This window comes from Homo sapiens, chromosome 11 (assembly GCF_000001405.40).
Source record: "Homo sapiens chromosome 11, GRCh38.p14 Primary Assembly".
Classification (NCBI taxonomy): Eukaryota; Metazoa; Chordata; class Mammalia; order Primates; family Hominidae; genus Homo; species Homo sapiens.
The window spans coordinates 95,323,996-95,396,084 of record NC_000011.10 but is presented as its reverse complement, the minus strand read 5'-3'; the positions used below and the strand labels follow the sequence as shown (position 1 = coordinate 95,396,084).

Genomic DNA, 72,089 nt, shown 5'->3' with positions numbered 1-72,089 from the left:
TCTAGTTTGATTTCATTGTGGTGACTTAAAGAAACTCTATATGGTTTCAATTATTTTAAATTTGTAGATTTGTTTTATAATTCATAATATGGTCTACCTTGGTGAATGTTCCATAGACACTTAAAAAAATGTGTATTCTGTTGTTGTTTGGTATAGTGTTCTATAAATGTCAGTTAAATTCTATTGGTTGATGGTGTTGTCAAATTTTTTTATATCTTTGTTAATTTTCTGTCTAGTAGTTATATCAATGGCTGAGAGTGGGGTGCTAAAGTTCTCAACTATAATTGTGGATTTGCTTATTTCTGTTTTCACCTTTATCTATTTTTGCTTCATGTATTTTTAAGCTCTCTTATTTGGTGTATACACATTTACGATTACTATATCTTCTTGGTGGATTGATCCTTTTATCATTATATAATGTCTCTTTTGTCCCTAGCATTTTTCTGGCTCTGAAGTATGCTTTATGTGATGTTATTACAGCCACTCCTGTTTTTTTAAAATTAATGTTAGTATGGCATATCTTGTTCTATTCTTTTACTCTTAACCTACCTATGTCATTGTATTGGAAATAAACTTTTTATAGAGAGCACCTAGTTGGATTTTTTTTTAATTCCTCATGCCAATATCTGTCTTCTTATTGGTATTTAGACCATTTACATTTAAAGTAATTATTTAATTATTGATATGTTAAGGCTTAAATCTGACATTTTATTATTTATTTTCTGTCTTTTCTTTTCTCTGTTTCTCATTCTTCTTTTTCTCTTTTCTTCCCTTCCTTTAGATTACTTTACTTTTGTTAGGATTGTATAATGTTTTATTTATATTGTTTTTGAATATATTGTTTTTAATAGTTTTCTTAGTAGTTATCACAGATATTACTAGGTAGACATGTGACTTATCACAGTTTACTAATATCTGTATTTTATCACTTCCAAAACTAGTATCTGTATTTTATCACTTTCAATAAAACATTAAAACTTTACTTCCATTTAAAATTTTTTACCATCCTCACACTTTAAATATAATTTTCTAAACTATTTCTTTAACATATATTGAGCACCACAACAGGTGTTGTTGTCACATTATTTCAATAATCATATATGATTTAAGAAATGCACGAGAAGGATAGGATAGTCCATTATATTGATCCCTATCTTTACCCACTTCATTATGTCCCCCGCCCCTCAAAGGCTTAATCCTTCTTCTGCTATCATTTCCTTTCTGTTGTAAAAACGTCCTTTAGCCATTTTTCAAATGTAGAACTGCTAGTGACAAATTCTCTTAGTTTTCTTTTGTCTGAGAATATCTATATTTCCCCTTCATGCCTGAAGGATAGTTACAGCAGTTACAGAGTTTGCAGCTGGCAGTTCTTTTTTGCAGTACTTGAAAAATGTACTTCTTTCTTTCTTTCCTTCCTTCCTTCCTTCCTTCCTTCCTTCCTTCCTTCCTTCCTTCCTTCTTTCTTTCTTTCTTTCTTTCTTTCTTTCTTTCTTTCTTTCTTTCTTTCTTTCTATTTTGAGACAGAGTCTTGCTTTGTCACCCAGGCTGGAGTGCAGTGGCTGGATCTCGGCTTGCTGCAACCTCCACTTCCCAGCTTTAAGAGATTCTTCCGCCTCAGCCTCCCGGGTAGCTGGGACTACAGGCGTGCACCACCACACCCAGATAATTTTTGTATGTTTAATGGAGACAGTGTTTCACCATGTTGGCCAGGCTGGTCTTGAACTCCTGACCTCACGTTATCCACCCACCTCGGCCTCCTAAAGTGCTGAGATTATAGGCATGAGCCACCGAGCCTGGCCTGTGCCACTTTTTTTCTGAATAAGAAATCAAAATTCTGATTGGTATTCCCATATAAACAATGCATGATTCAATTCTCTTTAGTTGTTTTAAGATTTTTTTCCTAGTTTTTAGTTTATAAAAGTTTTACAATATGTGATGGCATGGATTTCTTTGGGTTTATCTTATTTGGGATTTGTTCAGCTTCTTGAATCTGTAAATTCACATTTTTTGCCTAATTTGGGAGGTTTTCAGCCATTATGTTTCTAATGGTTTTAAACCCCACATTATTTCTCATCCTGGGGTTCTGATGATATGAATGTTAGATATTTTGTTGTCCCACAGGACCCTGAAGCTCTGTTAATATTTTTTTAGTCCGTTTTCTCACTGAGGTTCAGAATGAGTTAATTCTATTGACCTGTTCTCAAATTCACTGATTCTGTCATCTCAACTCTGCTATTGAGCCCATCCAGTGAATATTTTATTTTGGCTATTGCATTTCTCACTTCTATAATTTCCATTTGATGTGGAGTGAGGCAATATCGGCTCACTGCAAACTCTGCCTCCCAGGTTCAAGTGATTCTTCTGCCTCAGCCTTACAAATAGCTGGAACTACAAGGTGTGTGCCACCATGCCCAGCTAATTTTTGTATTTTCAGTAGAGACAGAGTTTTGCCATGTTGACCAGTCTGGACTCGAACTCCTGGTCTCAAGTGATCCACCTGTCTTGGCCTCCCAAAGTGCTGGGATTACAGGCATGAGCCACCACGCCATTTGATTATTTTTTATGATTTATATTTCTTTGCTGAGATTTTTTATTTTTTCATTTTTTTCAGGAGAATTTGTAATTACTTGTTGAAGGACTTTTATGGTGGTTGCTTTAAAATCTTGGTCATTTAGTTTCATCATCTGTGTCATCTCAATATTGACATTAGTTGATTATCTTTCTTCATTTTGGTCGTGATTTTCTTGGTTCTTGATATTAAATGATTTTCAGTTATATTCTGCACATTTTAGATATTTAGAAGATTCTTGACCCTATTTAAACATTTCATTTTAGTTGGCAGTCACCCTATTTAGGTTTAGCCTGCAGGTTGTGGCCTACTTGTGTAAGCTACAGTTCCAGCAACAATTTATTTTTCTGAGCCCTTGCAATGCTGTCCGGGACTGCTTTGTTCTTCTGGCTCTGACTGAGTTTCCAATTAATGCCTGCTGGTGCCACCTATGAGGCATACTTCCCTGGACAACTTGGTGACATTATGTAGAGGCTGAAAGATAGCAGACTGATAAGATGGAGCATTTTCCCCAGCCTATTCTCTAGCCACATGGTGCTGGTGCTCTGCTGGTCCTCCCAGAGGCAGGAAAACCTTACCTCAATCTTTTCCAGCCACTGGATGGTGGCCCAGGAGCCCCCAGGTGTGGATGGCTCTCTGGTACTGAGAATGAAGAGACACCAAGCCTGCTGGTCCAGGAAGAGGTGTGTCTGCTGTGAGTTATGTGAGGAATCCCTCCCCACCTCCCAGCTCCACCAACAATACTGGATGTGGATCTCCCTGCTAAGTCCCTTCTTGACTTTCCCTTTCTTGGGCTTCTCTTCTTTTGCCTTATCTGGCAGTATTTGTCTATGCCTGTTGACTCTTTCAGGTTCGAGTCTCTTGAGTACCAAATCCAAGATATAAGAAGTAAAAGGAAAACCCAGATGCTATGGTTTAAATGTAGCCCCCAAAATTTTCATGTTGGAAATTTAATCTCCAGTGCAACAGTGTTGGGAGGTGGGGCCTGATAAGAGGTAATTGGGTCATGAGGGCAGAGCTCTTATGGACAATTTAATGTAGTTAATGTGGGAGTGGGTCAGTTATCATGACAGTGAGTTGTTATAAAAACAAACCCAGCCCCTCATGCTTTCTTATACTTCTTCTCTTGCCTTTCTGACTTCTATTATGGGAGGATAAAGAAAGAATCCCCTCACCGGATTCCAGCACCATGCTCTTGAACTTCCCAACCTCCAGAACTGTGAGCCAAATAAACTTCTATTCTGTATAAATTACCCAGTCTGTGGTATTCTGTTATAGCAGCAGAAAATAGACTAAGACATAAAATTGGTACTTAAAGTGGATTTGTTGCTATAACAATATCTGAAAATGTGGAAGCAACTTTGGAACTGGGTAATGGATAATGGGTAGAGGTTGGAAGAATTTGAAGAAGGAGGCTAGAAAAAGACTATATTGCCATGAACAGAGCACTGAGGGCAATTCTGGTGAGTACAGAAGAAGACCCCAGAACTATAGAGCTGTGATTGTGCAATGCCAACCTGAGAGGGCTGAAATGTGGACTGAGCCCAGCAAAGCCATGAGGTTTGGGATGTCCAAGGCCCTGATGGTCAAACCCCCATATCAGTGTGCTCAGGTTGTGGGACATAGAATCAAAGGAGATTATTCTCCAGCTTTAAGGCTTAATATTGTTTTCCTGTTGGGTTTTAGACTTACTGAGCACGAGTTCTCCCTTTCTTCTTGGCTCTTTCTCCCATTTGGAGTGAGAATGTCTGTCCTGTGCCTTTCTCATTATTTTATTTTGGAATGAGATAACTTGTTTTGATTTCACAGGCTCACAGCTGGAAGGAATTTGCCTTAAGATGGGTCATGCCCAAAGTCTCACCCATATCTGATTTAGATGAGACTCTGGACTTTGAACTTTTGAGTTGGTGTTGGAATGAGTTAAGGCTTTGGGGACTTTGGGGATGAAATGAATGCATATTGCATTGTGAGGACGTAAATTTTGGGTGCCTGAGGCAAAGTGCTATGGTTTGAATGTGCCCCTGAAAATTAACATGTTGCAAACTTAATCCCCAATGTAACAGCATTGGGAGATAGTCTCCAATAAGAGATGATTGGGTCATGAGGGTGGAGCCCTCATGAATGGGTTAATGTAGTTAATATGGGAGTGGGTCTGTTATCAGAAGAGTGAATAGTTATAAAAGCAAGCCTGGCCCCTTATGCTTTCTATTTCATATGTGCTCTCCCGCTCTTTTGCCTTCCATTTGGGGACGACCCTTGCCAGATGTCAGTACAATGCTCTCGGACTTCCCTGTCTCCAAAACTGCGAACCAAATAAATTTATATTCCTTGTAGATTACTCAGTCTGTGGTATTCTGTTATAGCAGCAGAAGAGAGAAAATAGACTAAGAGACCAGAGAACTCACCATGGTGTCTTTCTTCAGGTCCTGAGGTCTCTAGCAGGTTCACTTTCCTAACAACTTTCAGAAACCTTTTATGGCTCTATGTTGAACTATTTACAGGGTACTTAGTTGTATTTAGAGGAGAAGAGCAGGGAAATTTGAGTCTATGGCATCTTGTCTAACATTTTATTTGTGAAAAAAGAGTCTCATTTTAAAATAGGACAAAAAAGCCTCCACCTTATATCATTATTTTGCAAAATAAGGTACATTTAACACCTACAAAAGTTGAAAGAGCATAATCTCAGAATAAAGAGGAATTATTTAAATTGAATGAATTCATTTTTCTCATTTGTCCTTGGACCTATAAAAATTGCATTACTTTCTCAAGCTAGACATCAGCACAGTGTTTAGGAAACTGTATCACAGTTGTCTTTCTTGAGTTGGAAGCAGCAGTGCAGTGGAGAAGAATGAGCCTAGGTTGGAATCCGAGGTCATGGGTTGAAATCCTGAATTTTCTACCCACCAGGTAGGTGACCTCAGCATAGTCGTTAGTGGAGAAATGAAAAGAGTTGGGCTTTGATGTCCACAAACCTAAGTAGACATCCTAACCCTGTTACTTAATAGCTGTGTAACCTTCAACAAGTTATTAAACTTCTCAGTGGCTCTTATCCCATCAGTTACATGGGAATGGTGTGAAAGCTAATGAGGAATAAATGGGAGAATGCACATAAAACACTTAGTATGGTGCTTTACATGGGACAGTGTAAACAAGAGTTTATAGGGCTCTCTCTCCAGGGATGCATGCACCATGTTATCTAAATTAACATATAGATATTAATCCTTAACTTCCTAGAGGAGTTGTGAGGATTTAGTAAGATGATATATAAAAGCACCTCACAGTGCCTGGTACATAATAAGCCTATGAATAACGTAGAGTTCTTTTTCCCCACTCCTTACCTCAATTTCCAAATATGGTAAGGCCTACTTCACAGAGTTGATACAAGGATTGGCTATAACAATATACATAAAAGTGCTTTGGAGTCTGAGGCATGCTGTCCAAATTCCAGTTACTCTTACATTGATGGGCCCTGCCCACGTTTGTATAGTTACACAGGCCTTTCAGAGTACGTGATGAATTGTTCTAATGATAAATAGTCACCTCATCAAGAAAATTAATCCAGGCCTAGAGCTAAAGCTGAAGGCAGAAATAAATAGGTCTGGGAACCAAAAAACAAAATTAACAAATATTTCAATGCAACCCACAGTAGCTGGCCTATGTCTTTCCTGCCCTATATCCCCATGCATTGTCTCATTGTGAGAAAAGTTTGTGGGAAATGAAGCCACATATCTTTGTAGGTTGATAGAGGTAAAAACAAAAACAAAAACAGGAAAAAAAAGGAACCAGCATTTACAAAATCAAAACTCAGCAGCACTCTACTGTCACTGTCACTCTTCTATGTCTTCTCTGAAACAAACTCTCGTTACTCAATAAAGCTGGAGTTTGACCCACACTCTCTGGAAACTACACTAATTCTTTGGGATATGTCAGGACAGCTGTCCTGATTAAAAGGACCTGGAATGTGACTGCCCAAAAGCTTGATTAGGCCAGATCTTGTCCTCCCCAAAGTAGCCTTTTAGAAGGCATAAGAAGGGTGGAGGAAAAGAAGCAAAGAAGAAAAGTCATCAAACAGAATGAGAAGGGCATCAGAAGCAAAGAGTAAGATCATCAGAGCTGCATATTTGGAAGATACCCTGTAGTGCTGGGAGAGTTTCATGAACAGAGGTTGGAGGGAGTAACTACTTAAGTAGCTACTGTGGCAATTCAGGGAGACACTTCCTCTGGATTCAGGATTCAGAACAGGACTGTCATTTTCTACTGACTCTGGCCTTGAGCATTAGCTAGTTAGATGTTTGACCACGATGCCTTAGAAAGTATTCCTTTTTGGTTCTTTATAAGTCACTAGCTTATTTTGATTGAGTACCTACAATGCACCTGGTTTTTATGATAGACACAGTTGGAGGAAGGGAATTAGGGAGAAATTCATGTTCTTATCTTCAAACATTTACCAAGTCTCAGGGAAAATGGCCTTACCTGTGAAAAAGGCAGCCAACATTTTCAGTGGTCTTTGCTCAGTACAGACGTACAAGTACAGAGGGGCTTCCAAAAAATGTAAGAACATTTTCAACTGGTGACTAGGGGGTGAGTTATGGTAGGAGGGGACACAGAAGAGTATCTGAGAGAGGATGGCACAGAGGCCATGAGGCAGGAATGCTCCAGGTATGCTCTGGAGGTGGCAAGTAGATCAGTCTGCATGAAATGGAGGTTTCATGTTGAAAAGAATCATGAGAGATGAGAGAGAAGGGGTGGGCTGGGGACTCACTGCAGAGGCTCTTAAATGTCAAACTAGGGATTTGGGATTGTTTGCCATTGTCAGGGAAGAGTACTGAAGATTTTGAGCAGGGGAGTGGTAATTTCAGAACACAATTTTAGGAAAATCCTTCTACAGTATGAATTACAAAGATGGAGACTGAAAAGAGGAGGATTACATAAGCAATTATTGTAGTTATTTCAAGAGAAGAGTCTGAGCCAGCAGGGTGTCAACAAGGATAGGTTGCAAACAAGGGAAATGCAGTGAAGACAGAAACGCCAGGACCTGACAATTGGATGAGGATAAAAGGTTTTAATAAAAGGAGGAGCTAACAAGTTTTAATACCGGATGACAAGTAGTAGGATGGAGGTCATTGGGCAAAAGTAGTAAAATCGATTGGGTTGACTAGGGGAAAGAGGATGGAGACGATTTGGAGCTCAAACACCAAATCTGCCCCTTTCTACCAGTGGGATAATGGTCAAGGTATTTATTTTTCCTGAATCTCTATTTGCTCTTACATGAAACAAAGGTCAGAATACACAACTCAAAGAGAGGTTATGAGGATTAACTGAGAGAATAAATATAAACTATCTGGCAGAGTGACTGGTTCATTGTAGACGCTCAATAACTAGAAGTTCCCTTACCCTCCTTCCCCTCATTCCGCCGCAGGAATGCACATGCACTGTATCCTGAGCTGTAATGTCTCCCTCTTCCTATTAGAGCTCCAAGAAGTGAAAGAGGCCTTGGTAATTCTGGCAACTTGAACTCTGTGGAGTGAAGTTGAAAACTGAAGAAAAAAAAAAGTTAGGCAATCACAATTCAGGTCAGAGTCTAAGTGAAATGATATTTTGTTCACCTGCCTCTTGTTATAAAATGGTCTTCGACTGAAAACAAAAATCTTATAACACGTATTTCATCAGAGGGGTTTAAGCCCCTGGGGCATATAGATTCCTGGGCCATCTAATATCAGAAGCTACCACAAAGAAAATTCTTGCAAATTGGTTACTGAAAGTTTTTAAAAGTAATAAAAATGATGTTGCAAGCCTTTCAGACCTCACAGATTGTTAGGGGATATCGACAAATCTGGTCTTGAAACCCAAGGCTGTCAGGCAGGTGTGGGCTAGGCAAACTTCAAATAGCAAGAGAAGAAAAAAGAAATAAAAGTAATACAGGCCCCAGAGTCCACTTGTGCAGGTAAGGGTCACCTGATCCTTTCATCTGGGAAGGACAGCCTGACCCAGGTCAGTGACAGACTGGCTGAGCATAAGCTGGAACAACCTTGTCATTACTTTCAGGTTTTAACAGGGGAGTGTGTGCTACATTTGCTTGGACACTTCCTGTATGAAAAGGACTTGGTACAAGAACTGATAATGCCTGGAAAGAGCAGAGACTCCCAGCCTGAGGACCAGAGCAGGTTTTCTATCTACAGTGCCAGCTGATAGCAGGTTGGAGGTGCCATCCCTGTGATATCATAAAGCCACTGATGGCAAGTTCCCTTTGGGCTTGCATTGCTGCTTCCTGACTCCTGGAAAATGAACAGAGGATAGTTTGGCAGATCAGGCTGTCTGTGAACTGGCCAGCTCACATCTCCAGCCTCAGAGCTACCCTCAGTCCCATCAAACTTTGTACTATAACAAGTAATGTGCTTGGGCACTGTGTGCCTCTGCCTTTCTAAGTGGTCTATAGAGATATTATGGGATTTTATCACTACAACTGCCTATGAGGTAGGTACTACATTCTTCCACATTGTAGATGAGAACACTGGGGCACAAAGAGGTTATAAGCTTTCCCAAGGGCACGGAACTAGAGAGTAGAGAGGTTTGCATTGAAATCCATGCAAAGTCTGGGCTCTTTACTACCACACAGGATGGCCCCTGAGGAATTTCTCCCTGAGCCCTACTCCCCCTCACCCAACGCTGGGCTGGAAACCACTGCCTCTGTACTTCATGGCACTTGTTACACTAAGCTGTGACTGCTTAACTGTCCCCCACTAGACTGTATGCTCCCTGAAGCAGATACCATATCTTTCTTGCTCACTCTTGTGTCCCCAGGGCTTAGAACAGAGTTGTGTTTATCATGAAAATATAAAATGCACCTCTTAGCAATCCTACTATGAATATACAATTGACTGGGGTCCTCCAGTCCCCCAGTGGCCACATCCACCACTCTGTACACATCAAGTCTCCATGCTTCCCATGGGCTACACTTTCCACAGGTTGACCCCGACCAGTACCAATAATTGTATCAGGAATATTAAGACACCCATTCCTGAGAGCTGCAGAACTTTCTGTCAACCCTGACAACAATTTCTGACCACTTCCTCCTGCCTGTCCCTTATCCTTCACAGAGATCAGACCTGCATCATAGTCTGAGGGCTCCCCCAGCCTCCTCCAGTCTATCCTCATTTTCCCTCACAAGGATTTTCTGTAACAAATGTCTTTCGTAGCTAATTCAGGCATGATGTCTGGTGCTAGGAAGAAATGGACTAAAGTAAGTGGTACCAGAGTGGGCACTATCCTTCAGGATGCAGTCTATGCATTAAGTTTAAAATCTCTGCATGATGCTGTATTCCTAGTAGGAAGAGACATAAACCTGGGAATCAAGGAGTGGAATCAAAAGTGATTCACCTATAATCATTCCCTTTAATCCACTTGGAAATTTTATTTTCCCCATTCCTGTAACTTTGGGATCTGCAGGGTTGAAGATCCTGGGTCCCAAAGTGAGCACACTCTTACAAGCAGATACAACAAGGGTCTCATTGTATACAGACTTCATCACCAGGATATTTTTGGACTCCATGTGTCCAGGGACCAGCAGGAGAAGAGTCCTCATACTGGCAAGGCTAATTGATTCTGATCAGCAATAGAAGAAAGACTGATTTACATACTGGGGAAAGGGAGAAATACATGTGTAACCCATGTCATCCACTTGTGGCCTAAGGGATAAAAATGGGCAGAGATTGTGGGAAATGATAAGGATGAGAGGAGCAATCTATCATTGTCTTTGCCACCATGTTAGCACTATTGGTTGTTTCCTTCCTGGAAGGACAGGCTGACCCAGGTCAGTGAGAGACTGGCTGAGTGTAAGCTAGAGGAGCTTTGTCATTGCTTTCAGGTTTTAACAGGGGAGTGAGTACTACATTTGCTTGGACATTTCCAAGATGGAATGACTCTGTTCTGGGTTCAGCAGTTCCTTAAGCAGAATCTATTCTTAAAGAATAGATAGTGTGTCTTACATACAGTGCCTGGCATATATGTGATCAATAAATATTGGATGAATGGATGAATGACTAAATGAATGTTGCTTTGTTTACAATCATTTTATGACTCATTCAACAAACCAGATTTCTATTTCCATGGAAAGGAAAAAAAAACCTCATTTTTCCAAATCTTATACCTCTGCACTGAACAAGACTAATTTATATGCTTCAAAGAAAAATTATATTCTTTCTTTGTAAATGCTACCCAACACATTCAGAACCAACCAAGTTTCAGAAAAAGTGATAATGTTGATCAACATCCAGCCATTTAAGATTTATAGTTTCTTCATGAGTTTGGGTTTGAGTTAATTACTGCTAGGTACTGAAGTCCCTCACCTTACTCTCGGGGAAGAGTGGGATCTTGGGTTGGACAGAGGAAGCCTGGACTTGCTGTTTTTTAGGAACCTTGTTGACTCTACCTTATGATACAGACAACAGGAATTTTTCTGTTAAATGCAATTATAAAATTTCTAGACCTTGATTTGGAAGATGTGGATTGATATCCCAGCTCCTTCAAGTCCTAGCTGAAAAAGTCAGTTTACAATATTAGTCTCCATATTCCCATTTATAAAATGGCAATAATGATCATTGTCATCATCATCTTCTTCCCATGTTGGAATATTGTTATGAGGATTAAATCAAGTGACATCTAAATGTATATAGCAATATTAATAGCCAATATTTGTAAAGTGCTTATATTGTCCTAAGCACTATTCTAAGTGCTTTGAATAGTTCATTTAACTCTCATAATAATTGTATGAGTTAGGAACCAATATTATCTATATTTTACAAATGAGAACATTGAAGAACAGTGAGTTTAAATTACTTGCCCAAGGTCATACAGCTAGTAAATGGCAGAGCTGAGATTCCAACTCAGAGCCCATGTTCTCAACTATTCTACTCTGTTGCCTGTCGATGAATGCAGAAAATTTAGTGTGTTGGAATTACAGCATAAATATTTAATAACATATTATACATGCTGGAATCAACAAGAAATATACTATAGAACAGGAATTAAAAATATAAATACCAATCTGCTTTTCCTTAACTTCAACTACTACTTATATTGCATCACATTGCAGCCCCTAGCAAAGCTCTCCTGAGTTTCTTCTTGGAGTTGGAAACCTGCTGAACTATCTACTAAGGTTGTGCTCCTGAGTCTCCTTTTTTTTTTTTTTTTTTTTTTTGAGATAGAGTCTTGCTCTGTCGCCCAGGCTGGAGTGCAGTGGCCTGATCTCCGCTCACTGCAAGCTCTGCCTCCTGGGTTCACGCCATTCTCCTGCCTCAGCCTCCCGAGTAGCTGGGACTACAGGCGCCTGCCACCACGCCCAGCTAATTTTTTCTAGTTTTAGTAAAGATGGGGTTTCACTGTGTTAGCCAGGATGGTATCGATCTCCTGACCTTGTGATCCACCCACCTCGGCCTCCCAAAGCGCTGGGATTACAGGCGTGAGCCACCGCACCCAGCCGTTCCTGAGTCTTCTAAGGAGTGTCACAGCTCCCCGGAATAACTCAGTGCTTCATCGCAACCCACTTGTTTCATGTGCACTGTTTGGAATCTAAAACTTTTAGTTGATTTCAATTAAAGTTTTTAATAATGTTCTTTGTTTATCAGAGCCTAAGTCCCTCTTTATACCGAGAGCAGAACCCCATCAATTTAAGTGAATTTCTCACACACTTGTGAAGATATTAGAGCATTCTTGTTAAAAGCCTGGGCTTTGTACCCAGAAAGTCTGACCTGAGAAGCTCACACAGAGAAAACCCCCTTGACTTTTTACTTTCTGGTTCCAGTTATTCTCTGAAGCCAGCAGCCCCTACTCTGGGGTTCTGTGTAGTAGTCCTGGCTCCTTACAATGAGGGGGGCAAGACTGGCGAGTAGAAATGAAGGTGAGGGACCATCCCAAAAAAGGGAACTGAGTTAACAAAGACTTAGTGGTACAAGGGAAGAGATCATTCTGAGAAAATGGCATAAATCATGATTTAAACACAGGCAAACGAAGGAGTTTCAAGACCAGTGCGCAGGTGAAAGTCAAACTATAGAGTGTCTTGGTTGTCATGCTAAAGAGTTTCAACTTTTCTTCTTCAGGCATTGAGAGGCCAAATTATTCCTCAGTAGCAAAGTACTGAAGTCAGATAGGCAGTCCAGAAAGCTCTCTTTGAAGCAGAGTGGTTGATGGAGCAGAAGCAGGCAGACCAGACCAGCTTTTGCAAAAATCTAGGAAGTAGAGAACATGTAAACTTAAGGCACTAGAAATGGAAAATAAGAGCTAGTTCAAGAGATAATCCTTCATAGAATCCAGCAGCCTGTAACTTGGAGGTAGTGATGTCATTGACTGAGGTATAGAACAGACTATGTGAAAATGCTTGGTTAAATCTTATGATAGGCATGTAACAGGGTATTGTCACTATTGTTCTTACATTCATCCTCTTTCCAGAACCTTTTTTAAAAGGTCAGGTAGTTTCTACTCCTAGCATTTTGTTTTGTTTTGTTTTCCTTTTCATTTCTTTGAGCAGAGAAGTTTGAGAGAACTGTACCTCTGTCTTTCACCTATCAAAGAACCCATGATTGTCAGTTATCTAATAAAAATTGATTATGCTTTTACTGCACAATTCAAATAATTTACTTTATGCACATTTCTTTGCATCTTATACTCCAAGTTATCTTTTGCATTAAATTAGTTATAATTGATTCTTTTTGCATTATATTTATCATGTATTTACCTTCCTCCCCTACAGGGCTATGACGCCTTAATGGAAGGTATTCTTTTTTGCCCTTACCTATAAACTTTTCTGTGCCACGCATACTGCTGGCTCATGGGAAAGGCTAAATAAATATTCAATTAGTTGATAATTCGGCTCTGCCAAAAATCCCTAGCAGAGGTGTACTTACTCTTACTCCCTTTTGGCCTTTGGAAAGTATTCACCTAAATATTAATGCCCTAAACATAAATATGCATTGGGCAAATAATCTCTTAGAGACAGGCAATATGAAAAGAAAACAATAGGCAAAAAACAGTTTGATGTTGTTTTGATGTGGTAAGGACAGTGAATGAGAGAATTTGTCTAAGATAAATGAAAAAAGAAAGTACAAAAGGAGACAAAGAATGATTTGGAAACAGTAGGAATTAACCTCTGAAAAAGTGGGAACAAGAATAAAATCATGGGATCATAGGATCATAGAATATTCCAGCTGAAAGGAACTTTAGAGATCATCTCATCCAACCCTTCATTTTACAGGTAAGAAACTGATGCAACTAGACCCAAGAAATTGCAGATCTGGGAACCAGGAAGGATAAAGAAAACAACTCAGATATCATGAGACTAAAGAAAGATCAGATTTAAACTGATCTCAGAGTTTTTATACCTATGGCTATAATTTCTCATGTCTACACACTTTGGCCTGGAATCCTCTTTTGATATTTCTTTTCCAGGCAAACTTTTCCTCATCCTTCCAGCCTCATTTCAAATGACAGCTCCTCTGTGAAGCCTTCTCCTTATCCCTAGGCATGTCCACCGTTTCTCTGGGTTCTCTGAGCATTTCTATACACATCCATTATACCTCAGTCATATATTACTGTAATCATAGTTTACATGAGAGCACTCCTGTGAGAGTCTTGTAGGCAGAAATTGTATGACATTTATCTTTTATCCATCTCCAGTGTGTAGCACAGTGGTTGCGGCTTCTTCTTAAAAGTTGAACTAATGAATTAATGAATGAGCCATTTGAAATTTGTTCTCTCCTCATGAACCGTAACAGGGGTGAGTAGCCCAATCCATATTAAATAGAAAAGACTGGATTTTCTAATAATATGTGAATCTGTAATTACTTGCCTGTAGATTACATATACTAGAAAGTCCTTTTATTTAGTGAAATAAAATATACTATTCCCCCAATAGTGATTACCATATTGAGAATTGCTACCTGTCTCCCATGATAAACCTATCTCCATTTTTCCCATAGCCTTATCATCTTAAAATATACAATTTTATCTACTAATATATTGGGTTTATTGTTTATTGCTTATCAGTAGAAAATAAGCCATAGAAAGCCAGAGATCTGTCTGTTTTGTTCACTGCTATATCCTAGGCACCCACAACACTGGCTGGTATATATTTAACACTCAATATTTGTTGAGTGAATGAATAGTTGGATGAATCAATACAAGTCTAAACTCTTTAGCATGGTGCACCTATTCCCCCATGGTGTATCTGACGTCCCCCTTTCCATCTCATCCTGCTCTATTCCAGTGGTTCTCAACTGTGGGCAATTTGTCCCTCAGTTTGGAGACATTTTTGGTTGTCACAAATATAGGGGTAGGAAGGGGAAGGATACTACTGGCATCTAGTGGGTGGAGGTCTGGGATGCCGCTAAACATCCTACCACACACAGGATAGCCCTCATCCTCACAAAAATGTCTAGCCCCAAATGGCAATAGTTTCAAAACTAAGAAACCCTCCTCTATGCAATGCCCCATACCACCTACACAGACAGCACTAAATTCCCTGTAGTTTGCCCAATATTCTCTCCTTTTTTAAAAAACTTGCATTACATGGTACATGCTATTTGTTCTACCTAGAATGCCCTTTCTATTTTGTTGATCTGTTGAATGCCTACTCAGTTTTTGAGCCTCTGCTCAGGTATCACCTTTTACTAGAAATCTTCCTGGCCCCTGGAGGCCGAGCGAAGTGCTTCCTCTTCTGCGCTTTCTGGGCATCTTGTTCATACCTCTATTTTACCATTTAACCACATTACTACAGTTGTAATTTCCTTTTCATCTATCTTTCTGCCCTAAACTGTGAGCCACTATAAGCAGAGACTATGTTTATTGTCAGACTCCTCTTTAATGAGCACAGGTTCTGGGAAATAGAAAGTGCTTCATCAAACCTTGTGGAAAAAAGTAAGTAAATCCTTGAGGTGATGGAGGCATCACAAGAACCTCCTCCAGATGCCCCTATCCCAAATTATCCTCTCTCGTCTCTGAATTACTATAAACTCTTATCATCTCTGTCACAAAATGTACTCATGACAATCCAATATTTTCTAGTTGTTTCCCAGACAAATTACCCAAGCTGTTGGAGCACTTGGGATCATAGCTTCTTCTTGGTTCTCTCCCTCCCAAGAGAAGAAGGTGATCGGCACTAAGGTAAGGAACTCAGTAAGCAGCTTGATTTGCCTGGACTAACTCTGTTGATGTCCAGAAGACATCAACAGAACCAGAGGAAATTAAACTGGTTTCACCTAGTCACATTGAGAAACCTGTCAGGCAGCCTTGCTCTGGACCTGCCACCTAGGCACTGGTAGTTGTTTCAAGTGTATATGACTATATCCGTCAAGATGATGAGAGGGTAGACTCCCAGCTATGGGGAATCCATTAGTCACTTCACTAAATCCGGTATGAAATATAGTCTTCTCACATCAGCAGCATCAATTTAAATATGGACTCATTATTTTGTTAAAATTCAATAAGAAAGGCTCAAATTGAGCTTCTGAATATAGTATAGTCCTCAATTCTGCATGAAATAAATAAAGCACTGAGCACAATATTGATGCTTATACAATATTCATTATAATTAACAGAAATATTTATTATTTGCTTCTGAACTGGGCAAGTGAATTTTGCCAGCAACCAGATGCAAGCACTTAACAAACATTGATTGAAGCAATACTCAATGCAAAACTCTGTGTGAGGGTCTAGGGAGAATGTTACTCAGTGAATCAGCTTGTATTTTAAAGCCTAGCTGCTTTTCAAGATATTACATCTCCAGCATCAATCTGTTTATTGCCTAAGCAACCTACATGCCTCTGTGACAAGATAAACAGCTGGCTTTATTGTCACTCATAATGTAATCATCTCTTTTGGCCATTGCCTACTCATTTCTCATAACATTCTAAGATAACCTCTGGGATTTGGATTTATATGTTATGTGGGTTGGTCTATTGAAATGTGTTTATATGTTCTAACTCTTGATAAATGGCCCAGATTGTGAAAATCTCTGGTTAGACCTGCCTGATAATAATAAGGCTGTTACCGTTTACTAAACACTTAACCTTGCGCCAGGCACCATCACATTTGAAGATGTGATCTCATGTAATCCTCACTTAGGTTTGAGGTGTGATTCTACTGCTTAGTAGCTAGGCCACACTGAGCAATTATTTAACTTTTCTGAGTCTCAATTTCCTCAACTATAAAATGGGAACAAAAATACTACTTATGGGGTTGTCATGCAGATTAAAAGAAATAATGAATGAAAGATGTCAGCACAGGTTTGGGAGACATTGTAAATTTCTTTATTAACTATTATATCAGATAAAATGGCGGGATTTGGATTGGGTTCCCTGGGAAACAGACTGTGAGGCAGAGATTTGCATGCAGGAGCTTTAACAGTGCCTTTGAGGGAGGAAGTGCAGCAGGAACAGGTAGAGGGAGAAGTTGAACTGCAATTCAGTTGCAGCAAAAGCTTCAGCTCTACCCTCAGGGTGCTTTAGAGCAGGGATGACCCTTTAGAATGACTGAATTGAGCCCAGCTGGCAGTCCTTTGTACCCCCCTCCCCCAACGTCAACTGGCCATTGGGTGCAAGCTGCCCACAGGGAAAGTGCATAACTTTATGCATCCAGGTGAGGCATCTCCATTGTATTAAGGGTAATTCCTCACTCAGCTGTGACTAGTCAGCAGGCAGCACTCCTGACAGCTGAGGGGACAGTGCCATCCTGAAGAAGGAAGCTTGGTGACACCATAGTGTCCACTACCGCAGAGCTTGGTAGAAACCTGAAGTAGAAGGAACATTAAATTTTATGGTTTAAAAATTATGGTAAATTTACTAATCATGTTTGTAAAATCCTTGTGGTGAGGGTTAGACTCTCTTCAATATGTCAAAGTCATTGATTTTATTTACTGCTTGTTTCACATGTTTTTATAAATAACATTTTTTATATAAGGTGCCTTCAGGCTAGAGGGAACTGAACTTTCAGTTTGATTGGACTATTCTGTTTGTCCTATTTTCTTCTATTCTGTTGCTTGGTGTCCCAGAAATTCCTCCTTGGGAAGCATTCATCCCTTTCTTTACAAGCTGCCAAGCTGTTCTGTGAGGTGTCCTCTCTAATTTTGGAAATAGATGTGTTCAGGAATTTCAGGAGGCTGGGCCTTGAGCAGGAAATGTACCCTGGCCTCGATTTGAGGCCCTACCACACAGCCCCCAGGGGATCACATTCCTCATCCGAGTAGTGACATTTAGGGGATTTTCCCTCTGGCTCATCAAGGTGGCTGAAGAATTACTAATTTATTGGGAAAGCAAGTTTTACAATGAGAGCTTCTTTTCTTTCTTTCTTTCTTTTGTTTTTTGTTTTTTTTTGAGACAGAGGCTCACTCTGTTGCCCAGGCTAGAGTGCAATGGCATGATCTAGACTCACTGCAACCTCTGCCTCCTGGGTTCAAGCAATTCTCCCTGCCTCAGCCTCCCTAGTAGCTGGGATTACAAGGGCCCATGCCTGTTAATTACAAAAATTACCACGCATGGCTAATTTTTGTATTTTTAGTGGAGACAGGGTTTCTCCTTGTTGGCCAGGCTGGTCTCAAACTCCTGACCTCAGGTGATCTGCTGGCCTCGGCCTCCCAAAGTGCTGGAATTACAGGAGTGGGCCACCATGCCCGGCCAAGGGCTTCTTTTTCTAAATAGGATTGGTATGTGATTTGAGAAATCAGAGTGTGCGGGTCTTTTGCTATACTGAAAACAATAACTGCTTTCCACTGGCTCTAAAACTTGAAGGTAGTGTGTCAAACGCCTCAAGGAAAATACAATTAGTTTGTTGGTAGAAAGGGAGAGGTTGCTGGTCACATGTTGAGGGTTTAGATGATTTTTTTTTTTTTATTTAGAAATGTTGCTATTTAAAATGGGACTTAAAAGAGAGGATTTTATCAGGCAGAGATGGAAGAAAAGGGCAATTTATCTCTTCACACGTTACGCACACACATACATCCTTCTCATATCCTTTCATATATCCAACATGAAGAAATATTCAAATCCTAATTCTATGCCATACAATCAAAGAAAATCACAAGTAGGGGGAAAAAAAGAAAGAAGAAAAAGGAGAAGGAGTAGAAAGGGGCAGGGAAAAAAATGGCAAAGTGTGTGGGTTATGGTGGCAAACAGGATGTAATAAAGAAGGAAGAATCATTGCCTTTGCTCTATCCTCTCATAGCTTTGTCTGCAGTGATATATGGCATTTCAGACACAGCAAGCACCTTTGGGACATGAAGAGTTAGAACACTAATAATGCTGAACATTTTTGAGTACCTTTTGTTTATCAAGTGCTGTAAGTGCTTTTCATGCTTTAACTGGCTCTTCATAATGATCCTATGTGGTAAGCATTGGTGGTTTTCTCATTTTGTAAATCAGAAAACTATGTTGCAGAAAGCTTCAGCTAAGATTACACAGCTAAGCGGCAGAACTGAGACTCTTCTCTAGGTTATTACGTTTTAGAATCCAAATGCTTATAATCACTTACTGTATTATATCACAAAAAAGAGCCAAAGATGGGTTGTAGCAGATTTTTAAAAAATAAAAAGAAAGAAAGAGAGGGAGAGAGAAAGGAAGAAGGAAAGAAGGAGAGAAGGAGGGAAGGAAGGAAGAAAGGAAGGAAGGAAGAGAGGGAGGGAGGGAGGGAGGGAGGAGGGAAGGGACAAATGTCCCTGGGTCAGCCCAAAAATTAGTTAATTAAAAGGGAAGGCTTCTGACCTACCCCATTCTTTAACCAGGAGCAAAAGCCTGGGATTCCACAGAACCATGAGAGGCCAAGCCCCAGGATAAGACTTAAGGTACCACAGATCTGGCAACATCAAAGAAAGCGCTCTAGAAACATGGTAAATTGTGGCATGTGAACCCCTGTGTTTTGGTAGGGAAATTCTATTCATCCAGTCTCTGGAGAGCTTAGCCCAAGAGAAAGTAAACAAAATGTCAATGAGCCAAGAATTTACATAATTCATCCCAGTGGCAGCAAATGCCATGATTTTGTTGGCTTATAGGTGGTTGATGAAAGGAAAACAACAGCACTTCTCTCTGTCCAAATAGAACCATAAATCCTTTCCCCTGTATAAACCAAGTCACCAGAATGGTAGGTAGCTTCTTAATATCACCTCCTGATATTCAAGCTTTTGTATGATCCCCTCCTCTTGGATTTACTGACTCACTTCTAATAAAGAAAATACAGAAGAAGTAAATAAGATTATGGCAAAATAGTGACTTCCAAGATGGGTTTATACAGATGCTGTGACTTCTGTCTTAAGTGCTCCTACTTTCTTTGCTCACTCTGGGGAAAGCCAGCTACCATGCTGAGGCAGCCCTATGGAAAGGTCCACGTACGTGAACTTGGAAGCAAATCTCCTGAGGCTGCCAACAACCAGATGAGTAAACTTTGAAGCAAATGCTTCTCCAGTTGAGATCATAGCCCCAGACAAGAGCTTAACAGCAACCACATGAGAGACGTTGAGACAGAGGCATCCAGCTAAGCCACAGCTGGATTCCTATCCCATAGAAACTGAAATAATAAATGTTTGTTGTTTTAAGTTACTAAATTTTGGAGTAATTTTTTATGCAGCAACTGATAACTAATACAGTTCTCAAATTGGGAGAAATCTTGGTTAAGAATACAACTTGTTTTATCTTCATTCAACAAAATTCCCCTTTTCATTTACTTCTAAGAATTCACGACAATAGGTTGTGCATCAGTAGTCATACTCTTGGGGTTGTCTAGTACCAACAAACAGTCCTAGCTTTGTGGCCAGATGTTACTGAGTTAACATAATTTGAGCTTCAGAATTAAATAAGCCCTGATGTAGACATAGGTTCTTATCTCTTTGTATTCATTTAACCAACAAAGATCCAGTTAAATGAAGCAAATTATCTAAAATCACAGCTAGATAGCAGCAGATATTAGTCATAAGTATTTACTGAAAACCTACCCATTTTTTTTTACTTGGGGTCAAAACCCACTTCTCACTGTTCCATGTTCCTTCTGGAGATATGTGAGCCCATCTGTTCTATCTTTAGAAACTTGATTGTCCTCCATCTCAGTGACTGATGCCGCCGTCCTCTTAAACATGCACCCAGAAACTGAGGAGTCCTTCACACCTCCCTTTTCCTCACAACTCCATCTCAAATTTATATCCAAGGACTGTTGAATTGCTTCAAAAACATCTCTCAGTCAAATCCACCCACTTCTGTCTATCTCCACCATCTACAACCTATATTACCCAAAAAGGGCTATTTTATGCTTTCGTAACAAGTAAGCCCCAAATCTCACAGTCTTAACAAAAATTTATTTATCTTTCATCACAACTCAATACACATCAAGCATCCCTCCTCCATCTTGGAGTTCTGCCCTCTGGGAGTCAGGATCCCCAGTGTCACTACAGCAAGGGAAGAGAGAGACAGAGCCAACTCACCTATTGTCTCTACCCAGAAGTGACACACATCAATACTGCTCCTATGCCACTGGCTAGAACTACTCACATGAACCAGTTTAATTCCAAGGGACGCTGGGAAATGCATAGGAACAACTGGATATTTGGTGAGTACCAAATGTCTCTATTTCATCACCCTAAGCAAAGCTACCATCATTTCTGGCTTGGACCTCTGCAATACCCTCTTTACTGGTATGGCAGCATCCACTCTTACCCATCACTTAGCTCTTCTTTCTAGAGCAGTCGTTTTGACTGAAGATCCAAAAGGTCATCATTGGCTTCCCATTGTTCTTCAGATGTAAACACAATTGCTTAACATAGCATGCAAAGCTATGCTGTGGCCCCTGTGTGTATATCTGGACTGGTCTTGCTTCACACTCCCTCTCAAACCCCACTGCTTTGCCCATCACAGCCACAGTGACCTTCCAGTCCCTCCAGCTGGCTGTGCTCTCTCCTGTGCCAGCCTGCTCAATAAAGGCAGATCTGGGTTTGAAGACTGAAATAGGTGATGAATCAGTCTTGTGTTTTTTTTGTTGATGGTGGTTAAACATCAGTTTACTACTGGCTCAGCAAAAAACCGTGTGAAGTGTATATACAAGATAAACCCAGAGGAGGATAGACATTGCTATCCACTTGCTTCCTAATTCCACCTAGGAGGCAAAGAGGTTGTGTTGTTAATTTAGCCAGTCAGTGAGGAACACGTTAGGTCAGAGGGGCTCAGCGTGAGGCTCACTGCATACTATACTATTCTTCTTGTGGAGGACCACATTAGCACACAGCATCTGATCTGTTACTATATAAAGAAATTTTTGCTGCCCACAAATTACTCCCATTTATTTCTGTGTTGTCAGGCCTTGCATACCTTTTGTCACAGGATCTTTGCATACCTTCTTTCTCTTTCCAGAATATTCGTTCCTTCTGTCTTCAGTCACTTCTGCCCTCTTTATCCCCCATCATATGTTCTTATAGCACCAGTTACCACTCTTCCATAGCATTGCCACATTTGCAATTCTATAATTATTTGTGTGTTATTTAATTGTTCACAGTCTTTTCCATCACACTATAAACTCTTGAAGGCGGGAATCAGTTCTGGTTTTGTTCGTGTTAGAGGCCCCTGTAGAGTGCCAACACATCGCAGCTCTCAAACAAGATTTCTTGAATAAATGCATCAAGAAGATAGAGCTTTCCCTGTATCTAACTCCTTTTTTTAAAATCCAATATACATGGATCTATTATTTAAAATAATCTTTTAAAACTCAAATCTCATTATGTCATTTTTTTGCTGAAAAGTTCTCAATGATTCCCCGTCACTCAATGACAAAGTCTAAGCTGTGTGACATGACCTATAAATAGGGTGGCCATATGTCCAGGTTTACATGTCTGAACCTGTGGTTATGATATAAAGTGTCCTCTTTTAATTCTCAAAAGCATCCCAGTTTGGATGATACATTTTATGGTCACTCTATACAAGTGACTTCCAATATCTGGCTCCTTATTGACTTCTTAATCTTTTTGCTTTACGGTTTATACACATGCAACACTGAACTGCTTACAGAATTCTCTGCCAACCACCAAGCTGTTTCTCACCTCCAGGCCTTTGCTGGCATAGTTCCCTTGGGCCAGAATTCCCTCTCCTCCCTGCTGACACATTTTGTATAATTTAGCTCATTTCCTAACTCCTGGAGAAAGTCTTCTGTGACTCTCACCTCCAAGGCCAAGTCAGGAACCTCTTTCCTTAGATCTTCCCAGTCCCTTAATCCTCTATACATTATGCCTTCATTGCATTTTCACATTGAATTATAAATGCTGGCATATGTCTGTCATCAATCCCCACCCCAATGCGCATGCAACACCTGCCTTTGAGGAGGGACGATATATTACTCATCTTTGTGTACGTGCAGCACGTAGCTGATGCACAGTAATTACTGATTGAATGAATACGTGTTTTTGAAGATTTTATTTATTCAACAAATGAGATTTTGTGGATAGGACGTTTATTTTTCTAACTTTATTAATCTAAATCATTTAGAACTTTTCATCTGAATTTCTCTTTTTCTTTTTCTGAGACGGAATCTCGCTCTGTCACCCAGGCCGGAGTGCAGCGGCATGATCTTGGCTCACTGCAAGCTCCGCCTCCCGGGTTCATGCCATTCTCCTGCCTCAGCCTCCCGAGTAGCTGGGACTACAGGCGCCCGCCACCACGCCCGGCTAATTTTTTGTATTTTTCGTAGAGACAGGGTTTCACCGTGTTAACCAGGATGGTCTCGATCTCCTGACCACGTGATCCACCCGCCTCGGCCTCCCAAAGTGCTGGGAATTACAGGCGTGAGCCACTGTGCCCAGCCCTTTTCATCTGAATTTCTACTTAGCATGAGCAACCAGTGATACCCCCACTGAGTTAGTATAATTACAGCCAAAACAAAGAAGCCTGATGTTTTAACTACCCCACAGATCCTTACGATGGACTTTTTAAAATAGTGAAACTAGCTCTCATACTTCCAGGCTTGTCAACCTGATCTAGTCCAGCTACTACTGCTACTAGTTCTACTTCTTTTTCTTCCTCTTCTTCCTCCTTCTCCCACTCCCTCTCCCCTCCCCTGTCCACTCTCCCTCCTTCTCCTCCTCTTCCTCTCCTTCTCCTTCTCTCTCTTTCCCTGATGAGAATACTTGGACTCTAATTCTAACTCTTGCCTCACCCTGTCCTGCCCTCCTCCTTCACATCCTCCTGTCTGCTTCCCCCAACCCTGCTATCTCCTAAGTTTCATCTGCAAAGCACATGAGGGCACCATATCACTCAAATAACTTACACATTTTTTTAACCTTTACAGTAAATTTAATTTAGATGCTGCCTGTTTTGTCAGCCTTGCTAAACTAGATTTTTCAGAGGAATTATTTTTTAAATCCTGAAGTTTGAACATCATTGCCCTAAGAAGAGACATAATAAATAACATTTCTGCTGAAAGTGTGAAATAGTGTCTCATTGCTAAAAAGAAGTTGTTTCTGGGAAACAGCCTTAGATTTTGATTCAGACCTTGATTTGTTTCTGGCCTTGTCACTGTCTACATCTGCTCTAATGGGCTGTCCACATACCTGCTTGAGCCCACATTTCTTGGTCTATAAACTGAAATGAGAAAATATGCCTCACAGAGCTGTAGGGAGGATCCAGAGGGAAGCTGTATATCAGTATTTCTCTAAATAATGTCCTTACAAAGGGAAATATTTTCAGGGAATCTGCAATGTTGATGTAGATTGTTTTTATTATAGTGTTACATACATATGAACAAAGTTAACACTGGGTATAAATTTTTAAGCTTATAGCTCTTATAAAACTAGAAATTAAAATCAATTTGTAAATTGTACATATAAACCAAAGAAATTGACAAGAAAACATTTACACATTAAATGTAAGTCAAACTACAAACTACAACGAATGAAATGATCAAGGATAATTTACTGAGATAGCTGATTGTTTACCAACTCTAAACTTTCATTGCTAACAAAAATTGTATAATCTGTACCTCAATACCCTGCCTCCTTTATTTTGTAAAATCTCTGAGCTTCCATGTATTAAACAGTAACACAGAAACAATTAAACTACATAACAAAGGGCCTGATAATAATACCATATAACAAAGACTTAGAAGTCAGTTGATGCATCCGATAAAAAGGGGAAATGGAAGGCCCTGAGCTTTACCACAAGGAATTGTTCAAGCCCTTTGGGTCAAGACTCCAGGGGGAAGTGGTTGGACTGGCACTCAGATGAAGTTTGTGCTAGGATCCTCCCTGTCCCCCCAGATACATTTCCACAGGTAAGAGCTCAGACTATGGAGTACAACCTAGGTTTTAATTAGATCACTGTCACTGTTAGCTCTACAATTTACTTCACCTTTCTCAACCTCAGTTTCTTCAGCAGTAAAATGGGGAAAAATTAATTCTATTTTATAGGATTGTGTTGAGGACTGAATCCAATAATGTATATGAGAGCCTCAAGAAATTGCATTAGTATCATGTGTAATGAAAAAGGCTCAGTGGTTCCTAGACAGACATGGAAGTAAGTGGCCCTCCCTCTACCACCTAGTTGCTGGAGTCCCTGTCATAGCTGGAGAGAAACTTCCTTCCAGCAGAGACTGCTGGAGGGAGCAGAAGCCCACAGCACCCTGGATCTGAGCTCCTGGGAAAATTTGGACCTGTGAATTTTGAAACCTTGCTGAAGAAGATAGAGGTAGAGAAAACCTATATTTCTAAAGATTCCAGCTGTTTTTAGTGTTGTAATAGGTAGAGATTAACCCTCCAAAACAGTTCTTTCTCTGATCTGAGAAAACTCAATCAGATTTTTGGTTTTTATCTAAATAAGCAAAATAACTTTCTGCTCTAATGGAGCTCTTTAGTGATCCTGAGGCTTTCAGGAGTTAAAAACACAGATTTTAACTCTTGAGACAGGGAAAGTTACACTTTGGAGAAACTACGTTACTTTAATTTAGGGGTTGTGGGGATGGATTTGAGCTAAGAGGAAAGAAAAAGCTGTTCTGGCTTCTGTATCCACAGCCAGGAAGGTTTGGAGAGGCTCTGAGGAGGAGCAGGAACAAGAGCTGATGGAACTGTGCAAGCACAACTTTGGAAGATTCTGAGAACAAGCAGAGTCATTTGAACTAGGGGATGAGATGTGGTATGGAATTAGGGAAAAGGCCATTCTCCCTGCCTCTCATGGGACCCAGAACCACTTGGGCCCCCTGAAAATGTACAGCTTTAGAAGTCGCTGGAGATGGAGGTCTGGCAATGGTGTTATCATGCTTATGATGGTGCCTCTGCCGTGGCAACAGCGAGGCTTCCCAAGTTGCAGAGAGCAGCAAGAGAAAGTCAGAGCTGGAGAGCACCTGCCTGTCAATAAATCCAAGAACAGACAGGAAGCACAAAGGTGCGTTTCTGTGAGTGACTTGGCAACACTTTGAGAAGGGTTGGAGTCGTGACACCATGTGGGGAAGAGCTCAAGCCATTATAAGTTAGGCATTAGAAGTCAACTTGATAAACAACCCAGTCACAATATCAATACAAATGAAACGATCCATGAATCAATTTAGCAAGAAAGGTACAGGGTCAATGATAAAGAAGACTATGAAATCTCATTGACAGATGTGAAAAAAAATTCTGAACAAATGAAAAAGATATACCATTTTCTCAATAGAAATTATTTATCTTTACTATAGCAATCCTTCCAAAATTAATGCAATGTCAAACAGAATCCCAATTTTTATCAGCTGCATAAAATAAGTTTAAATTTCTAATGAGAACATAAATATCTGAGACTAGTTTAAAAAAAAAAGAACAAAGGATCATGAGGGTAGATTTGCCTTATCCAATATCAGATGTTTGATAAAGCCATTACAATAAAAATATAATGACATTGGCTCAGACTGGTAAAATAGAATTAAGAGTTCAGAAAATAAATCCAAGTGCATGTAAAAACTTAATATATGACAAAGGGAACATGTTAATGAGAAAAGGAGTGTTTATTTTATTAATGCTGCTGACATACTTGGCTATCTAGGAGAAAACATAGAGAAATTCTTAACTCTCACCATACACAAAAAAAGATTCCCAATAAATTAAAGAGTTAGTGAAAAAATTATACATTAGAACAAAATTTAGGATAATACATAGTGTTGAAGTAGGAAGACTTTCCCATGTAAGATAAGAGATCCAGAAGCCATAAAGGAAAACACCAACATATGATATTTGATTACATTTTGTTATTGTTAAAAGATTAAGTAGACAAAGTCAAAATACCAGTGATGTCCTGGGGAAAATTTTTGTCACAGATATGATAGATATAAGGTTAATCTTCCTAATGTACAGAGCTCTTTTAATTTGTAAGAAAAGACAACTTCAACCCAGTCAAAAATAGGCAAAGGATAAGAGAATTCACAGCAGAAGAAATAAAAAAGTCCATGAAAAGATGAGCAACCTCACTTGTAATCAAGAAAGCATAAAGTAAGTTTAAAGACATCATTTTTGCCTATCACATGGGGGGGGAAATAAAAAGAAGAAAACCCAGAATTGGTAAACCTGGAGGAGATTTTCACTGTCCTATATTCTGGGAAGGCTTGAATTGCTACAACCTTTTGGAAAAATAAACTAGAAATGTCTACTAAATTGAAAAATATGCAAGCCCAATAATCCAATTCTGAAAATTCATCCTATAAAAATAAAATTGCCAGCACATAAATATTTATGTTAAGAATGCTTATTGCTATTTTTGTTTATTTTTGGATGTATATTGATAGAGAAATAGTTCAAATTATGGTATATCTTTAATAGGAAATATTATGCAGCTATTGAAAAACAAAATGATCAATATCTATTAACCCAGAGAGAATTCCACGATGTCTTGTTAAGAAAAGCAGGCTACGGAAAAATAAATATGGTTCTATTTTTATAAAAATAAGTAGCAATCATCCTCCTCCTCATATAGGTATATGCACATTTTCATAAACAAAAAAGTGTGGAAGGTGTAACCTTAGGGGGCGGAAAATGAAGGAGATGGCGGGGACAGAAATCATTAAATTCTATGATGTATTTTTGATTATTTTATTGGGTAGACTGTTTATGTAGTGCTTCTCTATTAAAAGTATTAATAAATAAGATAATGTTTTCAAAGAAAACGTGACCTCAGAAGCTAATGGGACCTGGGCTTGTGAGTCAAGTACTATTGTTCTTACAGAGGAGTTGAGAGGAAATGAATCTGATGGGAAAGAAGGGAAAGAAACAAACGGGCGACTTTCCACTCCTGTGCCACATGCTTCCATTTCTCCCTCTAGGAAACCCTTCTAGGGATGCTGCACTTGCTCTGCCGGTGGGCTGGCTTCACGGACTGCTGCCTCTCATTATCCAATTCCTTTCTTATAATTTTTAGGCTGGACACCGCCTACTTCGGTGGTCTAATTTAGGCCATGTGCATGCATTTGGGGGATGTGTCTGTTGCTAGTATATAACATTTTCACATTTAGATCTCTTTAATAATCTTCATTTGAATAGTAGTTCAGGCAAAGGAAAAAGAGACCATGTTTGCGTTGATGTCTTTCAGCCAAACTCTGCCACCCAGGAGCTAGCCAGTGTCTGGGGAAATTCGCCAGCCTGGACTCTGGCAATAAAACAGCCATTTATCCTAGGCCAGAAACAAACCTTTCCAGGCCTGAGGTAAATTTACATAGAAATAAAACTTAAATGAGGAAAATACTACTGGGGCGATGCTTTAAATTATTTACATTTGTTCATCTCCAACAGTAAAACAAAGCTTCAGGGATGCAGACCCAGAGACAGTATCTTCCCGCTGAAATACAGAAGAAACATTTTGATTTTACTACTATTCCCAAATATTCTAGAAACCTAGCCAGGCGTTAGAGACAATGGAAAACTATTCTTGCTTTTAAAGATATAGTTAAGTTAATTTGGCTGCTGTTAGATTGTAGAACTCTTGAGTTTTTAGAAAGGCAGGGGTGGGGACCAGGGAACGTGACCAGGAAGAAATTTCACTTGTCCCTTCTTGAGATCTAAGAAAGGAAGCACATCCTTCTTAATGCCCTGTTTCTTGGGCTGACCACCTATCTGTTCAGAAGGTTGTCTCTAGGGAGCCAACTGTTCCTGCTGTGATTTAAGTCTGTCTTCTCCATTCCAGCAATGGGAGTTAGGGAGAGTTAATTAACTGGTATGGTTTGGATCTGTGTCCCCACCAAATCTCATGTTGAAATGTAATCCCCAGTGTTGGAGGTGGGGCCTGGTGGAAAGTGTTTGGATCATGATGGCAGATCCCTTACTAATGGCTTAGGGCTATTCCCTTGGTGATGGGTGAGTTCGAGTGAGATCTGGTTGTTTAAAAGCGTAGCACCTCCCACTCTCTGTTTCTTGCTCCCACTTTCACCATATAATCCATTGGCTCCTCCTTTGCCTTTCATTATGATTGTAAGCTTCCTGAGACCTCCTCAGAAGCCAAGCAGATGCCTGGTGCCATGCTCCCTGTACAGTCTGCAGAATCATGAGTCAATTAAACCTCTTTTCTTTATAAATTACCTAGCCTAAGGTATTTATTTATAGCAAGAATGGCCTAATACACTGGCCTTATTATTTTTTCCTCACCTGAAACTTGAGCTGAGTAAGGAATCCTTGACTGCCAATGAATCTATAGAACTCTGTTCACAGAGAAGTACATTTGAGAATCAAGAAAAAATCATTTTTAAAATGCAGGGGACCCAAATTGTTGAGACTTGCCCAGAGACAGCAGATAATCAATGGCAAAATCAGACCCCAAACTGCTGGCATCCTGAGTTAGTTGCTTCTTCTTGCTGCTTAAAATCGTTACCTGACTTTGCTAGGTGACTGGGGATGAGCATTCTGAGCAGAAAGAACATTGTATACCTAGAAAAAGGTCTGAAACAGCATAAATGTTTGGAGAGTTTTAGAAATTTAATACAAGCAAGACAGAGGCATAAGGACTGTGATGGAGCCATTGGAGAGCAGGCTAGAAATCAGCCTTGTAAGCAGGATACAAAGTTTGGACTTGGTATTTGTTGTGACTCTTTCAATTACAAGCTAAAGAAACCCAAGACCAAACTCAGCTAAGTAATGGTAATAATAATAATGGTTAACACTTAGCAATGTTCTAAGCTTTCTGTATGCATTAACTCATTTGGAACTCATTACAATCCTGTGAGGGTGTTATTATTATGCCCATTTTAGAGATGAGGATATTGGTATTCAGAAAGGTTAAATAATTTATCCAAAGTTACATAGCCATTAAGTGCCAGCACTGGATTCTAACATGGAAAATATATTGACCCCTGTGACTGGTAAAGTCCACGAGTAAGGCCCACTTCATGGGCAACTAAATCATCCAGGAGCTCAAACAATTTCCTAAGGCTCTGTCTTGACTGGGTCAGCTTCTTTTCATGCACTGCCTTCACATTTGGAGAGATTCTCCCAATGTGGAGAAAAAGAAACAATTCGTATTTCAGAGCAAGAGTGAGACCCTTTCCTTCCCCATACTTATACATGACAGTTCTTCTTGGCCTCTTCTTGCCCATTCTGAAACTCATCACTATGGCCAGGTGCATGGAGGACATAAGAAGGCGGTTGGAGCTGGACCAACCACATGAATTGGGCTCTCACGAAAAGACCCATTATCAGAAGAGGTGGGGTGTCGCCAGTTAGATGCCCCACCGGAGGATATAAAGAGGGGAGGGCACAATCGAGTTTGCACTTTAGAAAAAAATGGTGTCGCAGATGGATTAGAGGCATGTAGAACTGGAGACAGGGAAGCCAGCTAGAAAGCCGACCAGGTTTTCCAGGTGGGAAATGAATCCAAGGCTGTGGTGATGGCAAGAAGGGAACAGAGTCAAGAGGTATGTAGGAGATACACTTGGATTTAGGCCTGGAGGAAGAAGAAGGAATTAACGGCAACTCCGAGGCTGTGGTATTAACTGAAATTGAGAAAACAGGAAGTTGAGTAAGTATTCAAGGGAGAGGAAAGACAGTATTTAAGTTCATTTGGGGATGTCTTTGCATTTGGACTGTCTTTCCTGCTAGAGAGTAACTTCTGTGAGCCAGAGACCCCATCTGCCCTGTTCACTACAATATCTGCAATAACCATGTAGCACCTGGCACATATTAGGCACTTCCCTATTAAATGCACAAAGAAAGGTGTCTACCTGATATCCAAGTGCATGCACCAGTCAGGTTGTTGGAAAGTCAGAAGAGATGCCCAGCCCCACAGTGTGAATTTGGGGGTCACAGGGATATGGGCAATAGAGAAAAATGGGGGCATTAAAGAGATGGTTCAGAGTGAGTGTGGAAGGAGAGACTGGGCATAGAATGCCTGCATGTAAGGGGCTAGCAGACGAAGATGAGCCTGGGATCTGTTGGAAAGTGAATGATGAGAGAAGGAGTAAAAGAAGCCTAGGGTGGTAACAGGGAAACTTGGTGTGGAAAGGGAGAGCTGACAGTCAGAACAATGTCCACTCTTCTACTTGCTAGCTGTGTGAACTTGAGCAAGTTATTTCACTTCTGTGTGCCTCAGTTTCCCTCTTTTAAAATGACAAAAATAATACTGCCTATCTTAGGTATAGTTGTGAAACATTTTAAAAATAAGTTATTTTTTAACTTGTAAAGACACAGTACTTGTCTCAATATTTACCTAAGGAGTGAGTCATGCGTCATACTGAATACCACAGAGGGGCCAAGCAAGACAAAGACTAAAATGTGCCCACTAGATTTGGCAAGTTGGATAGAGTTGGGCCCATACAAATGAACAATCTGCAAAGCTGGGAATAAAAGCCAGATTGGATAAATTGAGAGTGGGTGGTAAGGAAGTAAATACATTATCCGCTGTATTTTTTTCTCCTGGGCAAGTAGCAGCAGCTAATATGTTTTGCTTATCTGTCTTATTTATTGTTTATCTCCCCAATTAGAATGTAAGATTTATGAGGACTGCGACTGGATCTGTCCCACATGCTTAAGAGCATGTTGGCACATAGTCTATGTTCAACAGAATCTGTTGAATGACAGGACAGGACAGATGGATATGGTGGAGTGGTGGGACAGGAACTAAGACTATTTATCAGAGCATCCCCTTCCCCCAGTAGGTTCTCCCTTATGGCTACATATCAAGATTGCCTGCAAAGTAGTAATCTTTAGCACAGATTCCCCAGGTCTCCTTCCCCAGACACCCTCTGAAGATACATCTCTGGTTGGGGGTGGGGATCAGGCCCAGGGGGTGTTTTTTTTAAAAGCTCCCCTAGTCATTAGGATACACACCTGGCATCACAACTACTACCCTGTACCATAGTTTGTGATGCATAACTTAATATGGAAATAAAAAGAAAAAAAGTTATTCGAACCCTCAGTCATCATTTCTCTCCTCAGGATCTGAATCAAATTCCTATTTTTTCAAATGTGTTTATATTTGACAACTGAACAACTTAATAAAAAATTCCAAGGGTAACAACTCAAAGAAATTCTCTTACAAGAAAGTCTGGGTAGAAGGAATGGATTGGGCCTCGAGGAGAAAAGAAAATGCCCAGAGCCAGTTTCTCTGTGGCCATGTAAGCCAGCCGTCAATCACAGCTCACACCTGCCTTCCGCTCTGCACAAAGAGGCCAATTGAGATGCGTCTGCGCCCCCCATGGGAGGTATGGGAGCCTGGACAATGCAGGCTCGGAAAGGCAGGAAAGCATGACAGATGTGACAGAGAATTATACCAAGTTGTCTAAGCGGCTAACAGAGAATTCTCAGAAACTTTGGGCTAGTGTTGAATTCTAAGAACATACAGAAATACATGTTCAAAGAACGAATAAAGTGAAATTTCTCAGGGAAACAGAAAAGAAAAATTTTTTTGCCAGCGAAAATCATGGAATCTGGTCACTAAAAATAGAACATTCAGGAATAAAATGAAGAGGATCTGTTTTATTAGGACTTCATCTTATGTACGTCTCTATGACCAGTCTGTAACTGATTGCGCCCTCTGGCCTCATCTCCCATGATGTGCCCTGGCCTCACCTGGTCACAGAGAGCCTACCCTCTGATGGCACTGACTTTCCCACCTTTCCCATGACAAGCAGCACATGCTGTTTCATGTTTCTGTACTTGAAAAACGTTTCCCCTTCTCCATCCAACAAAAGCTTACTCATCCTTCCAGACCTACCTCTGAAGTAGCCTCCTTTGGGGAGACTTCCCTAATTGCTTGGGAAGAGGCAGTTAGCTCCTTGCTCTTCTCTGCACTTCTTCTCCTTTGCTCAATGTCAGTTTTGTGCAATATCAAAATCTCATGTTGTAATTATTTGTTTATTCCATGCTTCATTAGGATGTGGCTTTTCACAAATGGAAATCGTGTGTTAAGCAATTTAATGGGTACTGCCTATGTGCTAGATGATAACATTTATTTCTTTTCCATACAATAATCCTGCAAAGCATAAGATTTCCATTTTACAAATGAGAAAACTGATTCTCTGAGTGTTCAGATAAATTCCCTGAGGTTAAGTAGTTGATAAGCAGTAAGCTGTATGACTCCAAAGTCAGGACTTTTTCTACTATAATAAACTGTCTTTCTTTACCTTTTTTGTATGGGCACATGCTTGGTACCAAACAAATGAGTGAATTTTATTTATACTAATTTTTATAGGAATTATAAGTACCTTGAGAGCAGGACCATGTCTTTTCCTTTCAATCCATCCCTGGGACTAGTTCAAGGTATATACACTCTCCCTAAATATTTTGAATGAGATGGCTCAAAACATGTATAAACAGATTCCATGCTACCAAGCCTATATAATTAGTATGTGATTGTTGGAAACAAGTGGGTATATTAGCCAGTTGCTACTATAAAAAGAGCAACTCTGCATCAAATATATCAAAAGGAAATCCCTTCCCAATATTAAAATGCGTAGTCATCAACAACTGTATCCAACAGACAAGCCATTTCGTACATATTAGTAGACCTTTCAAGTATCAAGTTCTAGCTGGCTCACTAGGATATGGCTTTACTTCACATCAGATACTCCATAGCCTTACAGAGACTCTGTTAGAGAGGAGACAGTAGTAACAATCTTTCATGTCCACATCATCTTTCTCAGTTTTCCTGTGTAGATATCTAGGGTCTTGCCCAACTGTATGTGAGAAAGCTTGGTAAGAGTTCACATTCTTTTGAGGAAAACATTGACTCCAACATTACCTGGTAACCTTTCCGGTGACTCCATATGCTGAAGTTGGTTTGTTTTTAATGCAGCAAACACTTACCTAACTTCTCCTTCTTTCTCTCTTGGAAGAGAATATAAATCCAACTCAGCGTCTCAAAACAAAATGACAGCTTAGCTCCCATATAACTGCATATACTTTAGATACGGGATTTTTATGCCAGGCAGCTGGCCCATTCACCCTACAGTTACCATGGTCATTTTTTAAAATATAACCCAATCATTTTAATTGTCTGTGGTTTGGCCCTGGCCTAATGCTCCGTTAAGTAATCAATTTGAGAGCTCAGAGAAATCGGTTAATTGTGAAATGTAGGGTTCATTCTCATTTTTCAGATCCTATTTCTATATTAAGTTAGATGATAAGAAAGCAAAATTCCTGGGCCATATTATCACCTGAATTCATTCCTTCATTCAACAGATATTTACTGTACATCTCCAAGGAGCAGCAAAGCACAGGGGTCAGGAGGTCAGACTCTGGAACCAGACTGTGAGTTTACCTTCTAGCTTCTTTATCTGCTAGTTCTGTGACCTTGGACAATTTACCTAATCCTAGAGCTCCACCTCTGTCCTTCTCCTATGAAAGGAGGGTAACAACAGTATCCACTACAAAGGGCTATTTTGAGGCTCAAATGAATCATTAGATATAAACACTTAGAAGAATTCCTAATGTTTAATAAATTTTAGTTATTATCATTGTAATTATTATCCTATTATTATTATTACCATAAGTCAGACATGGTACAGACTTGGTACGAGGTGCTGGGGATACAGAAGTGAGAAAAGTACATCAGTTCCTGGCCTCAGGGAGCTTATGTCTAGTGGGGAAGACAGACACTAAATAATGACACCAGTGAGTGAGTAAATGTAAACTATGGTAGGTAACCATGTGATAGGTTACTAAATGTAAACTATGGTAGGTAAACATACCTACCATAGTTTACCATACTCACTCACTGGTGTCATTATTTAGAGTACAAGGTGCTCTGAAACCCTATAACAAGGGGGCCTGTCCCAAGCTGAGTGGGAGATGATGGCTCTTTTGATGGAACAGAAACTGAAAGGAGGAGCAGGGTTAACTGGATGAAGGTGAGTGGACTCCTGAGAGGACCATTCCAGGCAGAGGGAACAGCGTAGCAAAGTGACTAAGTGAAAGGCCAGTATGGCTGCAGGCCCAAGGGGTTGCTCGCAGTAAGTGTTATATGCACAGACTTCTCTTGAGGTTGTTGACAGAATAACTATAGTGTCTTTTTAAGCTATAGCTCTAAAAAATGGTTTAGTTCTACAAATCATTTCGAACGGTACTTTTCTTTTTCCACATCGACACAGCACTGAGAGCTATGTAAGCGCAGTGTGCTCCCTTTTGGTCTAACCACAAATAAAGCTGGGATTTAGTTTACTGGCTATAGCTGCAAGAATTAGGTCAACTCAGATGCCTTGTAACATCTATTCCCTTACTCATTTTATAAGGTTCTATTTTTATCCCTTATTTCCTCATTTTATTTTGAAATGTTAAAGGGCTCTTAAGTCCTTTTGGAAGTTGGCAGGATATAAATCCCCAAATGCATAAAATAAAATATATTGATTATGAACAGCTTAATTGGCTAGAGCCTGGTTCAGGAGAAAGAATGTAGTTGCAAGTATGCGGGGCCCACAAGGAGAAAGATCTCGAAAGGGTGTTCACAACCTTTCAATGGGATTGCTTCCTATTTGAAATTGCCAATGTCATGACTCAAGAGGAGGGAGTTGTGAAAGAGGAGGCATCCAACATAACTCACTTACATTGGCTTTCTTCATTTGAATGTCGCCAGATTTAAATGTAAATGTTATATTAGCACTTTGGAGCTTCTAGAAGAGAAAAATGTATATGCTGAGCCTCCCAGATTTGTTTGGTTTGTCAGTTGTTTTCTGGGCTTGCTTTTTCAAATAGCTGATGCGTTTGTCTGCAAGACAAAGAAATGAAAACAACAGGGAGTTTTGTTTGTGGTCCTGTGAATCTGGCCTCATCAATTACAGCTTCCAGAGCAGTCTGATGTTAACCTGTCTAAAAGCAACAGGGAGAATAGCAAAATTCTTTGGCCACACTTCATGCTTTTCCATCAGCTCTCTACATCTAGCCCTTCTTCCTGCCACCAACTTTCCACAGTCATTCATTCAACAGGTATTTACAAAGTACCTCTTAGGATGCCAAGTACTTCACTAAGGGCTGGGGATAGTATGAAATCAAACATCCCTGCCCATCTCTCCTTTGCCTTCATTCCACATCCCCCCAAATGAAGGCTTAAAAACTTACATCTTCTCCAGTACTTCCTCCTGAAGCACAAGAGAGACAAGAACAGGCTTGCCCAGCTTGAAGAGGAGGGTTGTGTGAAAGGTCCCACCATGAGGAAAGTCCCAGAATACACGACTGCAAGAAACAGGTAGGGAGTAGTGAATGGGAAGCACGTTCATATCTCTACCTTTTCTTTCTTTGGTAATCTGCTGCTCCTAGTAGAGGAGAAAATGGAGACCTCATGTGGACTTAGAAAAGTCTAAGCTGAGAGGCCTGATTTGGAAATAATGAGATTATTCTGATAATGAGAATGAACATCTATATGATTATTTAAAATCCACAGAGGGCTTTTATATGCACAATCTCAGTGAATACCCAAAGCACCCCTAGGAAAGGTGTTAGGATCGCCTTTTCCTAGACAGGAAAGGGGCTCAGGGAGACTTGGCTTTACTGCTGGAAATTAACCAACTGGGGCTTTAACTTCTCCCTCCAAGAGCTTTGCTTCTCTCTCTCTCAAATCCAGGGCTTAGAGCAAGCACAGTGCTGCCACAATTGAGAAGAGGCTGCCTTGTACAAACTTGCACATAATATCTTAACTCAGTCTTTTTCCAACACAGGCAGCCTTCAGCTTTATGTAAGGGAAGGAAAATCCTGTGAAAAGGAATCATGAGCCTAATCAACAGAGAAGGAAATGGAGGTTGGGAAAAATTAAGCAAGTTGCCTCGGGTCACATAGCAAGAAGTAGTGGAGCTGGAATTTGATGCCCAGCCAGTCAATCTGACGCCAAAGTACAGAAGCAGGAAAGGCCCCGCTGCCCTGGCAGTGAAGGTAGAATGAAGCCTGCATCTGTCACCATGCAACAGACAAAAATACTGTGCTTAAGCCAAGAATCCTGGGTTGGAATTTCAGCTATGTCACCTCCTAGCTGTGTGACCTTGGCCAAGTCTAGTAACCTCTCTGATCCTTTAGCTGTAAAATAAGGAAGACAGGGGTGTAATGTGGATTAAATATAATAATGTGTCTGCATCCAGTGTACATACACTAAAACTCTATACCGGGTATGGAGGTTCCCAGAGGATGATGAGCTACAGCTTACAAAGAGAGAATACAGCAAAAAGTACAGATACCTGTGGACAAGTGCCCTTTGGAATAGGCAAACATTGACTAAAATAAATGAGATGCTTTAATCCTGGGTCTGGCCAAACCACCTAAGTCCTCGCAAACCAATGGGTGCTTTCAGGGCTAAAAGTTAGCTGCAAAGCCCCAGGCCAACACTGATTACTAAAACAGGTGCTTAGTGCTGTGGCAAGGGAGTGGCCTTTCTTCTTCTCCTGGGAACCCAATATGGCTTTTCTGGCTGCATTTCCCAACAGCTGCTGAAACTTCCCAAGTGCTGACATTTTACCCAGTCCCTTATAACATACTTATGTAACTTTTCTGATCTATTTACTTTGCTTACATTTTCACCTAAAGCTTCTGATCTTTTAAAAATTATTAGATGCATGAGGATTCCACTCATCCCCTCAACAAAATATCAGTTGAGTCCCTACTGTGTCCCAGAGCAATTTAGAAGAGAGGAACTGGCGCATGACACAACTTTAAAAACACCAGAAACTTACATTTTGTAAAGTGGTAGGACACAAAGTGCAACACTGTGCAACGCTGTTTTCTGGGTCATTTCTTTACAAGTATATACAATTCTTCCCTTGTGTTTGCATAGTTTACATCTAGGATCAGCTTGATTATTTTACCCAGTCTTTCTATGGCCATCAACATTCTCAACTTTCCTAAAGTCTAAGTTAAGTCCCTTTCGAAGACAGTTTTATTGTCCTACTTCATTTTAGGGAAGAAAACGCTAGAAAGCTCTCAGATTACCGGTGTGTTGTGTGGCTTTCTTTCCTAAAATGTAGTAATATGGAGTACTTTATTTAGTATCCACATAAATACAACTAAATCACACTGATTCAAACAGTTTTAACAAAGTGCATCCTGTCATGCAGGTAACTTTGCTCTTGCAGTCTTCCACTTCTTTGGTTAAATTCAAAAGCGCAAACTCAAAATTCAGCTAAGGGCTTTCATCAAGAAAAGAGCTTCTAAGTACTCACAACATTCAAATTGTATAGGATACAGCTTTTGAGAGTGGTGTACTGTGTTTTCAGCAGCAGTAAGATTTGTTCCTTGAGAATACATCTTGTACCATGTTCACTAAGCCATCAAAGTAAACCAAGAAGGAGGAGGGAAAAGAAATTAACAACAGGACCGGGTAAGGTCGAACATTCCAAAACAACCAAGTCTCCCTCAGCATTTCCATAGAGGCTACATCCCTAGACTCTAGCTCCAGCACTCCCTCAGTGTGAACAAGTGGTTTCCCACAGGTCTAGCTCAGATCATTCATTACGGCCACCCTCCCAGGCACCTGAATGAACACATTGTGTTATCCTCATCCTCAGAGTCACTTAAAATGTTTGAATCTCTTTTTCAAGAACTATTCTCATCAAAAACCTTCAAGGTTCAACTCCTTCAATATGATTCTAACCATCTTTTCCTATCTCCCATTCCTTTCCCATTGTTACCCAAAATTTTGGTCCAGCTGAACTATTCAGCATTTCTTGACCATGGCCCAAAGCTCACTGCTGCTAATTCTTGGCCTTGCTTCTCCCTCTGTCTGGAACATCCCTCCTCCATTCCTCTGGCCATTGAGCCTATAAAATCCTATCCATCCTTCAAAGGCCATCTCAGTGCTACATTCTGAACAAAATCATTTGAAATCCTTTGAACCTGATGTGATTTCTACACTTTTATCACTTCATTCCAGCCCTATAGCATTTTGCCTTTTCTTGTGACATTTCTCATTCTGCTTATGATATTGTAATTCCCTTGAGAGAAGAAGCAATATCTTATCAAGTTTTTAACCTTCTAATACATGGCCTATGATCCTGGCCCAGGATAGAGTCCAAGTTTTATGATATTAGATGGTGCTACAGCACACCTTTCCTACTAGAACATGTACAAATACAATCTTTTTCTGTTCTCTGGTATTGTGGAGAAAATAAAGACTTGAATAGGACACAGAGGAGCTAATTAGATAGCCTTGGATAAGTCCGACTGGAGAAGTGAGGGTATAGGAAGCCTGTTATAGCCTTGGGGTAAACTGTTGGCTCTGCAGATGTGCCTCTAGGAATGCAGGTACATGGCATTGCTGAGGCAGATGGCACTGCGTGTGCCCAGTGGATAAAAGACTTTAAAAATGGCTACATCCAGGTCTCTTGGCCATGCTGGAAATTTGGAGTCAGTGCAGTTTTCGGGCATTCTGACCAGGAACAGAGTTGTCAGAAGTGATTTTATGACATGCTTTGATGAAAAATGCACCAAAAACATTGCCCAGGAATATATATATATGACACCGAAACAGTCATAATCTTAAAATTAAGCCAGGAAAACTGCCTAGACTGATCAGAAGAAAAGAAAAGATGGCTCCACCTCATTCTGCCTAAATACAGCTTTTTATTTTTTTAACGCTATCTCCAAACTCCCAAATATACTTAGGTGCAGAGATGGTGATCTGAACTGGGCTATAGAAGTCTGGGTTCTAGCTTGAGATCCTACATTAAATAGTTAGGTTACTTTGGGAAAATGACTTTACCTATCCAAGTCTCATGTTCTCAGCTCTAAATTCTAATAAACTGACATAAAATTTAGAAATGCTACAATTCATCTCAGTTCTACTCCTAATTCATATGTGGCTTGGTGTAGTCTCAGCCACTCATTCCTAAAGTATTTTCCTCCTTTGGCCTTTTTCTTGTATTTAATTATTTAATACCAGAGTTTCTCCTCTCACTTTGTTTCTTTTAGCACACTAGAACCCTCGGGGACTATGACTGCCGACCCACTAAGTTCTGTTCCTGGTTACAATTCCACGGGGAACTCTCACCCTTTCTGGGACTCTTCAGATCAACACACCATATGATGAAACTGTTTCTTGTGTTTCAAATGAACAAGAAGAAGAGAAAGGATTCCATATGTTGAGGAATATCACATAAGTGGGAAACCACAGTCCAGGTCCCACCACCCCTTTCTCTTAATAACAAAATACAGGGAAGCCCAGTACTTGAAGAATGTTTAACCTTCATGGGCATTTGGTGCAAGAATAAAAATCCACATGATTAGAGGATAGTTCTCACTTATACCTAAAATGCTATTATTAAGTGAAATAGGCCTTCAAAATCTAAGGACATGGATGGTAGTGTATTTGCAAAAGATCTACTTTTGTATATTGCATGATGGTGACGCATTTAACTTTTAAATGAAACCAGTGCTCTTTAGGTGTCAACAGCTAACTAAAAGAAGGCAGAAAAGAGAAGTACATGGATTTGGAGCTCAGAAAAGTGAAATTTTTAAAAGAAGCAATTGCTACGGCATTCAAACGTTGTAAAAAAACAAGGATGCGTGCTAACATTTTTCGAATGTCTAGTTACATGATCAATCTTGTGATAATTGTTTTCAATAAGTTATGGTATTGAATAGCCACAAGAACCATATTTCAACCCCATTTTGAATTTGGGGAAACCAAAACTAAAACAAACATCCAAGTCCATACCACCTGATTTCAGAATCTCTCTTGTTTTTTCAACACCATATTCTAAGTCCAGAATGTGGCCTCAAGAAGTCTTCAATTTCAACCAGCCCTCCTTCTTCCCTCATGTTCGTCCCTGCTCCATCATTACTGTTTCTATATCATCATTGAGCTATGTCTGTCCTGTTCTTAGAATCCTACATTTAAGACTTTCCATTACATTTGTTGATAATCCACTTCAAGGGCTAAAATCCTTTATGATGAACAGCCATTTCCATAAGTACCTAAATCCCTTTTGGCGCTATTTCAACTCAGTATTTTTACCCCCAGGTGTGATTCATCTATCCACTCATTTATAGCTGACCCAAACATACTTTTCAAACTTAAATCTTACTGCTCCCTTTCATGGATGTTTTAACATTTTTTGTTTAAAAATAACATAAGAGACCAGGCGCAGTGGCTCACGCCTGTAACTCGAGCACTTTGGGAGGCTGAGGCAGGGGGATTACTTGAGGTCAGGAGTTTGAGACTAGCCTGGCCAACATGGTGAAACCTCGTCTCTACTAAAATTACAAAGTTAGCCGGGCATGGTGGCGCGTTCCTGTAATCCCAGCTACTCAGGAGGCTGAGGCAAGAAAATCGCTTGAGCCCGGGAGGCAGAGGTTGCAGTGAGCCGAGATTGCACCACTACACCCCAGCCTGGGTGACAAAGCAAGACTCTGTCTCAAAACAACAACAACAACAAAACTAAAAATAGAACTACCATATCCTCTAGCAATCCCATACTTGTTATTTATCCAAAGGAAAGGAAATCAATATATCAAAGAAACATCTGTGTCTCCCTGTTTATTATTGCACTATTCACAACAGCTGAGATATGGAATCAACCTGTGTCTATCAACTAATGAATGGATAAAGAAAATGTGGTATATATACATAATAGAATAGTATTCACTAATGAAAAAGAGTGAAATCCTGTCATTCATGGCAACATGGATAAAATTGGAGGATATGTTAAGAGAAATAAGCCAGAAACAGAAACCTAAGCACTGCATGTTCTCCTCCATATGCAGAAGCTACAAGAAGTTGATATCATAGAAGGAAAAAGTAGAACAGAGGATACTAGAGGCCAGGAAGCATGAGGGAAGGGGTCATAGGGAGAGATTTGTTAAAAGATACAATTACAGGTAGATAGGAGGAACAAGTTAGAGTATTCTATACTACTGTAAGATGATTCTAGTTTCAAATAGCTAGAAAGAGGAAATGGAATGTTCCCAATACAAAGAAATTATGAATATTTGAGATGATAGGTACACTAATTACCCTGATCTGATCACTATACAGTATATGTATGGAAACATCATTATGTACTCAATAAATATGTACAATTATTATATGCAAATTTTAAAAATAAAATTTAATTTAATAAAAGGAAAAAATAAAATCATAACAATCCTCAAAAGCCACCTCAAATAACTGCAACCTTTGCAACTTTGTCATTTTTCCTATGTCTGTTTCCTCTTCCCTCCCAGTCTGGAGGTTCTGTGAGAGCTGAATTCACATCTGGTTCATCTTTGAATGCCCAGAAAATGCAGTAAAATATTTAATAAATGGTAGAGAAAATAATTCCTCAGGGGAGAAGATGTTTTCCTTTCAGTTAAAAACTTAAAGATACTTTTTAAATTTTGCTTTGCAGCTTATTTGCTTTCTCTTTTCAAAGATAAACTATTCATACACCCTTTAATAATCCCTCTTGAGCTCAATTTTAAAATATGTGGTTCTTTTCTGTGAAATTGAAGAGGCCCTAAATCTGTCAGAGTAGTAACTGGGGAAAAAATGAAAATAGAATCACAGTATGTCAGAGTTAGAAGAAGCAAGGTAGCTTTACAGGAGGTGGAGGAAACTGTGTGGAATCACCTAGCTGGTAATGTTTCAGAACCAGGGCTTTAGCCTGGGCATCCTGACCCTCAAACAACCCCAAGAATCATATTTGACATGAAGGTTGCATGTGTCACTGCATATATACAGTAAGAGTCATTTCTTTTGCTCTCAATCTCTTTTAATTTTAACACAAAATTCCAATTTGGCAAAGTAGTGGCCAGACTGGTAGAATAAGGCCGTTTGAATCCTAAAAGCTTATGTGAATCCAATCCCAAAATGAAATATTTTCATCTTTCCTCCTTGGCCTAGGTTAGTGGGGCTGGATCAGCTATGTGACCATGTCTATTTTGAAGGTCTATAAACCAAGAAGTGGAGAGAGGGCCTGTTTGCACTCCCCCATCCGATCTTTACCCTACTCCATTCTGTCCTGGGAGGCTGACCCATGTGGACTTCATCACCGTGGTTACTTTGTCCCCTGTTTTCCTATTTGGTTTGGTCACTGGTATGTTTTGGCAAGTGATCAGAGGGAGGGAGAAAAGTAAGTTTGGGGTATTTATTCTTGTTGCTTCCTCCCCCTTGGGTTGCTGCACACTGTCCTTACCTTCTGAGGGCTCCTGTTAAGTGGCTGTCAATATGCAGCTACCTTCTCTGGGTTCTAGTGACAGCTCCCTCCCTTTGTGCCCTCAGGGTGTAGGGTAGTAAAGTCTCTCCAATAAGGCAAGCCCAGGAATACTGCACCATCCTTTGTTGGTTTCCTTAAACTCTGCCCACAATCCTATGAGTAGATTCTTCATTAAAGTCTCCTCCCAGTTTGAATATGTCATTTTTTCCCACAGTCACTACTCTGAAAGATATATGGATTCAATTTCACAGAAAATAACCAGATATTTTAAATTGAGCTCAAGAGGAATAGTTAAAAGGGACATGAAGAGTTTATCTCCTTATATATTCTCGTTGTTAATCCCTTGTCAGATGGGTAGTTTGCAAAAATTTTCTCCCATTCTGTGGGTTGTCTCCTCACTTTGTTGATTGTATCCTTTGTTGTGCAGAATCTTTTTAACTTAATGTGATCCCATTTGTCCATTTTTGCTTTGGTTGCCTGTATCTGTGGGGTATTGCTCAAGACCAAGACCAATGTCCTGGAGAGTTTCCCCAGTGTTTTCTTGTAGTAGTTTCATAATTTGGGGTTTTAGATTTAAGTATTTAATCCATTTTGATTTGATTTTTGTTATATGGCAAGAGATACGGGTCTAGTTTCTTTCTTCTGTATATGGATATCCAGTTTTCCTAACATTATTTATTAAAGATACCGTCTTTTCCCCAGTGTGTGTTATTGGCACTTTTGTCAAAAATGAGTTTACTGTAGGTGTGTGGATCGTTTCTGGGTTCTCTATTCTGTTCCATTGGTCTATGTGTCTGTTTTTATGCCAGTACCATGTTGTTTTGTTTACTATCCATCTGTACTATAATTTGAAGTGAGGTAATGTGGTTCCATCAGTTTTGTTCTTTTTGCCCAGGATAATTTTGGTTATTCTGAGTCTTTTATGGCTCCACATACATTTTAGGATTGTTTCTTCTATACTTGAGAAGAATATCATTGGTATTTTGATAGGGGTTGTATTGAATCTATAGATTGCTTTGGGAAATATGGACATTTTAACAATATTGATTCTTTCAATCCATGAACATGGAACATTTTTCCATTTTTTGGTGTTCTTTTCAATTTCTTTCATCAGTGTTTTATAGTTTTCATTACAGAGACCTTTCTTTTTTTTTGGTTCAGTTAATTCCTAGGTATTTAATTTTATTTGTGGCCATTGTAAATGGGATTACTTTTTAAATTTCTTTTTCTCATTGTTCACTATGGGCATAGAGAAATGCTACTTATTTTTGTATGTTGATTTTGTATCCTGCAACTTTACTGAATTTACTTATCAGTTCTAATAATTTTCTTGTAGAGTCTTTAGGTTTTTCCAAATATAAGATCATAGCATCTGCAGACAAGGATAACTTGAATTCTTCTTTTCTAATTTGGATGCCCTTTCTATCTTTCTCTTGTCTAATTGCTGTAGCTGTGACTTCCAGTACTGTGTTGAATAACAGTGGTGACAGTGAGCATCCATGTCGTGTTCCAGATCATAGAGGAAAGGCATGCAGGTTGTTCTCATTCAGTATAATATTAACCTCGGGTCTGTCATATATGGCTTTTGTTATGTTAAGGTATGTTCCTTCTATCCCCAGCTTTTGGAGGGTTTTTATAATGAAGTTTTTATGTTGAATTTTGTCAAGTGCTTTTTCAGCATTGATTGACATGATCATAAGATTTTCATCTTTCATTTTATTGATATGATACATCACATTGATTGACTTGCATATGTTGAAACATCCTTACATCCCAGGAATAAATACCACTTGGTCATGATAAATGATCTTTCTCATTGTTGAATTCAGTTTGCTAGTATTTTATTGAGAATTTTTGCATCAATATTTATCAAAGCTATTGGCTTGTAGTTTTCTTTTCTTTTTCCTTTTTTTTTAATGTGTCTTTGGTTTTGGTATCAGAGTAATACTGACTTTAGAATGAGTTTGGAAGTATTTCCTCTTTCTCTATTTTTAGGAATAGTTTGAGTAGGATTGGTATTAGTTCTTCTTTAAATATTTGGTAAAATTCAGCAGTAAAGCTATCAGATCCTAGGTTTTTCTTTACTGGGAGACTTTTTATTACAGCTTTGATCTCATTACTTGTCATTGGTGTGTTCAGATTTTGGATTTCTTCCTGGTTCAATCTTGGTAGTTTGTAATATCTAGGAATTTGTCCATTACTTCTAGATTTTCCAACTTATTGGCATTTAGTTGCTCATAGTAGCCACTAATGATCCTTTGAATTTCTGCAGTATCAGTTGTAATGTCTCCTTTTTTGTTTCTGATTTTTTTTTTATTTGGATCTTCTCTTTTTCTTAGACTAAAGGTTTATCAATTTTGTTTGACTTTTCAAAAAACAACATTTTCCTTCATTTGTCTTTTGTATTATTTTTAAAATTTCAATTTTTATTTATTTCTGCTCTGATCTTTATCATGTCTATTCTTCTACCAAGTTAGGGTTTGGTTTGCTCTTGCTTTTCTAGTTACTTAAAATGCATCACTAGATTGTTCATTTGAAGTTTTTCTTCTTTTTTGATGTAGACATTTATAAACTTTCTTCTTAGTACTGCTTTTACTGTATTCTATAGGTTTTAGTATATTGTATTTCCATTATCATTTGCTTCAAAAAATTTTTCAATGTCCTTCTTAATTTCTTCATTTACCCACTGTCACTCAGGCTTATTGTTTAATTTCCATGTATTTGTATAGTTTCCAAAATTTATCTTATTAATTTCTAGTTTTATTCCATTGTGGTCAGAGAAGATGCTTCTTATTATTTGAATTTTTTGAATGTTTTAAGACATATTAGACATATTTTCTGACCTAAGATATGGTCTATCCTTGAGAATAATCCATGTTTTGAGGAAAAGAATGTGTATCCTGCAGCTCTTGGATGAAATGTTCTGCGAATATCTATTAGACCCATTTGGTCTATAGTGCAGATTAACTCTGATGTTTCTTTGTTGATTTTCTATCTGGAAGATCTGTCCAATGCTGAAAGTGGGGTGTTGAAGTCTTCAGCTATTAATGTATTAAGGCCCATCTCTCTCTTTAGCTTTAATAGTATTCCCTTTATATAGTTGGGTGCTCCAGTGTTGAGTGCATATATATTTAAAATTGTTATATCATCTTGATGAATTAACCCCTTTAGCATTATAAAGTGACCTATATAGTGACCTTCTTTGACTCTTCTTATAGTTTTTGTCTTGAAATCTATTTTTTCTGATATAAGTGTAGCAACCATTGCTCTTTTTTGGTTTCCATTTCCATGGAATATCTTTTTCCATTCCTTTCTTTTCAGTCTATGTGTGTCTTTAGAGGTGAAGTGTAATTCTTTTAGGCAACAGATCAATGGGTCTTGTTTTTTCATCTGTTCAGCCAGTCTATGTCTTTTGACTGGAGATTTTAAACCATTTACATTTAATGCTATTATTGATAAGCACTTACTCCTGCCATTTTGTTCTTTGTTTAATTATTATTTTATTGTCTTCTCTTTCTTCTTCCTTTCTTTCCTGTCTTCCTATAATGAAGGTGATTTCCTCTGGAGATATGATTTAGTTTCTTGCTTTTTATTTCTTGTGTATCCATTGTATGTTTTTTGGTTTGAGGTTATCATGAAGCTTGCAAATACTATCTTATAACCCATTATTTTAACCTGATAACAACTTAACACTATTTGCATAAACAATCAAGCAAAAAGAAAACTAATAAAACTCTACATCTTAACTTTGTCTTCCTTTTTTAACTTTTTGTTGTTTCTATTTACATCTTTCTGTACTGACTGTGCCTTGAAAAGTTGTTGTAGTCACTGTTTTTGATTGATTTATCATTCAGTCCCTCTGCTAGGATAAGAGTAGTTTACACTTCACAGTTACAGTGTTATAATATTCTGTGCTTTTCTGTGTACTTACTGTTACAGTGAGTTATGTACCTTCACATAATTATTTGTCACTCATTAATGTCCTTTTCTTTCTGATTGAATACTCCCTTTAGCATTTCTTGTAGGACAGGTCTGGTATATTGATGAAATCCCTCAGTTTTTGTTTGTCTGGGAAAGTATTTCTCCTTCACATGTGAAGGATGTTCTTGTCAGATATACTATCCTAGGTATAAGGGTGTTTTTTTTTTTCCTCAGCACTTTAAATATGTTATGTTACTCTCTTCTGGCCTATAAGGTTCTCACTAAAAAGTTAAATCTGCTTGGTGTTCTGCAACCTTCTTGTTCTTGGATATTGATATCTTTATCTAGGTTTGGGAAGTTCTCTGTTACTATCCCTTTGAATAAACTTTCTACCTCTATCTCTTTCTCTACCTTCTCTTTAACTCTTAGATTTCCCCGTTTGGGGCCATTTACTCGATCCTGTAGGCATGCTTCATTGTTTTGTATTCTTTTTTCTTTTGTCTCCTCTGATTGTGTATTTTCAAATAGCCTGTCTTCAAGCTCACTAATTCCTTCTTCCGATTGCATTATTCAGTAAGCCAATTGCATTTTACAGCTCCAAAGTTTCTGGTTGATTCTTTTTAATTATTTCAATCTTTTTGTTAAATTTATCTGATAGAATTCTGAATTCCTTTTGTGTGCTATCTTGCATTTCTTTGAGCTTCCTCAAAATAGCTATCTTGAACTTTCTGACTGAAAGGTCACATGTCTCTGTTTTCCCAGGATTGGTCTCTGGTGCCTTATTTAGTTCATTTGGCAAGGTCATGTTTTCCTGGATGGTGTTGATGCTGGTGGATGTTCTTCAGTGTCAGGCATTGAAGAGTTAGGTATTTATTATAGTCTTTGCATCTGGGCTTGTTTGTACCTATCCTTCTTGGGAAGGCTTTTCAGATATTTTAAAGGACTTGGGTATTATGATGTAAGTTGTATCTGCTTTGGGGGGCATGCCAAGCCCAGTAACACTCTGGTTCTTATAGACTCAGAGGTATTACCTTGATGGTCTTGGACAAGATCCAGGAGAATTATCTGAATTACAAAGAAGGGACTCTTGTTCTTTTCCCTTACTTTCGCCCAAGCATACAGAGCCTCTTTCTCTGTTCTGAGACACCTAAAGCTGGGGGTGGAGTGACACGAGTATCCCTGTGGCCACCACCGCTAGGACTGCATTGGGTCAGACCACCGCTAGGACTGCATTGGGTCAGACCTGAAGCCAACACAGCACTGGGCCTCACCCAAGGCCCACTGTAACCAGGCCCTGGCTACTGCCTATGTTTCCTCAAGGCCCTGGAGCTCTACAATCAGCAAGTAGGAAAGCCAGCCAGGCCTGTATCTTTCTCTTCAGGTTGGTGAGGTCCCCTAGTCCCCATCTGGGTCCAGAAGTTCTGTCCAGGAGTCAGGGAATGGAATAAAAACTCACACATCTACCTGGTGTTCTATTGTATTGCAGCTGAGCTGGCACTCAAACCACATGATGCAGTCATTCCCATTCTTCTCTCCCTTTCTCAAAGGTAGAGGAGCCTCACCCCATAGCCACCACCACCCCAGGCCATGAGGAGTACTGCCAGACTACAACTGGTGTTCCCTTATAACCCAAGGTCTCTAAAGGCAGCTTGTCATGAATGCTGCCTGGCCTGGGACTCACCCTTCAGGACAGTGGGCTCCTTGCTGGCCCAGGGTAGGTCCAGAAATGCTGTGAAAGGGTTGAGTCCTGGAATTGGGGACTGCAAAAGCCCTCTTGGTGCTCTATCTCTGCTGTGACAATGCTGGTACCTAAGGTACAAGTCCCTTTTGCTTTTCCCTTGGCTTTTCTGAAGCAGAAGGAGTTTTGTCCCATAGCCACCACACCTGGTAATGTGCTGAGTCTCATCTGAAGCCAGCAAGTCTCAGAAGTTCACCCAAGGCCTTCGATGTAGTACCTGGGTATGCCTACTGGTTATTCAGGGCCCAAGGGCTCTTCAGCTGGCAGGTGATAAATGCTACCAGCACTGGACCCTGTTTTTCAAGGCAGAAGTTTCCCTTCTGGCCCAGGGTGTGTCTAGAAATGTCATCTGGAAGCTAGGGCATCATGACTCTGCCCAGTGCCCTGTCTTACTGTGGCTGAGCTGGCATCCAAGATGCAAGACAAAGTCCTCCTCATCCTTCCCTCTCCTCTTCTCAAGCAGAAGGAAGAGTTCTCTTTTAGAGTCACAAGCTGTGCAGCCTGGGGTTAGGGGAAGGATGAGACCAGAGCTCCCTTGGCTTCCCCAGCTGGTGTCTCTGTATGCCACATGCTCCCTTAGTCCACTGTCCCTGGGCCTAGTTCAGCCCTAGGCCTCGCCTAAGAGAGCCTGTCCTTATGGCATAGACTGCCTTTCAAGTTTACTTGGAGACACAGAGTGCTGTAGCCCTCAGTAGCAAGGTTTGTAAGCACTCAAGTTCAGCCCGCTGGGATTGGCAATTCCCCTCTAGCTAGGGCTCACTTAAATGCTCCTTCTGTGGGTGGGCATCAGCTGAGTTTGATCCAGTTTTCCTTTCTGCTCTAATAGAACAGCATGGAGTTCAGTGACTCACAGTAGCTGTGTTCTTCCTCCCACAGCACCCAGAGAGGCTCTCCACACCAGGCCACCACTGCCAGAGGATGGGGAGAGATGGCATTGGTGATTCAGGACTGTTTTCTCTATCTCTTCAGTGCCTCTTTCAGCCATATGAAGTTAAAAACAGGTCTATGAGTGCTCACCTGAGTTTTGCTTTTTATGAAGGTTTTTTTTGTGTGTAGATAGTCGTACAACTTGGTGTCTTGTTGGGGAGGACAATTGGTGGAGGTTTCTGTTTTGCCATCCTGCTGCACCCTCCAGGATTCAATTTATTTGATTTTTTAAAAATTATTTCATTTTGATTTTTAGAATTTCAGAATAAGCACCAAAGAAGAAAATAAATAAGGCAAAGAGAAAAAAAGTAATGGATTCACAACTATATGCCAATTTTTATAAGTCTGTTATTACTTCTAATCCTCCCAGCAACAAAGGTTTTATCTATCAAAGGAAATAGATTTTGTTATAGCCCCATTTTACCAAGAAGGAAACTGAGACTCAGAGAAAGTAACTTGTGCAATGCTAGGGTTGAAACCACAACTGAAACCCTACTCTTGCTGAACCTAATGCCATACTCTTTCTTTCATCACTTCACACAAGTGTTCCATGTAGATGTTCTGGAATTAATGCTTTATTTTTTAACCTTGTCTTGCTTGTCAGGACAGCCCAGTAACCTTTATAAACCTGCATCAGCTCCAAACCTGCTGCCTGCTCCTATTCCCAGTGAAGCCTCTCACTCTCCCTGGCCCTCCAGCCCTACCCACCCTATGTTCATGATCTGCATGACAGAAAGAACACATGAGTTGTTGGGCCTGGGCACAGCCCTCAACATCTCAAAATGATTTTACTGGCTTTTAAAAGGCATCTCCTCACTAACCCTTTGGGCAGTAACTCAGCATTTGGATCCCCAGGGTAAAGATTCAAAAATGGAAGAAAGCTTGGCAAGGTTGTAACTTGCCCTTTAGTCAGATGTGAGCTGGTGCCAAAGCCTCCTGTCAGCTGCTTCTCCCTCCCCCTCTTCCTTGTCTCAACAGGTTTAAATATGCCCAACACTCAGGTGGAAGTACGGCTTGGGTGGGAGGACAAACTAAGGAAACGAGAAGAATGAGTGGAGCAGCCAAGTACAGAAGACATTGTTAGAGAGGGTTGGATGATTATTGCAAAGAAAATATCTAAGAGCAGAGACCAACAGAGCCTTTTAATAAAAATTGCTAGAAGAAATAATCTGGCAGCAACATGGCAGGAGTAGCTCAGTTGCTCTGGTCAATCACTCAGACTTCAGATTGCAGAGTGAGGTTAACAGCAACTCTGGATCAGAATGATGTAAGGGTTGGGATGGTTCAAAGCACAAGGCTGATATCTCAAATATGTGTAGATTGAAACACCCCCCACTAACCATTATCACTTAGCCTGGCACATACTTATGTAACCAAAGTACCTTCTGCTTTGATCGTGCCTGCCTGCATGACAGTGGTATTCCACTCCACATAACGCATGTTATTTCTGGGTATCTCTAATAGGATGTCTCACATGTCTACAAACCAGCCTGTTGACCTCAGTATCTTCAGTGGTCTTCCTCTCTTGAAAATGCTTCCTCTTGTTCATGATACTGTCCACAAAGTCCCCAAGAGCTTAACCCTACCTCTGCCCATCTTGAGAACAACAGGGTCCATGCCACGCCATTGTGTGTGGAGGCTCCCAAAGCCTCTAGCCGTCTAGGTACCAGACTAAGCCTCTTCACCAATATTATGCTGTACATTCTCACCCAAGCCCCAGAGAAAGTCTGCTTGGCTCAGAGTCTCATCAAGTCTGTCTTGAATAGCACATGTTGGCTTTTATGTTCACCTGCAAGGCACAATACCAAGACCCAGTCCATTGGAACTTACTGAGAAATGCAATGAGATGCTATCGACCAGGGGTGTCCAATCTTTTGGCTTCCCTGGGCCATATTGGAAGAAGCATTGTCTTGGGCCACACATAAAATGCACTAACACCAACAATAGCTGATGAGCTTAAAAATTCCAAAAATCTCATAATATTCTAAGAAAGCTTACAAATTGTGTTGAGCCACATTCAAAGTCATCCTGGGCCGCATGCTGCCTGCAGGCAATGGGTTGGACAAGCTTTCTGTAGACTTTCCAAGAAGAAGACATTTCTTGAGCTCCATGTTAAATATTTGTTACTTAACAAACATTTAATAAATAATAACTATGTTCTAGCCCTTGGTCAGTGTTACCCTTCGGAATGCAAAAGTTAGAACAATATATTTTAATTTTTTTCTCTGTATCCTCAAATCTAATAGCTGTCCCCAAATACGTGTATATATAGGATCAGTTCGCTATAGGTACCGTAATTCTTAACTGAAGAAATTGTTCCTGCAAGAGAAAGGGGAATGTATTCTAATTTGAAGATGTCTCCCAGGCAATTCTAATGAGAAGGAATGCCCTTCTCCAGCCTGACAGCCTCCTCCCACTGTCATAATATTGAGAATCACAGTGTTTCCCCAAATCAAAAGACCTGTTTTAATGAGCATTATTAAGCTCATTTGTAATTGGAAAATAATGCAAAACCAATGAAAACTGAGCTCTGCCTCATTTCAAAAACACACATAGCTCTGCCTCGCTGTTGCCTTCTTCATGAAAAACATTAAAGAAAACTCAACCCTCTCTCAGAGAAAGCAGAGGATTCCAGAGATTATGTGAGCACCTCAGCTTAGCCTTCTGCCGTGCATGGCAGCTCATCTAGGTCCTTGCTAAGAGGTATGGGGGAAAGAGCAAAAGAGGCACACATGTGGTGCCACAGATTACCTTTCTTGCTCACAATGCCATTTTAGATGGCTCAGTATTTGAAAGATGCTGACTGTGGTCACTGTTTTCCTGTACTCTGAGATGATCCAATAGAGATTGTCAGTAGTTGGCACGGTTTACGTGGAGTAGCATTTCACCTTTTCATACCACAATGTAAAGCTTATGTAGAGTAATCAGAAGTGAGGATGATTATACCACCTTTATCAATTGAATAGTGGGCTTAGCCTGAGTGATTACACAGAAAATCATACCATGGAAAAGGGGAAAACACAATCTCCTTTTGGTGTCTGACCTCATAGATCATGACATGATAAAACAAATGTCACCTATGCAAGAACTTTACCACTGACAGGCAGATCACTATAGGTCTTCAATTTTTTAAAGAAATCATAGCATTTTAATTTCCCTTAAATTCTTAAATAACTGGTAGGTTGCCTTTGCTACTGTACTAATAGTGTGCTTATGGGAAGTCAATTATAGAGAAGAGTGGGAAGCAATTTTATCCGCCCACTCAAAAAATTGAAAGATGTCAGGGGAAAGAAAGCAGGCTTTGGAGTTGAGCAGATGTGCATTCAAATCTTAACTAGGCCACTCTTTAGCTGATGATCTTCAACAATTCGTTAGCTTCTCTGTGACTGTGTTATCAATACCTAATTTACAAGATTGTAGAGGCTAAATGGAAATAATGTACATAAATTTGCTGGGCACAGTCTGGGCACAGCAGCTCACGCCTGTACAGTAGATCTCCAAAACTTATTCATCTTGCATGACTGAAACAACTTTGTACCCTTTGACCACTACCTCCCTATTTCTCCCTCCCTCCAGCCTGACACCTTGGGAGGCTGAGGCATGAGGATCACTTGGGCCCAGGAGATCTAGGCCAGCCTGGGCAATATACTAGGATCTTGTCTCTTCAAAAAATAAAGAAAAATTAGCTAAGCATGGTAGTGCATGCCTGCTGTCCCAGCTACTCAGGAGGCTGAGGTGGGAGGATTGCTTGCTTGAGCCCAGGAGGTCAAGGCTGCAGTGAGCCATGATTACACCACTGCACTCCAGCCTGAGCAACAGAATGAGACCCTGCCTCAAAAAAAAAAAAAAGAAAAGAAAAGTTGCTGGGAACATTGTCGGGCACACAGCAAGGACTCAATATACTACAGTAGTTAGAGGACAAGGAGGAGGAGGAGTGATAGAAAGTCAGCAAGCACTTGCTTGTAATAGTAGTGCTAGTTACCATTATTATTAACCTTAGAGGAAAGGCAATGTCTAGGCAGAACTGAGATTCAGATGGCAAGAAAGGCCAAGCTTCCATGCCTTTCTCATGCCACATCTTGTCCTAGGAAGGAAATGATTTACCCAAGATCATATAGACAGAGTAGCCATCTGAGTTGAGATTTGAATGCGAGACTGTCTAACTCCAGAGCAAGAAGAGGGGCTGCCAAGAAGTAAAGGCATAGTGGAGAAAGATAGCATAGTATAATGATTAGACTAGCTCAGAGGTCAGACAGGCCTGAGTTCAAATCCTCACTCTGCCATTTTCTGGTTGTGTAACCTTAGGAAAACTACTCAGTGTCTGAGCTTTAGTTTTTTTCACTCTTAAGATCAGTTTACTGATACCTCACTCTAAGAACTTTTAAGATAATCAAACAAGATCACATAAAGTTTTTTTTCCCCTTACCATGCTTGGTACGCAAAAAGTTTGCAATAGAGGGTATATATTATCATGATCATTACATAAGAAATAAAGTGCCCAATCTGGTGCCCAAAAAAAGTATCATTGGGCATAACAGGGGGGAGGTGAGGGAGGACAAGTACTGTAACGACCAAGGGAATTGAAGAAAGCCTAGAGGAGACGGGATGACGGAGAGGGTGCCGCAGCACTGGAGGGCCAAAGCAGGCTGAAGGGCCCATTTAACTTAGGCTGGTTGACCATATTGTGGCCAGAGGGAGAGTACCAATTGTGGTCCAGAAAAGGAGCCAAAGGTCAAAGCTGAAGGCCTTTGTAGGAGCCTAAGAGGGAAAACAGGACAAGGAGACAGATGGCAGGAAGATGAGGAATGAGTCAGGGAGCAACATCTGAGGCAGATTGGGGTGAGCCGTAAACTACTCAACCCAGAGGCTGCGACCCATGTGGGCGTGTCAGGGCTCCATTTCCATGTGTGCCAGCTGTGTGGTGTGGGAAAGGGCTGACAGCTTGAAGGCAGCGAGCAGGACAGGGCAGGGAACCATCCGCTCAGCAATAGTGCCGATGGGAGAGGCGGTGTCAGCATGTCAAAGGCAACAATTCCCAGCCCACATCATCAGGAATGAGCTGTGGAAGCCAGAAAGCAAGGGCATTGGGGATCGGCACCAGCTGCTTAGGCCATAAAACTGGGCATTCAAGGATAGACAGCGTGAGATGCTCCGGGGTCCAGCCAGGGAAACAGATGAAGAGAAAGGAGGGGTTTGGGAGAAGCTGAACTGTTAGTTTTTGACCTGCTTCCTATTGATATCTCCCTTAAGGCTTCCGTTACCAAGCAATGGGGGATTCATTTCCTCGGCCATTTAATAAATCTTCATTGAATAATTACTCTGTGCTGGACACTTCTAAGCAGTAGGGATACCACAATAAAAAGAAAGACGTGGTCCTTTTCTTCAAATAGTTTTTTGGGGAGAAGGGGAGATAAATTACAGACAATAAATAAGCAAATAGGTAAAATCATTTCAGATGGGGAAAAGTGCCATAAAGACAATTAAGAAAGGTGATGTGAGAGAAAGGAATGGCAATAGGTGGCGAGAAAGTTTCTTTAGACAAGGTAGTCAGGAAAGGTCATCTGAGAAGGTGATAGTTAAAATGAAAACTAAATGACAAGAAGGATATGGCTCTGTACAGATCTGGAGGAGACACATACCTGCATGCACCCTCTCTCCCCTAGTTCCCCGCATATGGCCCCCTTCCCCCAGTTCCCTAAAGTCAATGTCGGAAGATGAAGCAGAAAGCAGCAATTCTATGGTATTTCTTTTCTTCTTAGATTTTTCTCCCAGCCTGAAAATTGATCTAGAAACTATTTATCTACTTGTGTCTTTATTCATTCAACATGTATTAGGTGTCTACCATGTACCAGGTACTTTGATGGACACAGGGAATGTGATATAATACAGGTACTGGCATCTGACCACAGAACAAGGACCTAAGAACAGGATTCAATACTTAATGTGTATTTCATTTAGATCAAAATTAAACTAGGGATTATTTACAGTAGCCAAGATATGGAATCAACCCAAATGTCCACCAACAGATGAATGGATAAAGAAAATGTGGTATATACATACAATGGATTTTTTTTTCTGCTGTACAACATAGTACCTGTAGTTAACAATAGAGTGTTGTACACCTAAAAATTCATAAAGAGGGTAGATCTCATTTATGTAAGTGAAGTTACCACCAAGAAAGTGGGGGTGGGGGGACACAAATAATCTTTGGAGGTGTTGGATATGTCTATTACCTTTATTTTGGTGATGGTATCATTGGTGTTTGCATATGTCCAAACTCATCAAATTGTACATATTAAAAAATATATATGTATTCCTTTTATCAATTATGCCTCAATAAAGCTGTTTTTAAAAAATTAAACTAGGGAGAAGTATGTGTGTGTATTTGTGCATGTGTGTGCTATGTGTATGTTTATCTGGATAAACATATACCTGGCAGCATATGAGTTCACAAACAAAAATCAATGTCTCAATGTATATTTGGCTGAAGCAGGCATAAAGGAATCTTGTTGCACAGTGAAAGTTACTTCCACACACTCAGCCAAAACAAAGCTTGCTAAACTCTGAAAAGCAAAGACTAGATATGAGATAGTCATCCTGTTACAAGTTTCATAAGGAGCTAAAAATACAGAAGAGGAAAACAATGATCTCAGCAAGGTAATTGCCAATAGGTGAACAAATGAAGCAGACAGAATATGAGCAGCAATTTGGCAGTCCTGTGGGGAGGGGATGAGTTTGTGGGGCTAATGTCAGTGTGGCATACCACCAGTAGTTACAGTCCAGCAAAACAGTTTGAAACTAGTTATCCAACTACTCCTGACACTGCACTCCTCACTGCCTTAAGACACGCTTAGGGGATAGGGGACAACAGGAGAAAGGTGACAAGCTGACAGGAAGGAGAATATGGGTATCTTTTTTCCACACCTTCAAACATTCCAATTGATCTTTCTTAACTAACATTTTTCCTGTGTGGATTTTATGCGCCAGTGGTAAGCAATGTCCCTTGGACATTCCTTCCCAGGCAGGAAACTTTGTTTTTGTTTGGGCTCAGCCAGGATCTCTGGGCTGCAGGCATGTTGTTTTATTTTAAGAAAGTGGCTGTATTTTAGCTAGGGAGCATGTTTTGAGCAGAGGTTTTAAAGTGCCATCTTCCAGAATGACTTAGGCCAGACTGAAAACAGCGAGGAAGCTGGATAAAATTAAAGACCTCGAGGGATCTTTCCAAGAGCTCTGAGTTGGTGAAAATAATTTAGTGATTAGTCCCTTCAGCATCTTTAGATCCTTTTCAACCCAATGGGTGGGCTAATGCCTGCAACCTCTACAGTTTGCCGGGATTCTGAATTGATCAAGTTACAGTGAAACCACACAGGTACAGAGCTGCTGGCTTGCAAAGGATTCCTCCCTCAGAAAGTTCTTGGCTCCGGCCAGAAAAGAACACTACCACATTTTTCTTGGCTTTTTATAGGGTGTTGATCCAAGGATCTGTTTTTACATTTGAATGTGGCAGTCAACTGTAGCATAATAGATTGCAGACCTTTGTGAAAAATCACTGTGAAGGCTTCAGCAGAGAACTGTGGGCTGGCTGCAGAGAACTGCACTGTCAGCAGGTTAGGAACTGGGCGCTTGTCCATGTTTTCCTTATTTTTAAAGGAGTCATTGACCTTCCACAGGCCTGTATCAAAATGGGGGGAACAAAAATGCTGCCAGACAGGGCGGAATTGGAAGAGGCCTCTTTCAGGGGCTGGAAAGGCCTTCGTTTAGTCTATTTACTGTCATGGAAATTCTGAGTGTGACTTAGAGGCCTCCTTGGCTCTGAGCCAGGTGGAAAGGTTTGGAAAAAAAAAAAAAAGCAGAGACTCAACTGGGGAGTGAGCTGGGTGGGAAAGCAGCTGCCCTGGCACAGCCCCCAGAGGGATGTGAAGAGCCCCAGTGCCTATTGTGCAAAGGCAGATTCAGAAATCCCTGCAAGTTTGGACATAGGTGACAGCCAATGTCACTGTTCCAGAGTGGCCAGGTTTGATAAACATGCTGAGAAGTTGTTAGAATTTGTTCTTGATGAAGGAGGCTTCACCCGACATACCATTCATTCCTTCATTTGTTCTTCAAACAGTCTTTAAGGGCCTACTGTGTTTGAGACACACCACGCTCAGCACTGAGAATACAGTCATGACAAACACAATCTCTGCCTACTATTCTGTAGGAAGACAGTCTAGTAAAAACAGCTACTATACTACAATAGTTAGGCAGACCAGAGCCACCATAGGAGTATTAGAACAGTCTCAGATCTACCCTGCATGGCCTCTCTCCAGGGCACCTCAATTCATTTCATCAATCATCACTGGAATTCCTATCAACCCTGTGCTAAGAGTTTAGTCCCTCCATATTATGGGCCCACAGGATCCAAGTGAATTGGTACTCTCCCAGGTTACAGAAATTCGCTCCCTGTCTAGTGCAAAGGATGTATGAGCTACAACTTGTCCCCTCTCCCAGGGGGATTTGCATTTTAAAGAGGATTATCACCTCAGCTAAAGGCAAGGTTCCCCCAGTGCAGGCTTTTAGGCCAAAGCAGGAAGAGTAGAGAGTGTCTTAGAGAACCAGAAGACTGCCTTCCTAGAAACACAGATGTCACTCCGGGGAGGCAGCCTGCCCGCCCTGGGCTTTAGGCCGTTCTGGAACTGAAAGGGGGTTGGAAACCATCTGGCAGGATACGAAAGAGAAAGCCCGTGGCGAGCAGCCACCGGAGCCTTGCTTTCCTGGGCTGGCCTTCCTAAGCTCCCCACAAGCAAGGACTTGTTTTCTGCTAAGCTCTCAGGGAGTCTAAGAAGGGGTTTACGTGAGAGAGTGTGTGTGTGTGTGTGTGTGTGTGTGTGTGTTTGTGTGTGTGTGTGTGTGTGTTCTACAGCCTAAAGAGAAACTGCACATAGGGGAAGCATGTGAGGTAAAGAGGCCAGAGAAAAGATTCAAAGAGAACAAGCAAGAGAGCCGGTTGGGGCAGGTCTCCAGAGCCGCTATTATTTTTTTCTGGTTGATTATCACAGTGCTTGAAAATGAAGAATAATTTCAGAGGTTGGTGGGGAGGAGGGGCCTGGCTTCTTGGAAGCCTTATTAACACCAGGCGAACAAGACTGTAATTAATCATCAGGGTGAACTTGAGCCACTGGGATGAACGCTAACCCGTTAACCAGCTCTGCCTGGTATTTTTATTTCAGCAAGATCTGAAACTTTAAGGATGTCCTTCTGAACACGATTCCCACCACCACTGCCCTCGGTAACTCAAATGAAGCTTCTGGAGTGAAGCCTTGCAACTGTACTGTCATGTTTTCAACTTTATAATTTTATTCTAGTGACTTCTAGATCTTAACTTTGACTTATCCACTGTGGTAAAGACAAATTGAAAGAATTTGAAACATCAGACAACTTAGATTATGATTTTTACGTATACCAGAATAAGCATTATTTTTTTTTTCTTCCTACTGCTATACCTTTCTTCTTATTGGGCTAGGGTTAATAGAAACAATTCTTATGAAAAGGAAATCTATTATTTTAAAATATATGCGATTTCAGACATTGTCTGAGATGAAGGTTACCTTCATGCTATCTGTGAAGAAAAGTTTGCTAAGTAAATGAGGACAATAAACAAAATCTCAGCCCAAATTTTTTACCTTACTTGAAGAAACATATTGTAAGAACCATAGCAGCATCCATTTACATGTAAACATTTTTATACTACTTACAAATTATTGTCATCTTTCCTTAAAAGCTGACCCTCAAAGAACCTCTAGTTGGTAACGTGCTTCTAGCTTCATTTTCATCACCCTACATATTGGAAATTCATGAAAATGCTTTTCTTCGCAAGCATTCCCCCAAAGCTAATTTGAATTAATGATGTTGGTGTAGTTAGAGTTTGTTTATGGTCTGGTACTGCTAAATTCATGATTGACTATATTACCTGAAAAAAATGGGGTTCATTTGCCTGGCAAGTAACAACTCTCCACGAGAACACAGGTTTTTTCTCAATAAGCATTTTATTATTTGTCACAAAAAAGAAGAGCACTGGTGTGTTCTCCAAGGCAGTGTCTCCCTGAGGGAAAGTGACAGGAGGGTTTTACGGGGCAATGGAGAGTAGAGAGGAAGTGTCAGCGCATGTAGAGGAAGGGTCCCACCAGTGGTGCAGATGCAATGAGTCATCACACCAGCACATAGGTCACATGTTATGGTAATGAGGCTATAGCTCCCCTGAGGGGGTTGGTGGGGGGGTGGACTCTAGCATAGTAATGAGGAAAGTTCACTCAGGTTCATTTATAATTTGCCAGGGTCTGTCAGGAGCTGGTGTCAACCAACTGGGTGACCACATTCCACATAGGGTTTGGGACAAAACAGGCTTCAAGACAAGATGCTGTAAAACAGGCTGATTGCTCAAGTTGATTAAATTCCTATAGTCCCTGGAGATCCTCCCTGTCTGCTTACAGATAGATGGATGGGTGAATCTTCAATAGAGTCCACCAGACTTATGTCTTTATTTCCTTAAAACATGGGCCTCTGGGTCTCAGGGGACGCCCTGGGAAGTAGAAAGGATGTCCATTCCTCTCAAGAAGTCTTCACTGGCAGGGCGTGGTGGCTCACACCTGTAATCACAGCACTTCAGGAGGCCCAGGTGGGCAAATTACTTGAGGCCAGGAATTTGAGACCAGCCTGGCCAACATGGTGAAATTCTGTCTCTACTAAAAATACAAAAATTAGCCAGGCGTGGTGGCATGCACCTCTAGTCCCAGCTACTCGGGAGGCTGAGGGAGGAGAATCACTTGAACCTAGGAGGCAGAGGTTGCAGAGAGCCAAGATTGTGCCACTACACTCCAGCCTGGGCGACAGAGCAAGACTCCATCTCAAAAAAAACAAAAAGTCTTCACCATCCAAGACACACTTCCACCTATGACTGAAGACCATAGCTCACCAGCTTCGGGCCTGCTTCAGGGTCCTGAGCTGCCTCTTGTTCATCCTGCCACTTGTGCCTACCTTGGCTGTTTGGTCACTTGGTTTGGCAGCTTGACCATTTTCCACAGCCCTCGGTAAGTAGTGCTCCCCACTTGCTCCCACCAGCGGAAGCCTATTTCCCCTCCCCTCCCCAAGGCCAAATTGCCAGAGAGAGGGAGCAAGATTGGACAGCCCACTCACAAGCTCTCTCGGGGACACCTCATTCCATATAGGTAAACTCCTACTAGCTGCTGGTCTCAATTCTAGATAGCTGTGGACCCCAAAGGATGTAATTAATGCTATCAAAGAAGACACAGTGCTCTGCTACTTGGCTGTGAAAACTTCTCCTCCAAAGTGGAAGGTTTGACGATTTCCACAATAAAAATCTCCCCATGTTCTCCATCCCATTTTTCCCTTCAAAATATTAACATTTTTTGAATTTAGTCAACAAAGTCTACTTTTTCCTTCGACTTTTAAATGGACCCAAACATTTTCCATTAATCTAATTCTGTCTTTAATTGAATACCTCCCCACATTTTCCAGTTTCTTTTTAAAGCATTTTTTATATTCTATTTACAATATCAGAAGATAAAAATTAAGTATCCATAATGAAATCACTGTTTTTGTATACAAAATATGAAGTAAGTACAACAAAAATTATATTTGGGGGTATAAAATATGAAAGGAAGCCCCTGCCCTCACCATGACTCCTGGCAACTTCTTGGATCAGCTCCGATAAAAGTTTAGTGCCTTTCCTTCCAGACTGTTTCTGGGCTTACACAAACATGAACAAATGTTTTCAAACCAATTATCAAAGTTTCTTTGATTTCTCTTTCCCTCTTACCACATGTTATGGGCTGAATTATATCCCCTTGAAATTCATATGTTGAAGTCCTAAACTCCAGTTACCTCAGAATATTATGATATTTGACAATAAGGTCTTAAAGAGATACTTAGGTTACAATGAGGTCATTAGATTGGGCCCTAATCCAATATGATATGTGTCTTTATAAGAAGGATGAGAAAGAGGAAATCTGAACACGGACATGTGCACTCATAGCAGGAAGACCATGCAAAGACACCAGAGTAAGATGGCCATCTAGAAGCCAAGGAGACAGGCCTTAGAAGAGACCAACCCTGCCAACACCTTAATCTTAGACTTCTAGTTTCCAGAAATGTGACAAAATAAATTTCTGTTGTTTAAGCCACCCCATCTGTGGTACTTTGTTATGGCAGCCCTAGCTGACTAATATACGAACCACCAGGAAATTCTAGTGCCTATTCCTCCAACACCATCTTAAATCCATTCCATTTACTTCTTTCCATCTTCACCACCATACTCAATCCAAGCCATCATCATTTCTCACTGGTTGACAGTGAAAACCCCCGCACCAAGCAGTCTCTTCACTGTCGACTGCAAGCAAACAATAGATACCAACTCCAGTAAGCAGAAAAAGGATTATTGGAAATCTATTGAGAAGTTCACAGAATTGATGAGAAAGCACTAAAACTAGCCTCAGAGATAGGCAAGTAGATCAGGTTACTCCTGTTTTTAAACCTTCCAATGGCTTCCCATCACCCTTAGAATATAGTTCTAACCACATGCCCTGGGATGCCAGATGCCCTGTGGCAGATCTCCAGAGATGGAAACCCATCACCAGAGAGTCAAACAGAATCAATATAAAAGTTAAGCTCATCATGCCTTTGTTGTCATCAATGCTGACAGAGCCCAAGAACTGAAATGCCCTTCACACATGGCTCTTCATGTGCGTGGAGGTTCAGATGTCTGCATGTGGGCCCTGCTGCTTCTGAATGACTTAGTTAAAAGCATTTTAAAGCTCCAACTTAATTAGCTAATTTAAATCCTGTTCAGTTTATCGTCTGTGTACAATGTTCTCTGCACAGGTCCAGAAACTAATGACCATCTTCAACATAATCACTAACATTTGCTTAGTGGTTCACAGTTTACAAAGTGCTTTCACTTACTTTAAACCCTCGGATTCTCAAAATGCTCCTGTGAATAGGTGGGATAGGCATTATTACCTCATTTTAACAGGTGAGAAAACTCAGACTCAGAGGTCAAGTGCACTTTTCAAGCACACCAGGGATAAGGAAGGGGGAAGCTTGGATTAAAACCTACCACTTTTAAACTCTAAATGTCACTTATAATCACCTAATTCACCAGGCATTTTAAATAACCGAGGTTTTGCTGGCAAAAGTGAGGGGGTAAAACAAACAAAGGCCACGGGATCCTAATTCAGAAGCAGGTAGGGGATAAAATGAAGACAGCTGGGTTTTGCCATAGACATGGGAATATCCAGCTCCTGGGTATATGCCCCGCCAGGTTCTAGGGCCTAGAGCAAACCATACACTGAGCACTGCACCCCCCCTTACTAATAGCCAGTCATACATACCACCATGGAAATGGTGAGAGGAGTAAATGAAAATGGAAATCAGGAACCACCTAAAAGAGGAAAATTAAGAAAAAGGAGGCCAGCCCACAAGGTGAGGCAAGAGGCACTGGTAATTGTTTAAAAGCTGATGTTTATGAAACTTTTATCTGCCTGGCTGGAACCTTACCTAAGTATCTCTCCAGCTTCCACCTAGAGACAGTCACTGCAAGTGGTCATGGAGATGAGAAGGAGAAATTAGGAAGAGCAAGAGCAAAAAATTAGGCCGACCTGGGGCTATCCCCTTGATTACCAAGACACCAGGGAGTTGCTGCACTAGGTACAATCTTACTGCCTGGAGAATTTTTTTTTTTTTTTTTTTTTTTGCAAATCAGAAACAAGAGAAGTCACAGCTCCTGCACCCTTTAGTCTATCAGAAAGTAAATCTCCTGGTTGAGGCACCTTCTCTTCAGTGTTGGATTTCCCCCAAGGTGACAGCCCACAGACCCTTGCTTCAGGGGCATGGCCTACGGCACCCCAACTGCTCTCCTGACCTAACCCTACATGCTCCCACTGCATGTGCCAGGTCTGGTCTCAGACAAGAATCCAAAGTGGCTCATGACCAAATGCAAATCACCAAGTACAATACCTCTTTGTAGTTTCTTCACACCTTTCATCCCAGAGTTTCAAAGCACAGTGCAAATGTTAACTTGTCCTCAGACACCCCAGGAGAGGCAGGTAGGTGGCACATGCTATTATCATCTCCCGTTTATAGAAACAAACCAGACTTTGAGCCATGAACTCTCTTGCTTGACGCCTCATGGTGAATAATTGTATGTCCTGGGGACCTATATCTAGTCATTAACTATATCATGTTACGGCTGAAATACCACAAATATCAGCCCTCTGCTAACTATTTTCTTACCTTATTTTCTTCTTTCTTTCTTCCTTTGGACTCTAAGTTCTCATAGCTTTATAAGAAGATCCCCAAAATTGCCACAACCACAACCCATCTTCAGTTGCCCTTCTCTTAAAAGAAGCCAGAAAATAAATTAAATCAGCCCTTTTGCTACATGCTTATGATAAATGATCACTTGCCTAGGGAAACAGTTTTGGCCAGGTCAGTGTGTTATGTAGAGTGGAAAGTCACTCAGAGGTATCTACCCTCCCTAATGTCCCTTCTAAGGGACTCACCATTTTTGGCTGAGAAGAGTAGCCTCTAGCTGTGACTTAAATGATGTGGCCATCTTTTGTACCACATGACTGCACCCTCACTCAAGCCACACCTGAAAATGAACCAAGGACCAAGGTGTAATTATTCCAGAGACTGGTCTGTGGATTCATAAGAGGTCCTATTTCCAAAGTGCTATTCAAACAATGGAGTTTGATGGGAGGAAAAAAGGGTGAGTTTCAATCAGATGGTCAAACAGAGAAGTGGGCAGACTGGAGAGTAGTGAATAACACTAAGGGCAGAGAATGAGAGTCTGAACTTCTACTGTTGTGAGAACAAGAGTTTAAACAAGTCCTTGGAACTACTGTAGATTCTGAATGACCTTGAGGTTCTGGTGTCTGTGAGTTTTGGCCATACCTTGGTCATATTCTTTGTACATTCCTACATGCTTTATTGCTAGCCTTTGTAACATGCCCTCGTTTTTAGCCTGAGATCAGAGATATCCAACTAAGGATTTCATTTATGGTCTGTGACTTACATGCATGAACCAATATAATGTTGGGCAAGCCACTTGGTCTTTGTGCTTCAAAGCTTTCATCAGCAAAATAGGGATAATTATCTCTTAGGCCATGCCTTCAGAGTTGATTGGACTTCATAAATATATAGTTGATTTGAAGTGGGGGTTTTCCAGCCATGATAACTTCCAACTACCAAGCAATCACTGAATGTCCACCTGATTTAATTATTTAGATATTTGAAGTAATGACATTTTTTTAAAGCCCTGTCACATAGTTCTCTTAAGAATAGGATAACGTCAGCTTTGCCGATCAACCCCTAAATGTCAGACTACTAAATATACTGATCCTGATGGGCCTTTTGAAATTCTGGGATGTGACTTGTGAGATAGATTACAGAAGACATCAATTATGCTGCCCAAATGGTACAAATGTATCTCATCTAAGAGAGAGAGAAATTGAAATAGACACCGTGTGCTTAAGAGAAAAAAATACAGCACACACAAAACATTTTTGAGAAATGAGATAGTTGACATTTTGATCAATCAACCATAACTACTAAATATCATCATCTCTGCCATTAATTACCTGCAAATGAAGAGCCAGCCCTGGCCAGGAGCAGTTCTGCAGGCATCCAGCTCTGCAGTCATGTTAGGGAAAGGGAAAGGCAGAAACTAGAGAAGATCAGGGCAAAGCCCAAAGAAACAAAAATTGCTAAGTGTGCTGAGTAGTATTTTCCTAAAGGATGATTTCCCTCTCAGCAGTTCAGCACCCCTGCTGCCTGAGGGAAAGCTGCCAGCAGGGGAGGGGCCTAGCTGTCCAATGAGCTTGTCACCTTGCCCTCTCCATACCCAGCTTGTGTCAGTGCATCCCTCAGACAGCAGCTGGGCAAAGTGGCAGCTCCTCCAGAACTTCCTTTGACTCCGGTGGCATCCATCCTGGGCTCTGGCTCCATGCTTGGCTCAGGAATAACTGCCAGGACCAACCAGCTGTGCTAAGACTCTGAAGCTGCCACTCACTCATGGAAGGGGAAGGAAAGTGAGGTCCATCCCATGTAGGTGGACGAAGATAGGGCAAGAGGAGGAACCACTGCCTTTTATGCGGGGTATGGTAGCTGAGGCATTTTACTTAGGCAAGACTTGAAGAAAGCAAGCCCAGGTGAGCCTTTGCTTCAGAAATATATAAAGTAGAGGGGAAATTCTTTTGTCCCATTTCAGCAACATCCAAGCATTTTCCTTAGAAGCAGGGCAGATCCAGGTTTTGAGTAGCCTGGATTTTATACCATTTGGGGGAGGGTCCCTCTTTTACAAAAGCATACAAAATTAAGTACAGAGCTTTAAAAAAAAAAAAGAAAGAAAAGCTCTGAAAGCTTAAGTTTCATTGCCTTTGTGGCAAATCAGCCTTTATTTAGAAGTAGGTTTATTTCCTGTTGCTCTGCCTCTCTCTCACCTCATTTCTCTACCTGTGTCTCTCTTGCCATGATTTTGGGTTCATTTGCCCTAGGAGGACCTAAAACAGCACAGGTTATATAAATATTTGTCTGCGTCTTCTGGAGTGTCCTCAGCATCTGTCCCTCTGAAATGCTCCAGTAGCATAATGAAGTTGTACTGAGGTTAGGGGATGGACTCAAGGCAGAGGCCCACACTTCACTGAAAATTGCCTGTCATTCCTGCCAGGCTGGCTTTAGAACTCTGGGTCTGCATCCACTCAGCTAGCAATTCTCAGGGTCACCGTTATAAGTGGCCTTGTGTCCCCCTAAAATCATATGTTAAATTTTCCAGCTCATGGTACCTAACATTATGATTTTATTTGAAGATAGGGTCTTTACAGAGGTAATCGAGTTAAAATGAGGTCCTTAGGTTGGGCTCTAATCCAATGTGACTAGTGTCTTCATCAAAGGCAAAAATTGGAGACCTACAGAGTGAACATCATGTGAACATAAAGGCAGAGATCAGGGTAATGATTCTACAAGCCAAGGAATGCCAAAGACTTGACAGCAGACCACAAGCCAAGGGAGAGGCGTGGAACAGAACTTCCCTCACAGCCATCAGAAAGAGCCAGCCTTGCTGATGTTTTGATCTTGGGCTTCTAGTCTCCAAAACTGTGAGACAACAAATTTCTATTGTTCAAACCACCCATTTTGTAGTACTTTCTTACCGCACCCCAGTAAGTGAATATAATCACTTTGCATATATCTCCCCTCCACATCATTTGTCAAAAAATGAAGATCAATATAATGTCCTTCATAATACAAGCTGTAAAAGCGCAACCAAAACAGGAATGTAAAAGTGCTTCTCTCTGTACCATCTATAAGGAATAACTCATAACCAGAGAGATTCTGTAAGCACTTCTGCCCCAAAAATCTCTTTCGCTTGCCTTGATTGTGCTGCTAATGATTTTGTTCAAGTCATAACATGAGAGAAACGTTCAAGAGAAAATGTCAACAAATGTTTCTTTTCTTTCTTTCTTTCTTTTTTTTTCTGAGACAGAGTTTCACTCTTGTTGCCCAGGCTGGAGTGCAATGGCGTGATCTTGGCTCACTGCAACCTCCGCCTCCCAGGTTCAAGTGATTCTCCTGCCTCAGCCTCCCAAGTAGCTGGGATTACAGGAACCCGCCACCATGCCCAGCTAACTTTTGTATTTTTTTTTTTAAGTAGAGACAGGGTTTCCATGTTGGCCAAGCTGGTCTTGAACTCCTGATCTCAAGTGATCCACCCATCTCGGCTTCCCGAAGTGCTGGAATTACAGGTGTAAGCCACCACACTCGGCCATGAGTTGGGCTTTGAAGGATGAATAAGAGTTTGACAGGCTGAGAAACAAAAAGAAGGCAGAGGGGCAAACGGCCAGTTTGAGGTATGTTGAACAAATTCACATGGCTGTAGTACCAAGGTCAGATGAGAGAGAGGCATATTAAAGAAAGGGTGGGCCAGGAGCATGTGGCAGGATGAGGGAGTAGGAGGGCAAGAGGTGACAACAGAAACTCGAATGTCAGATTCTCTCTTCTTGATCTCTCCTGTGTTCTGATGTTGATGTACATCTCTAGAAAGCCTGCCTTAGGTATAAGTCGGAACCCAGGAAAGGTCCTTGACAAAGTTCTGCTGTTTTCCTTAGTTTGGATGAATCTATAATGAAAAGACATTTGAGCAAGTAGTGAGAAGAGGGAAAGGAGCAGAGAAAGGCAGAGGACATGGCCCTTTGTTGTTCCCTTTGCATCTGACCCCTACTAAGTGCTGAGTGTTTGATTTTCACTTTGTAACTTGTTCCAGCAGATTCTCTTCTACTCTGCTTCAGATCCTCAGATAACCAGAGATCCTGACACTGGGTCCAAGGTACCTGTAGAGATCTCTCCTTGCTTTCACCCCTTAACCTCGTCAAATTAATTCAGCCATTTATTTAGTAAACACTCTGGGCACTGTGCTAGGCACCTGGTGCACAACCAAAGCATCCAGGGGCAAATGTCACCTTTTCCTCCCAAGGCCAGTGTAGGGGTTGTGGCCCAGTAGGCAAGGAACACAGAACCACGAGCCAAGGGAACTGGTTTTGAGGACTGGCTCTGCCAACTTTTAAGCTGTGTGAACTTAAGCTCATCACTCAACATCTCCAATCTTTGGCTTCCTCGAGTTTAAAATTAGGTTTGTGACACATTCCTCTGTTAAAAGGGTAGAATGAAACAATGAATGTGAAAATACTTTGTCATCTGGGAAACCCTCAACAAATCTTATTTGTTACTGTGACCAGACCAGTTAGGTGAGTAGGAGCCAATTTGTATTCATCAGAACCTCTCTCTGTGGGAAGTAATAGGAAGCCAAGCCAAGCTGGTCAGAGGAACAAAGACATTTATTGATTCCTTTACCTGGGAAGAGCCTGGAGAAGTTCAGTCAAAGGAAAGTGATGGGATCTAAGGCTTCAGGCAGCTGGGACCTGGCACTCCCTTTGACTGCCTTTTGTGTCTTCTTGCCTTTGCTTCTCCTTAAATCATGGCCTCCTTCTCTTGGCCCAAGAACCCCTTTTTCTTTGTGGTGGGGAGCATGGGCTCTGGCAACTCAAGCCTGGTGGGCTCCTGTGAGAGTGCAGGGTGAGGAGGATAGTCTGTTATCAGCAGGAGTGGGAGAAGCTCATGGGCAGATGGGCAACAGAGCCACACACGTGGTTTTACAGCAATGAATGAGACAGACATGGATGAGACCCCTTCTCTTCTGTCATGGAGGGGGACAGAAAAATAAGCAATGAAAACAAGCCAGAAACAACACAATGACTATCAACTAATAAAAAAGTACAAAAGATTTGGCAGGTCCATGCAATGGAACAGTATTTGGCAATAAAAAGAAATGAGTACTGATTCATGCTACATTATGAACATCAAAAATTTGCTAAGTGACAGGAGCCAGTCACAAAAGACCACATATTATATAGTTCTATGTTTACAAAAGATCTAGAATAGGTAAATCAATAGACGGAGAAAGTGGATTAGCAGTTTCCAGCAGCTAGATGTTAAAACAAAGAGTGAAGGATGGGGAAATGGGTAACTCTTTCTGTTAATGGGTATAAGGTTTCTTTTTGGGTGATGAAAATGTTTTAAAATTATGAAAATTTGATGGTTGTGCAACTCTATAAATATACCAAAATTTTTTGACTCTTATTATTTATTCTATTATTATTATTTTTGGGGGCAGGGTCTCACTCTGTCACCCAGGCTGAAGTACAGTGGTATAATCATGTCTCACTGCAGCCACAACCTCCCAGGCTCAAACAATCTTCCCACCTCAGCCTTCCAAGTATCTGGGACTACAGGCATGTGCCACTACTCCCGATTAATTTTTTAATTTTGTGTAGAGATGCAGTCTCACTCTGTTGCCCAGGCTGAAGTACGGTGGTATAATCACGTCTCACTGCAGCCTCAACCTCCCAGGCTCAAGCAATCCTCCCACCTCAGCCTCCCAAGTATCTGGGACTATAGGCATGTGCCACTATGCCCGATTAATTTTTTAGTTTTGTGTAGAGATGTAGTCTCACTCTGTTGCCCAGGCTGATCTCAAACTCCTGGCCTCAAGCAATTCTTCTGCCTCAGCCTCCCAAAGTGCTGGGATTACAGGCGTGAGCGACCCTGCCCAGGCCAACTTGCATAGTTTAAATACATGAATGTTATGGTATGTAAAGTATATCTCAATAAAGCTGTTTTAAGAAAAACAAACAGAAGCGCTGTGTAGAAAACGTAAATAGGGTGATGAAATGGGGAGTAACTTAATAGTCACCCTAGACTAGATGGAGACAAAGACTGCTCTAAAGAGGTGACATAAAAACTGAGGGCTGCGTGGTGTGAACGAGCCCGTCCTGCAGGAATCTGAAAAAATATTATTCTAGGGAGAGGGGACAGATAGTCAAAGGCTCTGAAGCAGAAACAAGAAAAGTATATTCAAGGAATCTCTAGATAGGTTGATGACGCAGGTAGGGGAAGATGATTTGACTTTGTAAACATCAGTGGGAGGGGTGGATTTTATTCCAAGTGCAGAAGAAAGTCCCTGGAGGATTTTAGCAGGGGAGCATCATGATCTCAATTATGTTTTCAAAAGATCATTCTGGCTGCTATGGGAAGAACAGATTGTGGGAGGCTGGTATTAAATTTTCTTTGGCTGATTAAGGGCAAAGTATTGAAAAAGAAGAAAAAGTAAATAGGATTGAATCTCTGCCTTAAAAGAGCTAACAGAGTGGTAGAGGAAATGGTATATATAGACACACATAAATCTCAGAATAAATGGATTGTAGAAACCACACAGAGAGAGGGTAGGAAGGGTTGTGGGGACTCAAATGAAGACACAATGTTAACTGGCAACGAAAAAAGCTTGTCAGCAAAGAAAATGTCTAAGTGGAGTGTAAAAGATGAGCAGAAAAAGAAAGGGGGGTGGTCTCCTGGCAGCCAAAATCGCGTCTTACTGTATGGCAGTGATAAGGTGCAGGGAGTATTAAGAAACAATATGCTCTCCACTTAATCTACAGAGTAAAAGGCAAAATAAGAAAGTGATGAGGGACAATGCTAATAATAATCACATTTAATAAAAACTTACTATGTGCCAGGCACTGTTTTAACACAAAGCATAAGCGAAAACATTTAATTCTCAAATCAGGAATGTGAGGTAGCTGCTATTATCATTCTGCCCCCATCAGTCAAGGCCCCAGTAGGAAGAAATGGTGCATTCACTTTAGAACAATTCAATGGATGTTTATTTTTAAAAGCCTATTTACAATGCGTGGGCAGAAAGTTGGGGAACCACAATGGAAAGTGCAGGAACCCATGGCTAGCAACCACAGAGCACTCAATAAATGATGGTGTGTTTCATATAGGTTGGCCTCTGTATTAGTCAGGGTTCCCTACAGGGACAGAACTAATAGGAGAGAGAGATACATATATAAATATATATAAATATATATATTTTATATATTCTATATAAATATAAATATAAATAAAATAAATATATATAATATATATAATATATAATATATAAATATGTATTATATATATTATATATATATTATATATATTATATATAATATATATAATATATAAATATATATTATATACAATATATATAATATATATAATATATAAATATATATTATATATATTATATATAATATATAAATATATATTATATATTTATATATAATATATATAATATATATTATATATTATATATAATATATAAATATATATTATATATATAAATATATATATAAATGTATATATATTTATATATAATGTAAAAAATATATATAAATACATATACATAAAATAAGCAATAAAAACAAGCCAGAAACAACACAATGACTATCAACTAATAAAAAAGTATGAAATATTTGGCATATACATATATATGGGAGTTTATTAAGTATTAACTTACACAATCACAAGCTGTCTGCAAGCTTGGGTAGCAAGTAGAGCCAGTCCGATTCTCAAAGCTGAAGAACCTGGAGTCTGAAGTTTGAGGGCAGGAAGCATCCAGCATGGGAGAAATATATAGTCTTGGAGTCTAGGCCAGTCTCACCTTTTCACATTTTTCTGCCTGTTCATATTCTCTGGCAGCTGATTAGATTGTGCACACCAGATTAAAGGTAGGTCTGCCTTCCCCAGCCCACTGACTCAAATGTTAATCTCCTTTGGCAACACCCTCACAGACACACTCAGGATCAAGACTTTGCATCCTTTAATCCAATCAAGTTGCCACTCAGTATTAACCATCACCGCCTCCAAGGATGGAAAGCCTAAGATAAGAATGCAAAGGTAGATACTTAGTTACTGTCTCAGTCCATTTGTGCTACTATAACAAAATGCCTCATTCTGGGT

At 40.4% G+C, this 72,089-nt stretch overlaps 4 annotated features.

The window, feature by feature from the left end:
• Positions 35,746 to 36,945: an enhancer, noted in NCBI's record as "BRD4-independent group 4 enhancer chr11:95092304-95093503 (GRCh37/hg19 assembly coordinates)". NCBI's record gives its function as "activates an origin of replication core promoter dependent on BRD2, P300/CBP, MED14 and CDK7 cofactors, and independent of BRD4, by STARR-seq in HCT116 cells {active_cell/tissue: HCT116}" and the evidence as "EXISTENCE:reporter gene assay evidence [ECO:0000049][PMID:35650434]".
• Positions 54,155 to 54,654: an enhancer, noted in NCBI's record as "H3K4me1 hESC enhancer chr11:95074595-95075094 (GRCh37/hg19 assembly coordinates)". NCBI's record gives its function as "activates a minimal SCP1, AML or CMV promoter by ChIP-STARR-seq in naive H9 embryonic stem cells {active_cell/tissue: H9 hESC(naive)}" and the evidence as "EXISTENCE:reporter gene assay evidence [ECO:0000049][PMID:30033119]".
• Positions 55,944 to 59,483: an enhancer, noted in NCBI's record as "VISTA enhancer hs2531". NCBI's record gives its function as "enhancer in: hindbrain (rhombencephalon)[3/5] | midbrain (mesencephalon)[5/5]" and the evidence as "EXISTENCE:transgenic organism evidence [ECO:0001131][PMID:17130149]".
• Positions 57,595 to 58,322: an enhancer, noted in NCBI's record as "OCT4-NANOG-H3K27ac hESC enhancer chr11:95070927-95071654 (GRCh37/hg19 assembly coordinates)". NCBI's record gives its function as "activates a minimal SCP1, AML or CMV promoter by ChIP-STARR-seq in naive H9 embryonic stem cells {active_cell/tissue: H9 hESC(naive)}" and the evidence as "EXISTENCE:reporter gene assay evidence [ECO:0000049][PMID:30033119]".